Source organism: Protomyctophum parallelum, assembly GCF_964188405.1.
Source record: "Protomyctophum parallelum genome assembly, chromosome: 9".
Classification (NCBI taxonomy): Eukaryota; Metazoa; Chordata; class Actinopteri; order Myctophiformes; family Myctophidae; genus Protomyctophum; species Protomyctophum parallelum.
The window spans coordinates 1,261,782-1,333,870 of NC_139706.1; the positions used below are offsets into that span (position 1 = coordinate 1,261,782).

Consider the following 72,089-nt stretch of genomic DNA (forward strand, 5'->3'; position numbering starts at 1 on the left):
CATATATATTCTTCCAGTCCCTGAGGGGGGGTCCCGAAAAAATATTTGGAGGCTGGGGGGGGGATGAGGAAAAATAAAAAAATTAAATCACATCTGCACCACCCCCCCCTGGTGGATAAATAACGATCAGTCCCTTACAATGGTACAGGTTACAATGAAGAGACAGTATACATCGAAGTGGATTCACTTCAATGCATTATTTTTTAAATCAGCTTTAAATTATCCTACTAAATGTATATCTTGCCGGTTGTTGCAGAACTTCATAGGTCATTGAGAGAAGAAGAAATCATTTAATTATTATTGTGAATTTTATGTAGATTGTTTACAGGCTGGTAACATGGTGGTTCTATTGACTACCATGTGTGGTCTAGATATCTCTGAAAGTAGGGATGACACCATTACAAAGTTTAAAGATGGAGTGCCATGATCTTTTTTCCACCCTAAAACATGATCATCAGGTATTATTATAATATTAAGAGGAAGAATGTTTTCCAAAAAGTGTTCAGTATTTGTTAAAATCATGCTTTTATGTGGACAAGCCCACCAGTTAATTAAGTAGGCCTGGTTTGCCTGGTGGGTGGTGATGGGTGGTGATCGACCTGAACTGAAGCCGCACCCACAGCTTTAGTTGTAAAGGGGGAGGGGTTAGGGGAGGGGCTGATAATGTGATGTCACTATATTTCTGTTTATTTCATTGGCCCGTTTGTCTGTCAAGGGTTCAGCCTCCAGGAAGTGTATACACCATTGCACATAAAAACAACTCCAGGGTGTCTAATGAAGTACTCAAGTCACCTCATAGACACCTGGAAAACTGGAAAAATATATCTTTAAGTCAGACCTCACTCTGCTATTTAAAGGTGAATTAAACGTTGACTACCAACTGAAAGCTAACTGCATCTAAAACATAACTTCTGTATGTTTGTTTTTTTACTTGACATGACAACATTGTACATTTTCAGTGCCATTTGAGAAAAATAAATATTGACATGGTTTGGATAATCATTGTGGTGTTTTTTTTTGTCTTACACAATTGCTATAGTAACCGTTACAAAGTCACTTTACTTAAAGGTCACAAAGTCATGCTATAGGGAATTATAGCATAACATCTTTCGCTCCCATTCTTCCGCTGCAGTCTGAAAACGCACTTCTTCAGACTCCATCTTAGCCCATAGCACTTGCCATAACACCTAGCCTCGACCTCCTACAGGCGTATGAAAAGACTCAACTAGCATTTTTATGTAGACTTAGAGAGCAGTTCATGTAGACTTATAGCATTTTATGTAAACATAGCACTGTATAGTATATCACTCATTCTTGAGATGAGGGACAAAAGTGGAAAAAACATGTCCCACACATAAGAGCCTTATTTATTTTAAAAATAAATGAATTCATAAAAATAAAAGCATTTGCAAAGTTATATGTAATACAGTTGTGTATTCCTATGACATTAATTTCATTATAATCTTTTTCATATTCCATCTGAATTAGTTAAAAGCAGGCTCTGTACCCAAAAATGCCTGTATTTAGCCTGTCCCCAGCAAGTGGTCACAATTTCAAACTGCCAAAAAAGTGTCTAATACTGTCACAATCACATAAATATAAATGAAAGTAGATTGTCAACAACATAGCAAACAATATACAGTTAATTTTTCCAATAAATATCTAATATCAAATGTGTGTCCCACGTCTCCGTCAACAAGATTTAGCCTGAAGACTCCTTTTCCAACAAATGCCATTTTGTCAACTCCGTCAGACGTCAACTCCGTCAGGTTTTATGTCTGACGGAGTAGACATGTATCTGACGGAGTTGACAAAAGTGTTCCTAAAACAATAAAATTATAGTTTTTGAATAATGGGAAGTATTATAATTTGGCACACAGTTAGAGCATGCCTTAAGGAACATTTTTCCTCCTTCCATCACAGATTTGTCTCTTGGTGACCATGGCAGCCATTCTCCAAAATGGCCGCCACCTGATGTTATTTTACAATAACTCAAGTTCTACACCACCTAGGATCTTGATTCTGGTAACTAAGACTACATTTTCAAGGATGAGGGATACAGTGGTACAATTTAGATTTTCCCTGTGACCATGGTAGCCATTCTCCAAAATGGCCGCCACCTGATGTTATTTTACAATAACTCAAGTTCTACACCACCTAGGATCTTGATTCTGGTAACTAAGACTACATTTTCAAGGATGAGGGATACAGTGGTACAATTTAGATTTTCCCTGTGACCATGGTAGCCATTTTTCAAAATGGCCGCCACCTGCTGTTATTTTACAGTAAACTCAAGTTCTACACCACCTAGGATCTTGATTCTGGTGACTAATCATACATTTTAAAAGATGAGGAATACAGTAGTACTATTTAGATTTGTCCTGTGACTATGGAAGCCATTGTTTTTCAAAATGACCACCAACCTGCTGTTATTTTACCAATAACTCAAGTTTTAGAACACCAAGTGTAGGAGCCAAAGAATGCTTAGCTACAGTATTTTGTCACTTGGTTGGTGATGGGTGTGGGCACCGCATTGACGTTCCGTTATTGGTGGGAGCGTCTGTGGGTGGCCCTTGGTAGTCAACAAATATGGGTGTCTGAACCAGCTCGCCACTAAGGCTGTTTGAACTTGGAGGCAGGGTGAGCTGGGAGGATACACTTTGTTGACCGCACATATACTTTGATTAGTTTGATTCATTCACGTTTTGTTTGCTCACTGTTTTGATTGTTATTTATTGGATTCTTTGCACATATTTATTGCATATATATATATTTATTGTATTGTAATATTTGGTGCACTGAGCTATATAAACATTTTAAACTTTGAGCTTGTTTGGATATGAATCATTTTATCATTGTTTTATTGCGCGTCATTACAGCTTGTTTTATCTCCCAGGTTTAGCCTGCCGGCATGAGTAATTTATTGGTCATTATTATCAGCCACAACATTGTCAACAAATGGCTCTCAGACATTAATGGCCCACTTCAAAGTGCAGCTCAGTTACAGGAAGTTACTCAGTCACACACACCTCATGTTGTACCATTGAATGAAGTAAATAACGATGATGTTATTTGTGTTGCAGAAGGCGATGAGGATGAGGTGGTAGCCTCAGTCGTTGATGACATTGACCCTGATGATAGTATTTCAAATGTTGCAGTTGAAGCATCAAGGGAAAAGAGCATTGCAGGTAGTAAGTGTAGGTCCACTAGTACCACCGCCTCAACTACTGCATCTGCACGTGTATTGGCAGAAGCAGACTTGGCAGCTCTTCTCGTTCGCCAGAATATGCTCCAGGAGAAACAGGATCTGGAAGAGCAAGAGGCGCAGGTCAGAGAGCAAGAGGCGCAGGTCAGAGAGCAAGCCAGGCAGCTCAAAAGAAAGAAAGAGCAGCTAGAGTTGGAGACTGAGATAGCAGCATCTGCGGCTAAAATAAGTGTCTTGAAGGTTTCTGGCAGCTCTCGAGTGTCTGGTGCTGCAGCCAGTAGGGCAGATGGGATGAATTCTTACATTGAGAAAAGGAAAGAAAGGTTTCCGTTGTTGGATGTTGATGCTGAGACCTTTGTGCCTGTGTCAGGGAGGCATCCATCTCATCATGCTTCAATACGTGAACCACAGTCACGTTCCCATTTGCTTGACGCTAGGCCTAAGCAGCCAGTATCGCGTCCACCTTTATTGGATTCTCGACCTAATGTGAAGAACATGGGGCTGCAGTCTCACGCTGCAGTATACCAGCCTCAGCCAAGGCCAGAGACGGTTAGGGTGCAACAAAGTGGAGGGTATAACCCTCAAGTACATCCCCAGCTGCAGCTGCAGTCACACCATTCTGCACCTTTATCGCAAGGCAGCGCCAATCATGGTCAGCTGATCTCTGTTTTGGAGAAACAAAACGAGATAACCTCTTTGCTGGCTGAACAGCAGTCGTTGTTCTTTCTCCCGCGCCGTGACATTCAAGCCTTTGACGGTGATCCTTTGGAATACCAAACATTTATGAGAGCCTTTGAGCATTGCATTGAGGAGAAGACTCGCAGCGCCAAGGATTGTTTGTACTTTCTCGAGCAGTATACCAAAGGGAAGCCCAGAGACATGGTTCAGAGCTGTCATCATATGTCTTCCGAAAATGGCTATGCCAAGGCCAAATCCTTATTACAAGAACACTTTGGCAACTCATTGAAGATCACCTCGGCATACATGGACAAGGTCTTCTTGTGGCCAGCGCTAAAGTCTGAGGACGTGAACACGCTTCAATCTTACAGCTTCTTGCTGCGGTCCTGCTTCAATGCTCTGGGAGAGTTTGAATCCACATATGAGCTGGATGTTCCTGCTAACATGCAGACTGTTATCAGGAAGTTACCCTATAAGCTAAGGGATAAGTGGAGAGATGTCGCTTGCAGTTTGCAGGAGACGAACCACCGCAGAGCCACCTTTCGCGACATCGTTGAATTCATCGAATGGCAGGTGAAGATTGCAAGCGACCCCCTGTTTGGAGACTTACAGGATTCTTCCCCGGCAGTATCGAGAACTACTAAACCCCAGTCCTTTTCTAAACCCAGGGGAAGTAGCTTTGCGACCACTGTCGCTACAGTTGAAGGGGACAAGGACACTGGATGGAATAGAGAGAGGAGCTCACCTGGAGTTTGCTTGCTTTGTGGAGCAGGTCACACCTTGGACCTGTGTTCCTTATTGGAAAGGAAGACACACATCGATAAGATGTCCTTCTTGAAAGAGAAAGGGGTGTGTTTTGGCTGCATGTGCACTGGGAACCAAAGCAAACGCCTGGTGTGCAAGGTGTGCGGTATGAAACATCCCAGCATGCTGCATATCTATTCCAAAGACTGGGAAGGTCCTATGCAGGCCAAAGGCGAAAAGAGAACAGCAGATGAAAGTGCTCTGATCTCAGTTCAGTCCAGCGGTCTTACTGGGGCCGGAGATGGTGAGTGCACACTTGCTATAATTCCGGTTCGAGTGAAGTCTAGGAAGGGTCATAAAACAGTGGTCACTTATGCATTTCTTGATCCTGGAAGCTCGGCTACTTTCTGTACAGAAGGGCTAATGAAACGGCTGAACCTCTCAGGACGAAAGTCAGATATTCTCCTACGGACAATGGGTCAGGAGAAGGTGGTGGGCAGTCACATTGTGATGGACTTGGAGGTAGCTGGGCTGGACACAGACTGTTTCTGTGAGCTACCTGAAATATTCACGCAGAAGTGCATGCCTGTCCACCAAGGCAACATTCCTAGGCAGGAAGATCTGCGGAACTGGCCGCACCTTCAGCACATAAACATCACAGCAATCGACTCAGGAGTGGATCTTCTTATTGGCACCAACGTCCCCAAGGCTCTAGAGCCATGGGAGGTGGTCAGAAGTGAGTATGGCGGTCCTTACGCCATTCGAACCATGTTGGGTTGGACCGTGAATGGTCCTCTTAGGGGCGACTGCCCTACTGATACCACTTACACGAGCCATGACGTAACCGTTAATCTGATTGCAGTCGCAAGACTAGACCAGCTGTGGGAGCAGCAGATGAAGGCTCCTGAATGTGCTCAGGAGGAACAGCTTGGAATGTCTAGGGAAGACTTGAACTTCATGGAGTCTGTCAATGGCTCTGTACAGTTAGTTGATGGTCATTACCACATCGGCCTACCCTTGAGACAAGATGTCAGAATGCCGAACAACAGGAAGGTCGCTGAGCAGCGTACCCTGGCTCTCAAAAGGAGATTCGACGAGGACTGTTCGTTCCATACGAACACCGAAAAGGAGGCAGTGTCACTATATCACCAACATCGTGCTCTGTGTGCTAAAGGAGGCTTCCAGCTAACAAAGTGGATTAGCAACAGACGCGCTGTGCTTGCTGCCATACCTCCACAGGAAAGAGCGGTGGATGTCAAGGATCTTGACTTGAACAATGACAATTTGCCTGTGGAAAGGGCTCTGGGCGTACACTGGTGTGTCCAGTCGGATGCTTTCGAGTTCAAGATCACACTCAAGGACAAACCTCTGACAAGGAGAGGGATCTTGTCCACCGTTAGCTCCATACACGATCCATTGGGGTTTCTTGCACCTGTGGTGCTGAGCGCCAAGAAGCTACTTCAACGCCTTTGCAGAGACCAGCTGGGCTGGGATGATGTTTTGCCAGTAAGCACTGTCCGGGAGTGGACAGTCTGGCTGGAGGAGCTTCATCTCATTGAAGAGTTTTGCTTGTGCAGGTGCTTGAAACCTCCCAAGTTTGGAGAAGTCACTTCCGCTCAATTGCATCACGTCGCGGATGCTAGCGAGGATGGGTATGGCACGGTCACATACCTGTTGCTGAAATACATCCGGAATGAAACATCAAGGTTCAAGACATTTGTGGCAAATCGTGTCTCCGAGATACCTACAATGTCCAGTCCTTCTCAGTGGAGATACGTTGACACGTTGAGTAATCCAGCGGACTTGGCTTCCAGAGGGACCAGAGTGGAATCCTTCCTGAAGTCTGATGTTTGGGTGTCAGGACCCAAGTTCCTTGTTGAACCTGAGACGATGTGGCCGCCACAGCCTGATCTTGCTGGAAAGGTCTCTCTAGAGGATCCTGAAATTAAGATGGTGGCCTCTGTGAATGCGATCCAAGCTGATGAGCAGGCAGACTTGGTCACGCAGTTCACTATCCACTTCTTGGCTCAGAAGAGGAGGCTTCTCGTCCAGTCTGGTCTGGAGGATGAGAAGGCACATGAGGAGATGCAGACCATCAGAGCTCAAGCTGCCTGGACAGGCCCATTACTAAAGTGTGTCTTCTTCAAGAAGCAGAGGAGCCATGAAGTCTTACTCGGGGCGCTCATGCTCCGAATCCTCTCTCTCTCTGTCTATTTTTGCAGGTGGAGAGTTTATGGAGATCCTATCGATGGAGAAAATTGATGCATTATTCTGAATTAATTTGCATTGACTTTATAATTTGGAATTATTGTAACTTTGCTAAGGCTAATTAAGGGCTCCTACATAATTAATAATAGTTAATTAATGCAAGGCTTAATTAGGGGCCGGAATGTAGGAGACAAAGAATGCTTAGCTACAGTATTTTGTCACTTGGTTGGTGATGGGTGTGGGCACCGCATTGACGTTCCGTTATTGGTGGGAGCGTCTGTGGGTGGCCCTTGGTAGTAAACAAATATGGGTGTCTGAACCAGCTCGCCCCTAAGGCTGTTTGAACTTGGAGGCAGGGTGAGCTGGGAGGATACACTTTGTTGACCGCACATATACTTTGATTAGTTTGATTCATTCACGTTTTGTTTGCTCACTGTTTTGATTGTTATTTATTGGATTCTTTGCACATATTTATTGCATATATATATATTTATTGTATTGTAATATTTGGTGCACTGAGCTATATAAACATTTTAAACTTTGAGCTTGTTTGGATATGAATCATTTTATCATTGTTTTATTGCGCGTCATTACAGCTTGTTTTATCTCCCAGGTTTAGCCTGCCGGCATGAGTAATTTATTGGTCATTATTATCAGCCACAACACCAAGGATCTTGATTCTGGCGACTAATCATTACATTTTCAAGGATTAACTTTCTCTGGGAGGGGTCAGAGCTTATTTCAGGTGCAGGTTGAGTTGCTACTGACAGGACATTAAAAGGAGGTGGGCTTTCTGGCCTTTCAGGCCTACAAGGTCATGACAGTGACAATATACTAATTGTATTGTTTATAACTATGTCTTAAATAAAGATCACAATATGTATTGTGTGTATAAAATACAGTGCTCCATGTTTGTGGTCTAGTTTCTCACACTTCTGCACAGAAAACTTGTGACACCACTTCTATTCTGCACCTTGCAGCACACACACACACACACACACACACACACACACACACACACACACAAACACACATCCTGTTCGAGATGGAAAGGTTCGACATGGAAACATCAGTGGTCTTCGTCTGTGACGCAGGCAGCCATGTTCTTTCAAACAGAAACCACATCCTATCTATGGAAATCATACATTCAACCCTGTTCCACGTGACCTACATGCGAACACACACACACACACACACACACACAGCAGGTACTACACTTGTAAATTATGTATCTCTTCATGACAATGAGCCATGCCGTGACATTTATGAAAATAAAGCAGATGAAAGATTGCAAGAGGTATAAATGATGCTGTTAAATCCTGACTATTTTTCAATCGTGTCTTCTTGACATAATACAGAATTTATGTTCGTCTTTGGTACTGGTTTAGAATGATAATAAATGATGTATTTTTTCTTTGTTTTGACAAAATAACAATCCTCATAAAATATTTAGCTCATACAGTATATATACGTAGATACCCCCCCAACACCATCGACCCATATAGCACTCGGTGCAGTCAGAGCATGTCTACACACAGTGCTTCAATATCCTACAGGTGTGTGCGTGCGTGCCCTCAGTGTCAGAGCCTGTGTCTGTGCACATTTAGCTCTGTCCTCTGTGTGTCATGATGACGCTGCTGCATTTCTGACTGTCCATCTGAACGCTCCAGTAATGCGAGTATGTGACCTTTGGACCGTGGCCAGTGACACCCCACAGAGGAGGGAGTCACCTTGGTCAGTGACACCCCACAGAGGAGGGAGTCACCTTGGTCAGTGACACCCCACAGAGGAGGGAGTCACCTTGGTCAGTGACACCCCACAGAGGGGGTAGTCACCTTGGTCAGTGACACCCCACAGAGGAGGGAGTCACCTTGGTCAGTGACACCCCACAGTGGAGGGAGTCACCTTGGCCAGTGACACCCCACAGAGGAGGGAGTCACCTTGGTCAGTGACACCCCACAGAGGAGGTAGTCACCTTGGTCAGTGACACCCCACAGAGGAGGGAGTCACCTTGGTCAGTGACGCCCCACAGAGGAGGGAGTCACCTTGGTCAGTGACACCCCACAGAGGAGGTAGTCACCTTGGTCAGTGACACCCCACAGAGGAGGGAGTCACCTTGGTCAGTGACACCCCACAGTGGAGGGAGTCACCTTGGCCAGTGACACCCCACAGAGGAGGTAGTAACCTTGGTCAGTGACACTACTGATTTAGAAGGCATTTGTAATTGTAAAATCAGCCTCTGGTCTTAATAGTTAGGCTTATGGACTGAGTGAGTATTACAACTGTCTCACTCCACTCAAAGAAAGCTCGATCACGCCATCACGGGTCACATGACAAAGACAAACCTATCGCAGGTCTGAATTGCTTTGTGATAAAGTTAACAGTTAACACTGTTTGTTTACATGTTACTTCCTTGTAAGTTCCTTGTCCCCGGGCCGCTCTTATCAGCCGTGACAATGTTAGTGGCCAGCATTATATTCTCTTCACAAACGGTCCCTTATTTACCAATGGAACATAGCCACAATAGCCAGTGATTTCACCCTCTCTCTCTTCTTGTCTCTCAGTTACTGGCTGCTGTTGACCCATCAGCTCTGTTTGCCATGATTTAATTATGAAAACGGAAAAAAAGAAGAAAGGTTTGGTTGATGATTGAGACCCAAATTGACTCTCACTGGGTTTGTTTGTTGTTTTGGCACACGTCCAGCCTCGCTGGCCGGCACACATTGGACAAAGCGGGCAGACTGACGTTGACGTAGAGAAATGCATTTTCATACTTCATTCTACTATTCCATTCTGTATACGTTGCCAATACAATAGATAGTGAACAGGTGTGTGTCCATGACGTGTCAGTCAGATGTTCATCTGTGTGGTTTAGACTTTTGATGTATATTTCGATGTACTATTGCTATTTTCAGTTAATTTGCTCAACAGTGATTCCTCGAGAAGATATGAGAGTTATTTACGAGGCGACCTGAGATAACAGAGCCTTATATTAGGGGTGTAATTAAACCCCACAGGGAACTCTTAACTCTGGGTGGTAATCTATGGTTAGTATCAGCTGTTAGAGCTCATCTCTGAGACATATATAGGCCTACTCTGTTTGTCTTTCTTGAATAACAACATATCCTTGCCAAATATGCATTCATGCAAAAAAATTATGCAAAAATTTAGGCAAATATGACCTCAGGGGAACAGCTATGTTTAAAACAACAAAGGCAAGGACTAACACCATGGGGAGATGTATAACTGTGATAGGAGTGAAACTGTGGAACAAATTGGATAACGAGCTTAAATTGTCTAGGTCAATACAAACATATAAGAAATTATTTAAAGCAAAGATAATTGATACATATATAGCAGCAGAACAAACAAAATGAGAAAACGGTTGAATGGGTGCTTGGCTCTATATATTTGTAAAAAAGAAAACAAAAACAAATATGTATACATTTTCATGTATAGACATTTAGATAAGTATGGTTATATTTATTTCTATTTATAATTATATTTAAGTTTATATTTATATTCATATCTATATTATTATATATTATATTATAGTATGTGATGACAGATGTAAATCAACATCCTGTTTACTTTTGTTATATTTCCTTTTCCTTTTCTGTTTTTAGTAATATTTCTATGATATTGCTCTTTTTTTTCCCCATTTGTGTTTTCATAAATTATGCTGCTGTGATAATTAATCACAGACTTATTATTATTATTATTTGTATTATATAAAAAGGTGGGCAAAATAAGCTTTATGCTTCAGCCCATACCTTTTCGGTCAGAACTAGTCACTGTGTTGACTAATTAATGTAATATAAATTAAGCAATGTAAATTGCTTAAACCTAATTTTGTTTATCTGTTTTTGTAAAAATGACCGAAATAAAGATTCAAAGAAGAAAAAGAAGAAGAAGATTTAGAACTAAGAATACAGTCTAATTATTTCATTACATATGGTAATCAATCAAGAGGGCTTTCAAACTGTGTGACTCCATTTCTTCGTGGGCCGTTGTTCCTACGTTGTCTTGTAAGCTGAGTGTGTTTGTATCAATAAAACTGTGATACAACATTGAGATTGAAAAGAGACTTCTCTGCCTGATTCATTGAGGGGGTCGCCTCACCTGACTTCTGTATGCACAGAGCGCCGTGATCCAGATACATCACTTTGTTCCATTCACAACATCACTGCTGTTCAATACAAACCTGACACACGTACTCATATACTGTAAAAACCATGCAGTGGCTCCCAAACCAGTGAAAATAGCAGATCTACAAGCTCACAGAGGGAGTGCATAAATGTCCCATTTTAGAAAGAAATGTTAGGCGAAAAACCTGTTCCTTCTCAAATACATCCATTTGAGTTTAATGTTTCTTAAAAAAAAAATCTGATTTGAAAAAGGTTTTGTCCCTTATCTCAAGAATGACTGATACACGCATAGCTTCATTATATAGATTTGCCACTGTTAGTTTCAAGATTGTATTAAAAAACTTCACACCCGTCTGAAGTGAGGGCCCCTATCTTGTCATTATACATCATCTCATTCCAGCCAATCACATCCTAATCCTAATTCCAGATGAAAAACTGGCCATTCATTCATTATCAATGGCATTTAATGTTTGTGTTTTAGGACAGTTTGTGTGTACATGTATACTAGGAGCTGGACATAGGAAGGGCTAGCGCCCCTCAATAATCACACCCCGTGTGAAGTGAGGGGCGCTCTTGTCATCATGCATCTTGTCATCCATCACATTATATGTCAGTCGTTCTTCGATTTTTCAAAAATAGCAGACCCTACAAGCTCGTAACGCTCCACTCGGTGGCACGCTATACGAGCTTGTAGATCTGCTATTTTTCAATAGCTAAAGCATAACATAATGCTAACACCAAAAGGGGTTCCCGCCCAAAATGGGTTAATGACGGTAAAGCACAACCCTCGACTGTACTTCAACCAAACAGATTGCTTCCTCGAAACAACCTGTAATTGAGCCAGCTATAGACAACTGGAGAGCCATAAATCTCAGCAATACAGCTGAGCTATGTCGGGGGTGCGTACTGGTGCAACCCAGTACAGCCAGGTCGAAGAGACACAGCAGAATTACGTTTCCTGCAATACACACAACATATAACAGTGGCCAAGATATTATCGTGCCAAAGATTGGGAAAAAACTACGGAAGAGCGTGTACAGTGTACACGATGGGGAAAAGAGCAAATTGGCAGGGAATAGAACAAGAGTGGCAAAAACAAGGACAGGCAGAATAGTATAAAAGGCCTTGGAGTTTGAGACTCAATGCAGCCGAAGGCTCTGATCCTGTTTTACTCTGCACGATTATGAATAAACTCCTACTAATCTAACTTTCTTATGTTGATCTGAGTTTCTCTGACTATAAGCCTGTCCAAGTGTTCTCCATAGATCTACTTGCAACCACACTACTTTTGTGTGACATAGACATTAATTATGAAAAAGGTTGCTTATGCACACTGAAGATTCTTGACGTTTCTTCACTTGAGATGACTGATTTAACCTGTTGTGCCTTGATCAAGTGCATGCACAACAGGTGCGCAGCCACACCCAGCTCTGAGTCAAGTTCTAGTTTGACTCAGGCCAGGCGTGACTGCTTAAATCAGTCATCCTCCCTCTCACACCAGTTGTATTAATATCTATATCCTGCAGGTATTTACAGAAGGGTTTGTTATCATTCATAGCCGTATTTACATTATATTCCTAAAAACATGGCGAAAATGTGTTTTTTGAGCGGTGCCTCTGCTCCATTATGGAGCAACTGTAGCTGCAAGCTGCAATACCTATAGTGGCCAGTACAGTACAGTACAGCACAGATTAAAGTGGCCAGTACAGTACAGTACAGTACAGTACAGTACAGTACAGTACAGTACAGTACAGTACAGTACAGTACAGTACAGTACAGTACAGTAAAGCGGCCAGTACAGTACAGTACAGTACAGTACAGTACAGTACAGTACAGTACAGTACAGTACAGTACAGCAGAGTAAAGTGGCCAGTACAGTACAGTACAGTACAGTACAGTACAGTACAGTACAGTACAGTACAGTACAGTACAGTACAGCAGAGTAAAGTGGCCAGTACAGTACAGTACAGTACAGTACAGTAAAGTGACCAGTACAGTACAGTACAGTAAAGTGGACAGTACAGTACAGTAAAGTGGACAGTACAGTACAGTACAGCAGAGTAAAGTGGACAGTACAGTACAGTACAGTACAGTACAGTACAGTACAGTACAGTACAGTACAGTACAGTACAGTACAGTACAGCACAGCAGAGTAAAGTGGCACAGAGTACAGTACGAGCCACGCTCGTATCTAATATGTCACACACACGCACGCACGCATGTGCTCTCTACATAGTGCAAGTCAAAATATGACATTCTTGCTCAATCCCAGACGGGTAACACTCGGTTAAAACTGTTGCAATATAATTGGCTGATGAGGGTCTATATCACTCCAGAGAAATTAAATAAATTTAGTGCAGATATTCCAGATACTTGTATCAGATGTGGTAAAGACAAAGGTACACTTTTCCATTGTCTGTGGGCATGTCCAAGAGTGAAAGAATTCTGGGAAGAAGTGAGGAGGGAGATTCAGAAGATAGTCGATAGATATTGAGCTTGACCCAAAACTGTTTCTATTAGGTCTTTACCCACCTGGCCATAAGATTCAGAGTAGCGAACAAAGATTTCTAGATTTATGTTTACTACAAGCCAAAAGGGCTATAGCCTTATCGTGGAAAAAGATAGGCAAACCCAGTATTGCTCAGTGGTTTAGGGAGTTATCACTATGTCTTCCTCTGGAAAGAATCACTTATACTTTGAAGAATAAACAGAAGATGTTTGATAAGATATGGGGACGGTTTATCCAATATATTACGGTTAATGATTTATCTTATTTAATGGTGGAAACACATCCGGGTTGCACAATAGCCTATTGTCTACCGTTTATTTCAGCATGACACTCATATCGAAACTTAAGTGAGGCTCTGTCTGCACCTGAACATGTGCTTCACCTAAAGTTCTGAGGAAATGGAAACCTATAAACTTAAGTGAAGCTCTGTCTCCACCTGAACATGTGCTTCACCTAAAGTTCTGAGGAAATGGAAACCTAAAGCATTAACCGTTGCACCCGTAAAATAACATTCAGTCTACTAGATCATTATTACACTACTAGGCGCACGCACGCACGCACGCACGCACGCACGCACGCACGCACGCACGCACGCACGCACGCACGCACGCACGCACGCACGCACGCACGCACGCACGCACAAACACTTTGCTAATAGAAAGACGATAATTCAAGCTTTTTGTACAGCTGCAATGTTGGTGAGTTTAATACAATCAGACTTTTCTAAGTGGATGAATGGGCTGGCAATGGGAAATTGCACCTATAGTTACCACCTTGCTGGCAAGATGGCAGTGGTGTGCATAAGGTCAATAGGTGTGCTTAGATGACAGTGGTGTGCATAAGGTCAATAAGTGTGTTTAGATGACAGTGGTGTGCATAAGGTCAATAAGTGTGTTTAGATGACAGTGGTGTGCATAAGGTCAATAGGTGTTGATAAAACATAGTACCTGTTCTCTCTCAGCGACTATGTTGTGGGTTTCTGTTTAGCTCTGCATGGTCCATAAACTCTAATGCAGCTCCGTTGTGGGTTGTGGCCTTGTGGGTGGCATGATTTAAACCTCCGAGAAATGAAACTGAAGAAGTTGCACACACACACACACACACACACACACACACACACACACACACACAAAGAAGTTGCACACACACACACACACACACACACACACACACACACACACACACACACCCTCCCTCACACACACACACACACACACACACACACACACACACACACACACACACACACACACACACACACACACACTTAGACGCCACACCCTTCAGGTTCAGGTTCATCTATTTGTTTGTTCCCCCTTGGTTTACAGCAAGGCATAACACAGGCAGGTAACATGAAACACAAAAACACAGTAAAAAGGCACATACAGTATGTAGTACACATAGAACAATAAAACAGGATGGCAGTTCAAGGTATCAGTGTAACATTGAAATTCATAACATTTTCAGAACTGTTAATAATTCATACAAGCGAGTCAGGTGACAAGTTAGCTCCTCCTCCTATGGGCACGATAGGAGGAGGTACAGGCAGGAAGGAGAAGGTATACCTATTGCGTGTCTACCCCATTTGTAGACAGGTATTAAAAGCTGTACCGTTGTCCAGTTCTTCAGTTGGACAGCAACATGCATCTAGTCACAGTTATTCTTGGGGTTCTGCTTTTCCCAAAAGGTAAGTGTTTTTTGGATGATATGTTGGGGTTTAACATTTTTCTTTTTTCATTGATTCATTGATTCATTCATTCATTCATTCATTCATTCCACTTACATTCTGTTCGATGTCTCCTCAAACAGCTTTCACAGCATATGTGTATCTTTTGAGAAATGTGTTCATAATTGTTAGCAATTGTTCAGAAAGTCCTAATTACAATGTGTGTAAAGTTTACATTAGAGTTCAGTTGTAACCTCTATCCATGACGTCGCCCACATGTTGTCTTATAGCTCTCTCTGCCTTGAAATGCTACGAGTGCGTCGCGGTGGGCACAGGAGCCTGCACTGAAACCCAGCGGGACTGTCCTGCTTCCCAGCAATGTGGTGCAACAACAGTCAGGACATCTGCGGGTATGTGATTATTAAGAAGAAGAGCTACAATGAATAGAACCTTCATTTAAAAGCCACTTTCTAGTACTATTAAGACATTATTTTGCAGTGGGTTTGATCGATTGATTGATTGATTGATTGATTGATTGAATACCTGTTTAAATGAAGGGATAATTTCTTCTCCCTTAAAAGGCCTGCTGGAAAATGGATTTTCAGGCCTGTTTTAAAAGATGCCGTAATCTGCATTTTTTTGAGGGAAGGGGTCAGGGCATTCCACGCTTGGGTGGCAGCACTGGAGAAGGAGAATTTAACCACCGGTTGTGTGTTTTATAGCCTAACTAAGTGGTAATATGTAGGGCTAAATATGTTGTTTGTTTTTAGGTGGGATGGACCCCGTGGATGTCAAAATTAAGTCTTGCCTGCCGTCTGTCGGCTGTGGTCTCAGTGGCTCTATGAACCTTGGAATCAGCAAGACAAGAACTGCCAGCACGTGCTGCTCCACTGCCCTCTGCAATGTCCAGTATCCCTCACGTAAGTACCTAGAGCACGCAGACGCCCACCTGAAAAGATCTTGTGCCACGGACACCCAGAAGAGAATTACTTTTAATTTATTTCAAGATTGTATTTTTTTTTTTATCACACCCGTGTGAGGGATGATGCATGATGATGTATGTAATTAGGAGCTATCGTTGTACATCATCAATCATGCATCATCTCATACTGGCCAATCAGAATGCCTGTTGACTGTGATTGGTTAGCTGATTTGCTCGTTTACATTTCAATGTCAATGGCGTTTAATGTTTTGATATTTGGCGGATCTCTCCGTTCATTGTCAATGGTAAATATTGAGACGCGTGGGGACAAAATCTGCATATAGGCCCCTCAAAAAGAATCACTCCCGTGTGAAGTGAGGGGCCCTATCTTGAGATAAATCATCTCATTCCAGCCAATCACATCCAGCTTTTAATTTTACACTATGATGTAAAACTGGCCAATCAGGCTTTTAATGTTTTTGAATTATGACAAAGTTTGTGTTTACACGCCCACTAGGAGCTGGACATAGAAAAGTCACACCCCGTGTGAAGTGAGAGGCGCTCTAGTCATCATACATCGTCATACATCCATCACATTTCGGGCAATCATAATTGGCGTCCTCACTTTACTTGTCTGTCCTCACTTTTTGAGGGGTGCTAGCCCCTCCTATATACAGGTTTAATGTTTGTCTTTAGTTCAATGTTTGTTTTGTAAACGCCATTGACAATGAAGGGGAAATGTACGCCTCCTTACGACATATTGTCTTTTTTATTGTTAGTGTTGGCACTGTTTGTTTTACATCACCATTACATCACTTAGAGACATTGGTGTATGTGACCATTTTAAAATGTAAAACCTATACAGCTCCTGTATGTAAGGTCAGATTCTCACCTAATACTTCGGTAGACTCAGATCCGTATGGGCGGAGAAATGGAATTCTTGCATATTTAATTGGCTGGGGTTTGCCTTCACACTGTCATTCACAGCAATTGGAAACGCAGCAGGGGGGACCTTTATCAATGTGTTCCATTCATAAACTATAGCCTACACAGTGAAATCTATGGTGATAAAATTACACTCATAACGTGCATGTGTCGTGCCGTCTGGGACCCCCCCCCCCCTCTCTCTCTCTCTACGCACGCTGCACGCAGCCGCCACACACTGTTCTTTTGGGCATGGAGGCACAGCGCTGCATGAGCGCACTTATATAACTCCCCAGTCCCACACAGTGACAGCACTCCATGTTTACGGCACGCACAGACAGACAGACAGAATATTATGTAGGCTATAATACACTGCAGTGTTTTTATGTGTTTTCTTAAGCAATTGATTAATGTAGCCTACACGTCCTCATTTCGATCAGGGCTTCAGTCTCCTTATTCGACCACGTCTATCCACAGTAACGGGACATCTTTGCGCTGCGTAAAATATGCCTTAACCGTCTCCAACTGTGTTCAGCTCCTCACCCGCCACATTATGTTTGCTTAATTTCCTTTATTTACTGCGGATTGCATTCACACCTGCACCGAATCGTAGTCAAGTGCGATTCGAAGCGAAGCGAAACCCACGTTTTTGGGCGGAGTAAAATGCGGTTATTTGCTGCGCATTAGGATTCGAATGAGCCTTCACACCTGCCAAACGAAGCGCACTTTCTGACAATGCGCAGCAGGATTCGTTTTAATCGCAGCAAAGCTCTCTGGTATGAATGCGACCTAATACAGTAATACTGTAATGTAAAACCTATACAGCTCCTGCCAGCTCTACTTCTCCCAACGGTAAGAAGTGCTACACCTGCGGCAACGGCAATGACTGCTCCTCCATCCTGTCATGTTCTGGTGACGAGGATCGATGCATCTCCACAAGAGGTATTGATTGATTGATTGATTGATTGATTGATTGATTGATTGATTGATTGATTGATTGATTGATTGAAGTATTTATTAACAGTTTGCAGAATGGGTACATTTCACATGAAAGCACAACTCAATACAGAGACTGTTACTGTGGACGACACACTGATAAAGCATTACACTTGTTTACAACAGGGTCCACCTTTTTCAATTCATCAGAACATTTAGAGACGTACAAATAGACACTTCTATATAAAAAAAACAGGAAATCATCATAAAGGAGGTAAAAAAGGGATAGGAAACATATACAGTGGGGGCGAAAAGGGGTGGGTGGGGCATTCAGATTTTACGGATTGCAGCCGTTCGTAGGTGCCCTTTGAGAGCAGTTTTGAAGGAGTCAAGGGATTCGCATGTCTTAATAATGGCTGTTGGTAGGACGTTGCATTTTTGGTGGCACATAGGAGCGAAAAAAATGTAGTCCCTTGTTTGTGCCGAATCTGGGATGAACAACAGCAACTCTATGGCTTCAGAGTTCAGATCCACTAGCCTGGCTAATAAGCCAGACCGAATCAGCCGTTTGCCTACCACACGCTGACGCTTCTCCCGTCTAGCCGAATATTTCACATTCTTCTTCAGCTCAGAAGAACGTTCAATTAAGCAATGTTACACGAGAGGGTGTGCTATACCGCCGTTAATTATACGCCGGCGTTGCTGCAGGAACGATAGGCCAGCCGTTAGGCGAGCCGACAGGCGCCTTCCGTAAGCAGCGCAGAAGAAGTGCCATTAATGACGGTAAAGCACAACCCTCGACTGTAACAGTTGCCCTTAAAAGGTTTCATGACATTAATTTATTTTAGGTTTTATGACCTCAATTACACCCAAACAACCTGAACTTTGAGCATTCAGTGGATTTTCTGTGGCCTGGGATTTTCTCTGTGTCTGTGAAGCCTTTTGAGCTGCAATGAAAACAGGCAAAACTGTGAAAACAGTGACATCTGCTGGCAAATCCCATTGTCACATATGGGATTTGCTGGCTCTTACATCACACTTGTTTGAGACAGAAAACCCCAGACCACAGAAAATCTACTGAATGTTAAAAGTTCAGGTTTTTTGGGTGCAATTGAGCTCAGAAAACCTAAGAAAATAACTTTTTTTATGTCACAATCCCTTCCTGAACTCAATTTCATTATAACTATAGATATTCTCTAATAGGTGCTCATTAACCAACACATAGGCACATAGGTGAACACGGACATTGCTGTTCCTTGGAGTGGTTGCACCACTCAAAAACCAATCAGATTGCTTCCACGAAACGACCTGTTGTATAATTACTCAAGACATGGAGCGTTAAGAATACAGTTTGATTTATGTCTGTTCACAGTGGAATACGGAGGCAATAAGATGACCATGAAGGGCTGCGTCTCAAAGAGCCTGTGCGTGTCGTCGTCGGATGCCGACTCTCTTCCAGGCATTTCAGCCTCTGTGAGCTGCTGTGAGGGTGACCTGTGCAACAGCGCTACAAGCACCGCCGTTAGCCTGTTGATGCTGGCAGCACCACTGGTCTCGGTTGCGCTGTTCAACTGAGACGCGCTCCGATATATATATTTTTTTCAAGGACCGAGCCCCGATCACCGTTTGTTTTTCTCACGATCGGGCAGAGTCCGATCTTGTGCGTATAAGGGGAAAGTTTTAATATTTCCAAAATTATTATAATTCCAAACCCACGTCAAAACTGTCCCCGTGTGAGTGTGGGGAGGAAGAGGAGAATGTTTAGGCCTGTCACAACTATGACTATGTCTATATTATACTATACATCTGATTGACTTTTAGACCACTTAAAAATTATTAAAGATCGGTTTCCCCAGTTCGGGTAAATTGACGATTACCGATCACCGAAGTGAAAATTGTCCCGATCGATGGCCGATCGATAGGTGCACCTCTAGCCGTTTCACGGCTTCAGTTTGATGCTAATCTCCTAAAAATTACAAACACTTTTTGATGTCACAATCGCTTTCAATGTTTTTCAGTCCAATTAAGGGCCCCTTTGCTGAGAGAGAGAGATGAAGCATAGGACACCCACTACAAATCTGTGTTGCGGATTAAACATTTTTGGAGGCAAACTTTGTGTGCTGAGTTAATAATGATTTCATTTGTGTACGTTTTTAGTTTTTTTCTCTGTCTCACTTGATGCTTAATGTTGTATGTAAAACACTTTGAATGGCCTTGTTGAAATGTGCTATACAAATACATTTGCCTCGCCTTGTTTTTCTGCCATCGTCCAGTAAAATGAGGCCTCTGTGTGACATTCAAATGAATGACTTTCGTGTTGCTCCATGGACCAGAATTAAACACCATCATTCACCAACATGGCTTTTCAATGTAAAACTGTGTTCCTGACATTAACAACTTTGGACTGAAGCAATACTTCAGGTTGTTATTGTTGACACCACAACCACTATTAAACTAAAATAATATTTTTTATTTTATTTTTTACAAAACTGTCTATTCTCTCTAAATCTATGTCACTCTCCATGTTGTGTGTGTGTGTGTGTGTGTGTGTGTGTGTGTGTGTGTGTGTGTGTGTGTGTGTGTGTGTGTGTGTGTGTGTGTGTGCTAAAATAGTGGCTTTGAGACCTGTCTAACTGTGCAATGTAGGCATAAGTAAATAAGTTACTCAAGTACTGAAGTACTGCACTTAAGTACAATTTTGAGTCATTTTTATTTTACAGCAGTATTTAACATTTTCAATACTTTTACTTCACTACAATTATTTGGGAACTTTAGTTACTAGTTACTTTGTGAATTTAGAATAGATTATATTACAACATTAACCACTTATTACTTAACCACTGTATTGGAAATAGCCAGTGATGAGTACTTTTTTTTTTGTTTTAAACTGACCTCCAATTTGAGGACATTTAAACAGAAGACAAATAAATGGCTACTGGAAAAGGTTCCCCTATAAAGGGTCATCTTAGAGGGATGGATAGGGACGTACTTGTTGTGTATGTAATGTATATGTACTTGTGATGTATTATAAAGTATTGTTTCGTTCAGTGTGAGAGGACCTCAGTGGAAATAAGTCATGCGAGTCATGCAAATCCCCACCAAAATGTCATTTTGTTTTAAACCCATCATGAATCTCAAGAGGTTTATTAGAATTAGGTTATTTTAGAATTTAAGCAGAACGTGCCAATTATTTAGAAGCAATACCTTGAATTTGATTCAAGTCAGACCTAAATCGTTATATGTCGTTATATGTTGTTGTGTTCTGATACGTATGTGATGTCATTTGTTATGAAACGTGTTCATTTAACACGCTTGTTCGTTTTGGAATTAGTATATGATTTATATAGCACTTTTCAAGGTACTCAAAGTGCACTTTACAGGACAAATAGAATAAAAACTACTTTATTAGGGTGAAAAATAAAGGTTCTAAAGTTTAGAACCTTACTTTTTTTGTTTAGAATCTAAACTAAAAACAAAGAGAAAGGTGCTTTGTCTTGTTTTTATGTGATCACAATGGGAATACGGCCTGGAATTTGTTGTTTTAACCCGATGGTTTTAACCCAGAAGCTTTATCAATTTGTACAGTATATATTTTGTAATAAATCAAATCAAACATATTGGCCTGACTCAAGCAGACACCAGTTATACATTTGACTAAGAGTCCAGTTATAACAGGTTTTAAGTTGGGATAACTTAAACAATACATGTTTGCCTACTGTGTGTGTGTGTGTGTGTGTGTGTGTGTGTGTGTGTGTGTGTGTGTGTGTGTGTGTGTGTGTGTGTGCGTGCGTGCGTGCGTGCGTGCGTGCGTGCGTGCGTGCGTGCGTGCGTGCGTGCGTGCGTGCGTGCGTGCGTGCGTGCGTGCGTGTGAGAGAGAGCAACTTCTTCAGTTTCATTTCTCGGAAGTTTAAATCATGCCACCCACAAGGCCACAACCCACAACGGAGCTGCATTAGAGTTTATGGACCATGCAGAGCTAAACAGAAACCCACAATATTAGTCGCTGAGAGAGAACAGGTACTATGTTTTATCAACATCCGCATTTTATCCAGCGACCTCTACAGGGAGGAGGACTTCATGTAGGATCACTCTCTGGAGCTCCTTCCTACAGTACATACTAAATACCCCCCCCCCCCCATCACAAAAGAAGAAGGCAAGCCAAAAGTTGCATTTGACTTTTATTTGAGTGTCAAATAGGTCTCGATCGACCAAATGATGTATTATTGAAGACGATGGTGACTCTGGGTTTCCCCTGGAGCTGTGGAAGAAGCGCATTAACACGTTAATACAGAGATAGTGGCATGTTATTATTATTAGTGTGGTTGCCCAAAGGGAAACCAGACTATAGTTATTATTATTAGTGTGGTTATACATATACATAGAATGGCACATCATTTACCCTGTGGGATTAATAAAGGGATTGAAAAGGTATTAAATACACCTGTCCAAAATGTTATTTGTCCATAACAAAACGTGACATTTTAATTGGACAATATTAGTGGGAGGGGCCTATGTAAGCGACTGCAGCAAACACACTTTGCAATTATACGTAACCAATCTATGTGTTACAATCGTTTATAAAGACATAAAAAATGTCTATGTAAAATTATTATTATTATTATTATTATTATTATTATTGTACTATAACTACATGGACCGTGTCAGTACAAACGATAGGGCTTGTTGACTTCCTGTCCTCACCTCTCCATCAGGCCAGCGGGCCCCATCTCATCATCCGAGCTTTTTGATGATTTGATATGGAGCATTTAATATGTGGCGAAACATTCCGACGATAAATTCTGCCTTATCCTCATCCATCTCCAACTCTGCCTCATCCTCTTCCATCTCTCCGTCATCCTCGGAATCCTCTGCCTCTTCAGCCTCATGCAATCTCATCTCAGCAGGTTTAGGGGCGTCTTCCACCTTCACAGCAGCTACAGCAGCATAATGAGAAGTATCGCAGGGTAAGTGTACAGTGTAGAATAATAAAGGATATTGTTGCTGTATATTGGAATACGATTGGAATTGACTATGGATTTGTACCTTGACTATGGATTAGACTGTGGATTTGACTCTGGATTTGATGTGACCTCCCAGCCAGCTCAATTTAAGTATAATCAAGCTGTACTGGAGATGCGGCGTACGGCATGGATTATTATAGAGGGCAGTTCTAACATGAACATAAATTGCTGCGTTCAAGTTCAGGAGAGTAAGGAAGGGGCAATTCTCATGAATGCTGCCTTCGAGTAGGGCATGGAAAGAGGGCATTTGTGGGGGGGGGGGGGGGGGGGGGGTTCACCACAGTAAATACTGCATCCATGGTCTAGGGGGGCACTTTTTACCGATGGGTAAAGGGGCAGCTAGGGGCAGCTAGGGCAGAAGCACCCGTGCTTCTGCCCTAGCTGGGTCCATTTGGTTACCAACTCTCCATCATTTAGCTGGGGACCACCTGGAACCCCCTCAGGGACCACTGGTTGAAAACCACTGCTTTAACTAAGTTACACGGCTTGACGTCACTTCACACAAAATGACATCTTATGAAACTATAGTTACCTGGCTTATCCTCTGCTTTGGCATTCTGCACTGATGCTGCGTTAATGATGGCCAGCATGGCGAACAGAAGGATCACTATCTTCATTTTTCTGTGAGAACATAAAAAAGCTGTCAGTCAGTATAGTTGTTTGACGCTGTCTGTATGCCTTTGGATCTGCTACAGAGACAACTTATAATGATAATGAACTTTATGTATATAGCACCTGGCAAGGTTCCAAAGTGCTGTACAGGTTAAAAAACACAAACAACATATAGCAAATCACAATCAAGGGCAGTTTAAAAACGAGAAACACAAAAGAAAAGAAGACAAAATAGCAGCAGTTAAAAATGAACATTCTTCTATAGAAAGGGTAAAAAACATTCTGTGTAGAGGTGAGTTTTTAAAAGTGACTTAAACACAGGCACAGATGGTGCTAATCTTACATGCACCGGTAGAGAATTCCATAATCTGGGTGCCCGGGCGGCAAAGGCCCGACCACCTCTGGTGACAAGGTAAGAACATTGAATGTAACTGATGTCGTTCTCATTAGACAGTGTTTATCAACCTTTTCTGGGTCAGGAGGACCCACTTCAAGATCCTCAAAAACACATATTAAGGCCACTTAACACAGTAGCCTATATCGGTTTGAAATACAAAATAAAATACTATGACATTTTTTTAACACATAACATATCATTACAATCTCAGTGCTCTACCAATTATTTGACCCTGCAGCCCGCAGGTCAAGCATCTCTGTCATTGCAATTGCATACTAGCAAGAATCTTTGAGCTCACCTTCAGTAGTTTGGGGAAGTCCTCAGAGCTGAGAAGAACCACGTCAGTCAGTGATGTCTGTAATGTGTGAAGTCTATCCGCCCTAGCTACTGCAATATATACTGCACTAACTGCCCTGAGCCTTGAACAATTGTTTTAGGTATATTTGACACGTTTTAGGTATATTAGACGTGTCAGCTTTTGACATGTCTAAAAGCTGAATTACACGTGTTTGACGTAACCAAAAAATAAGTAGAACAAAAACGGAACTGGCCATTTGAAAATAGCCCATCTACAAGCTCACAATGCGTCGCAAATATCTTTTATACATTTGAAAACTTGAAATGGGACATTCTGCACGATGACTTTCTACTTTTGGCACTTTAACCCATTTAGGCCTGACATCGAAGTTAAAAAAATGTCTTCTAAATCCTGACAGTTTTCTGAAAAACGGTATCAGTTTCTGTATCAGTGGTGCTCAATATTTCATGTCAATGCCCCTAAACATTATATACCGACCCCCATCTGAAAATATGTTGTTCCAGGGACCCCCCCAGAAAGGGACCCCCCCAGAAGCAAAGATTTGAGTTAAAAACGTTCGCTGTGAAATAATATATATTCAATGATTTGCGACACATTTTCACGATTTTCACGACCTACAAGCTCGTAGTGCGGCACTCTGTACCGCGCTATGACCTTGTATAGATCTGATATTTTTCAATAGCTAAAGTATAACATAATGCTTTAAAACACCAAAAGGGGTTCCCGTCCAAAATTCAGGAAGGGAACCCCTTTTGGTGTTTTAAGCATTATGTTATTTTTTTTAATTTAACCTTTATTTAACCAGTAAAAACACATTGAGACGGAGTCTCTTTTACAAGTGTGAACTGGCCAAGAGGCAGAAACTAAATTACACTCCAGTCAGGGGCGTTACTAGCGCGACGCAGACAACGCGACTGCGTGGGGGCCCAGAGGCAAGGGGGGGCACACGACCGCCCACCCGCCCATAAATTATAAACACATACATAAATTGGCACTCACTGATCAGCCTACGTTGGGGGCGGGGCCCACTTACATCTAGTTACGCGTCTGACTTCAGTGCTACACACTACAGTACATGTCAAATTTCACAACAGCCAAATAATACATCCATGACGTCACGTACCTCAAGAAACCTATACAAAGTATATAACAAATCTCCAACAATGGTACACTAACAATGACCGGGAGCAAGAAATTGTGCACAGAGTATATACACAATGTACATTTTAAAACAGGAAAAAAATAATATATAAGGGCTCTATGCAAAGGCTAGTGGCCTACTGCTATTTTTGACAAATCGTGAAAATGTGGTGCAAATCTTTGAATATATATTCTTTCAGAGCGAACGTTTTTAACTCAAATCTTTGCTTCTGGGGGGTCCCTGGAAAAACATATTTTCAGATGGGGGTCGGCGGCCAAATACATACCATTCTGGGGGGCCTTGGCATGAAATAGTTTGAGAACGACTGACATAGAAACATGGGATTGTCAGAAAACTGTCATGATTTAGAAGACATTTGTAGAATCGACCTCAGGTCTTAATATGTTTGAGCTCATGTAAAGTGTACTGTATATCGCCGGGGGATTTGTGTGTGTGTGTGTGTGTGTGTGTGTTATTCTTAATGGCTGCTATGTATATAAGGGAATGTACATTGCTAGGCACGGTAGAGAAGTGACCATTTGGAAGTGGCATGTACATTTGACCACAGTCTGGAAGAGGCATTCCTTACCAAGGTGCTTAAGTACCAGCGTCTTAAGGATGCTATTATACAGCTTGCCGAGCCTGGCTACAAATGTAAACTACTTGTGTTCATATTTGGAAGCCTCGGTAATGTCCATGAATCAGTCGTGAGGGGCCTGCAGATTGCAGGCATGCCCAAGCCGAGAGCTAAGTCATCTGCAAAATTCTGTTCAGTGTCTGCAATAATTGGCAGTCGCCATACAGTGTATGGAGAAGGCGATGCTTTCTGTACCCGTGATCTGAATCCTGAAGAACTTGTTGTAGAGTTTCTTTCAAGCTTGCGCATCCACTATTGTTTGTGTTCAAGAAATTCAAGTTCAAGAGTGGGACAGTCCGGAGACGGACGGACGGACGGACATTGTGAAGTGTGTGTACCATTTAGAAACATGTTACAAAATTGGATTATTTTGTTTCTGACAGTACATTAGGTCTATTATATATAATAGATATATAAAAACACTCCTTGGGCTAAATTTCCACTTGCCCAAATGTGCTTACCTCATCACATTTATGATGACGGCTATGGTCGTTTTTAGCCCAAGGAGTGTTTTAACTGTTTTTCATGCAAAACTAATACTTGGGGTTTTATCCTGGCTAGTTATTTACCTGCGTTAAAATAATGCTTTTCAGCTCAAATCTAAAATGACCAGTTCAATGCATCTGTGACAGCTATATATGGCTGATTCTTTTAGCCCAATGAGTGTCTTTTGTGCAAAACTAATGCTTGCAATGGATTCAGAATCATGCAAACCCCCCTAGTTTGACGGATCCCGTCCTTTTTGCCCTCCAAAGATTGACAACACCAAAGACGGCAAGGCCAATAAGTGACCTTTTTTTTTTTTTTTTTTTAAAGATATTTTTTTGCGGCTTACGCCTTTTATTGATTTTTGAAGGGACAGACAGTAGGCTGACAGGAAACGGGAGAGAGATGGGGGGAGACATGCAGTAAAGGCCGTGTCGGGTCCGGGAGTCGAACCCGCGGCACACTGCGACTGGATTACCAGTCCGGTGCCCAGACCGTTACGCTACGGCCTGGGCCCCAGTGAACGTTTTTAACTCAAATATTTGCTTCTGGGGGGTCCCTGGAACAACATACTTTCAGATGGAGATCTGCATCCAAATACAGATAATTCTGGGGAACCACGACATAGAAACATGAGGTTTTTCAGAAAACTGTCATGATTTAGAAGACATTTTGTAGAATCAGTTCTCAGCTCTAAGTGGGTTAAGCACAACACCTTTTCCACCACTTGAAGCAGGTAGAATCATCTACACACAATGTGTCTAACATACAGTAGATACGCGATAACATAATTTATTACATGGCTTGGTTGAATGCTTGATTCTGATTGGTCAATCGCTGAATTCAGCGGTGAGTTTTGTCTTGATAATGACCGCTCACACACACACTAGTGACACACAATTTCATTTACGGCTAAACATTGCTCTCAAAAATGTTTTTGAAAACATTTGAGCGAGAAATAGACAAAGCAGTACGCCGAAATGGATTCTATTTGATCAACTCACTTCCTTGTTTTCCCGACAGTGCTCCAGCCCTGCAGCTGGGCAGACGCAGCCAGCGCGAATCTATGGAATACTTTTTTTGTTTTGGGTCAATTTATTAATTCATGTAATAAGTAGGATAATATCTGGCTAGGTGGTCATTGTCGGGAGATAATTCACCGACAGGGTGATTCTCTCCCGGTAATGACCGGCAGATATTATCCCTTACATGCAGCCTGCTTATCGCTGCCTTCCGTCATTTGTTTTGTCCAGTGGTGGGAAAGTATATTAGTATACATATACTGTAGTACTGTAGCCTACTTAATTACCATTTGGAGTTATTTGTAAACTTTGAGTATTTTCCAATTTCCAAAACTTTTACTTCTACTCCACTACATCTCAGAGGGAAATATTACTAGGCTACGTACTTTTACGCCATTGCAATTTATTACTTTAGTTACTTTGTAGATTTTGATTATTATTACAAAACATACATTAACCACTTCTACACTATATATATTTCGGCCATTTGAAAATAGATCTACAAAATGTTTTTTATATCGTTTTTTTGAGTGGTGCTATAGCCACTCCTATGCAGAGCTACAGTGTGTGTGTGTGTGTGTGTGTGTGTGTGTGTGTGTGTGTGTGTGTGTGTGTGTGTGTGTGTGTGTGTATGTACTGTAGTAGTAACAGCAGATATGGGCTGAGCAGTAGTCATTTAAATACTGTGTATTTGCAGTTGGAGGAAGCACATCGACTCACATGGCCTTGGAACGCCTCTGAATCCCCCAGGAGGAAGATACTAATGTTGCTCTGGAGAGTGAAGTCTGGAGCTCTCTGGTGGAGCTGTTGCCCCCCGCGACCAGACTACGGATAAGCGGTTAAAATGGATGGATGGATGGATGGATGGTTGGCATTATTTCAACTTCAGAGAAATGAAAGTGTAAGTTAAGAAATCGAAGGAAAGGGAGTTATGTATCTTGCACCCTCCCCCCCCCCCCCCATCCAGATGTGCACACCCCATTTGTAGACGGATGTTATTAGAAGCTGTACCGTTGCCCTGGTCTTCAGTTGGACAGCAACATGCATCTAGTCACACTGATCCTTGGGGTTCTGCTGTTCCCAAAAGGTAAGTCTTTCATTGAATGATAATATGTTGGGGTTTGATGCATGTGTTAAATTATATTTCTCCATATAAATAATCAATCATGTAGTGTTGTGTGTGTGTGTGTGTGTTCTAAATCTAGTCAACAAAGCCTGCATATCCGACTGAGGCTATATGCACTGGACAAGACGTCCTGTACAGATGTTAAACTGTGTATGTATGTGTGTTCAACCCCCCCCCCCCCCCCCCCTATTTTTCTATACTACTGTATGTTTTTTTTTCTAACTTTTTCTTTTTTCTTTTTACTTTTTTTCTAACTTTTTCTAACCCTTATGTAAACAGGTTTTTCTCCTTATCCCATTTTGGACTGAGGCCGATTCTAAAAAAAAAAGCTTCTAAAATGTTTCTATGTCAGTGGTGCTCAACCGTTTTCATGTCAAGGACCCCCAGAATTATCTCTATTTGGCCGCGGACCCCCATCTGAAAAGATGTCGTTCCAGGGACCCCACCCAGGAGCAAAGATTTGAGTTCAAAACGTTCACTCTGAAAATAATTCAAAGATTTGCGCCACATTCTAACGATTTTCCAAAAAAATAGCAGATCTACAAGTTCGTAGCGTGCCACCGAGTGGGGCGCTATGAGCATGTAGATCTGCTATTTTTCAACAGCTAAAGCATAACAATGCTTAAAATACCAAAAGGGGTTCCCGCCCAGAATGGGATTCTGCGAACTGTTAATACAATTTTCAATCCATCCATCCATCCATTAGTTAATTAGTACAGTCAACACTCAGGACCAAAACAAAAGTCCATGCGGTCTTGTTTCCATTTAGGCCCGGCCTATACGCAATCAATTCATAGACAATTATAGCAACGGACGGTTGCTAAACAATTTTGGATATGGCAAAAAAGAAAAACCAGGTGCTCGACGGAGATATAAACAGGTAACGAGGATTAAAACAAGGTGTTCACGCGGATCAAAAGGGATAAAGAAAAAAAGAGGCGATCCGGGCACTCACAAGTTAAAAAGGAGGAAAGCCTTTATTCAATTAAAAAGGCAACTGACAAAATGTTTCTACCTAACCGGTCTTCATCAGGGCAAGAATGATTCACTAACTAGAAAAAGTGCCCTTCTGGGCACAGGTCTCCACCAGGATAGGAATGTAGGACATTGCAGCTTGCCTTCATCTGGTGGTTGGATAAAAGGGCAACAAAAGTAAACTAGAGAGACTGTGTACCAATTTGCGTGATGTTTGGACAAAATCTGTAGGTGTACTGTGCAAAAACTTGTTTTGCACAAAGCGGCCTCCTGGTGGCGCTATAACAGGCCGTTCTGGAAAGTTTGGGGCAGAGGTTCATCGTTGGCATCCAGGGAGTGTGTGTGCAAAATTTGGCATCGACCGGGTTAGCGGTGGCCGAGATTAGCTGCTCACGGACACACACACACACACACGGACGGACGGAGTGCAAAACATACTCTCCCCCCATGCCTTCGGCCTGGTGGAGACAATGAAGACCGGTTAGGTTAAACATGTTGGCAGTTGCCTTTTCTTTTTGGTTTCGCCTCCATTCTATATTTCCCATGGAGGGACAGACCGACAGGAAAAATGGGGAGAGAGATGGGGGGGAAGACATGCAGTAAAGCCCTGACAGGCCAGACACACTGCCAGACTGGATCGCCAGCCAAGGTGCCTGGACCACTGAGCCACGGCCCAGTTGCCTTTTTAATTGAATAAAGGCTTTCCTCCTCTTTTTAACTTTGAGTGCCCGGATCGTCTCTTTTTTCCTTTATAATTTGGATATGGCATTGAACAATTATTGAGGCTTTTGAGGTGGGGTTTAGCCAAGCCCCCAGTGGGGCTCTCCAACGTTGAGGCGCTCGGCCCTAGTGGTAAGAGTGGGGACTGCAGGCGGACCCGTGGAGTTATGACAAGGAAACCCTGTGCATCTGGGCTTTAACATTGAATGCTCGTTTGCACTTCCGCATTTTGGACAAGGACTATTTAACCCATTCTGTGTTAGTATTATGTTATGCTTTAGATATTGAAAAATAGCAGATCTACAAGCTCATAGCGCGCCACCGAGTGGTGCGCTACGAGCTTGTAGGTCTGCTATTTTTGAAAAATCGAAGAACGACTGACATAGAAACATAGCTTTTTCAGAAAACTGTCAGGATGTAGAAGACATTTTTATAATCTGATCTCAGGTCAGAATGGGTTAAAAGAGGACAGGGAGCGAAGACCGTACAGTGGACTCCATGTTGCTCCCTGGAACGAATTGACCAACGCAATTGAGACCAAGGAAGCTGAACACGGTAGTGTTGGCTGCATATAGCCCATTGCGCATGTTTCTTTCCTTCCAGGGAGCAACATGGAGTCCACCGTACGGTCTTCGCTTCCTGTCCTCTTTCAAATCCTTGATTTTGGACACCAAATTTTGGTGTCCAAAATTCCTTCAAGTTTGCTTAAAGTTTCAAATAATACATAACATTACACATGCATGGTGGACTGTGTGTGAAGAATTAGCGTTCAGTCGTATTGACCTCTATGATGCCGCCCCTCTGTTGCCTTAGCCCTGTCTGCCTTGACATGCTACGATTGCACAGAGACAGTGACAGTCAGACTCACAGGAGTCTGCACCGAGACACAGACAGACTGTCCTGCTTCGCAGCAATGTGGAGCCACAACAGTCAGGACATCTCTGGGTATGTATATGCGGAAAAAAAGTACTCACCATTATTTACATGAGTAAAAGTATCAATAGTTCAATGTAGAAATACGCCTGGGAGGTCAGATCAACGTGCAATGAATTCTGTACTGGCCATATATGGAGCGTGCCTTCAGTGTACAGGGTTTGAGGAGGTCAGATCAACAAAACATAAAGAATGTTAGAACAGGTCAGCTCCATCTGCAGCAGGGGCAGTGGTTTAATGAGGGCCCAGTTAGGGCAGGGCCTGTTGAGAACTCTAATTTTCGCCAGGCTGCTGGGCGCGGCTGCACTAATAACTTTGGGTCAGGGCAGGCCCGTCTAGAGTTTGAATGGACAGGTATCACTAAGTCAAAAGGGAGACATCGAAGAGGAAGGACGGTCAGCTCCATATATGGAAATGGAGGCGTGATGTCACGAGGCGTGACCATATATGGTGGTGTGACGTGACACATGCACGGAAATGCAGGTTTTCATACTATGGCCGGAATTCAAAAAGTACTTGAGCAAATGTACACAAGTATTGGCATCAAAATGTATACTTAAGAGTACCAAAATAGCGGATCTACAAGCTCACATTGCGTCGCATTGTGAGCTTGTAGATCTGCTATTTTCCAAAATGCATCAATGCAATGTGGGTAATGTTTTGTAAAAAAAAGAAAGAAATCTAAATCTACAGAGTAACAGGCTGAGTGTCAGGCTGAGTACAGGCAGCTCTCTCTCTCTATCACATTGGCCTTAAAGGGATTGTGACATAAAAAAAAAGGTTTTGGAATTGTTCTTGTTTTTTTTAGGTTTTCTAATCTCAATTGCACCCAAAAAACATGAACTTTTAACATTCAGTAGATTTTCTGTGATCTGGGGTTTTCTGGCTCAAACAGGTGCTCTGATTTGCCGGCAGTAAGTGACATCACTTACTGCAAATCCCATATATGTCAATGGGATTTGCCAGCAGATGTCACTGTTTCACTGTGTTGCCTGTTTTCATTGTAGCTCAAAAGGCCCCAAAAACCCCAAAGAAAACTTCAGACCACAGAAAATCCACTGAATGTTCAAAGTTCAGGCTTTTTTGGGTGTAATTGAGGTCATAAAACCTAAAAGAAAAAAGAAAAATAAATGAAAATGAATGTCATGAAACCTTTAAAGCCCATTGGCTAATGTAGTCATGACAGACAGTGGCGTGCACAGATAGACACTAGGGGGTGTTAGAGCACCCCCTGCCCTTTTGGCAATGTGCTCTTTTTTTCTTAATTTGAAGTGTGTGGACCATGGTGACATTGATCAATTCTTGATAAAACGCTTCTACTATATTATTTAGGCCCCCACAATCTTAAGCTATGTTTCTATGTCAGTGGGTCTTCGATAAAAAAAATATAGCAGACCTACAAGCTCGTAGCGCGCCACTTGGTGGTGGGTTAAGGCAACCAGACTGCACAAGGTGCCCTTTTTTCACTTGAGCACCTGCCCCTCTAAATGTCTGTGCACGCCACTGATGACAGACGATACAATGGCTCCTCTAGCCGGAGCTCTTCTCTGTACAGTAGCCTATCAGCTCTTCTCTGTACAGTAGCCTATCAGAGTATCCTTCGCCCATAATACATCACGCTCTTATCAAAACAATTACGCTCAGTGGAGTGGAGGATGCTGGGCATTCTTGTTCTTAATTTAACTCGGAGCATGGGCATGGTGGACAATAGTCTCTCTCTCTGGTTATGATATTAAGGTCATAGAGATGGAAGTGTGGGACTAATTTCTCTCCTATGCCACCAACATGTGGAACGCCCTACCAACAGCCGTTAAGACACGTGAATCCCTTGACTCCTTCAAAACTCCGCTCTCAAAGGGCACCTAAAATTCAAAACTGGCCCCCGTAAAAGTCTGAGTCCACTTACTGTATATGTTTTTCCCTCCTTATGATGATTTCCTGTTTTTGAGTGGTGCAACCACTCCAAGGAACAGCAATATCCGTGTCCGTGTGTTGTTCACCCACCTATGTGACGTTAATGAGCACCAGTATATGACTATGAGTACCAGTAGGGGCGCTGTTGTGCCAGAAACAGAGAGAGGGATAGTGCTGCATTGTTGCCTGAGAGAGAGAGAGAGAGAGAGAGAGAGAGAGATAGAGAGATGTGGGGGGTGGGGGGGTGGGTAGTTGCACCACTCAGTTCACACAGGTGTGATTCTTTTGTATAGAAGTGTATATTTGTCCCATATATGGGGACTAGGTTGGTGGAGGGTGTGTAGAGCCCAGTATCACATTAGATGATTGACACAGGGTTGAAAAATGGGTTAAAAAATCGTGGGATAAAAAATATATATATAACAAAAAGAAGTGTATATTTGTACGTCTCTAAATGTTCTGATGAATTGAAAATGGTGGACCCTGTTGTAAACAAGTGCAATGCTTTATCAGTGTGTCGTCCACAGTAACAGTCTTTGTATTGAGTTGTGCCTGAGTTGTGTGTATTGATGTGAAATGTACCCATTCTGGAAACTGTTAATAAATACTTCAATCAATCAAGAAATGAATCAACAAAAACAACAACAGTGGGTAATGTTGTTTGGGGCGACGGTGGCTCAGGGGTAGAGTGGCTGGATGGTAACCGCAAGGTTGCCAGTTCGAACCCTGTGGGCTCCCCCAGAGTTAGCGTCGAAGTGTCCTTGAGCAAGACTCTGAACCCCTAATTGCTCCTGATGTGCTGGTTGGTGCCTTTGCATGGTTTCAGTCACCATCGGTGTGTGAATGTGTGAATGCAATGCACGGTCTATGTAAAGCGCCTTGGATAAAGGCGCTGTATAAAGGCACCATTTACCATTTCTTTTTAGCTGGGATTAACATGGATGTCAAAATGAAGTCTTGCCTGCCGCCTGCCAGCTGTGGTATCAGTGGCTCTATGAACATTGGAATGACCAAGACAAGAACTGTCAGCACGTGCTGCTCCACTGCCCTCTGCAATGTCCAGTATCCCTCACGTAAGTACCTATAGCACTTCTGTGTGTGCGCGTGCGTGTGTGTGCGTGCATACTGGTATCAAACAGTTGTTTGGAAGTGCTCGTCGGAAGTCACTGAACGGCCCAGTTTGTAGTTTGGAAATTGCACATAATGCAGGAGGCAGCAGCACGACGCGTTAATAAAAACAAGTGCTTCCAAACTCCCAACACTTTGAAAGATATATCACCTGCACGGAACATGTCTACGGTGGATTTTTATGAAACAAACACTTTGCAGATATAGAAAGAGGATAAATCAAGCTTGCCGTATACAGCTGCAATGTCTTTTCTATTTGGATGAATGGGCTGTCAATGGAGGGTGTTTGTTGCAACTCTAGATTCAAGTTCAACACATTATAAAAACAATCTAATGTTGCATGGCCATGCAAATGACGTGAATGTTATTTTGTTCAGGGTTGAAGGAATCGTGTATATGACCATTTAAAAAATGTAAACCGCCCCCAGTTCCCTCCCTCTCTGCTTCTATCAACGGTAAGAGATGTTACACCTGCAACGACGACGATTGCGCCACCATCCTTAAATGTTCTGGTGACGAGGATCGATGCATCTCCACAAGAGGTAACAACAAGTCTGTGGTTTCACATGTTCTCCCGTTTGGCCAAATATTTCACATTATTCTTCAGCTCAGAAGAACGTTCAATTAAGCAATATTACACTTGAGGGTCGTGCTTTACCGTCATTAATGGCATGCCTGCGTTGCTGCAGCTGGACGAGCCGATAGGCCAGTTCCTTACAAGCAGAAGTGTCATTAATGACGGTAAAGCACGACCCTCGAGTGTAATATTGCGATTATACAAGTTTTCACAATTTCATTGTGGGCTCGCCACAGCGAGCACACAATAGTTCTTGTCAGTTTATATTTATTCTGCTTCTTTATTCCACCCTTTTTTTTGGCACCTAACTACTTCCGCATACTTTATACTAGAAATTTAGTTCAAACTTCAAACTGTTCAGCTCTTTGCAGTTATTTATGCTCCAATTAGAATTTTTACAAAGTTTTATACTTTTTATACTTTTTAACTTTTTTTTACATTCTTTATAGTGAGAGTCGATGGAAGAAAGGTCCCATTTTTCACAGTTAACTTTTTTGAGCTCTTATTACTCCGTCATACTTTCACTTTGAAACTTCATTCAAACTTTATAATGTTCATCTATCTTTGAACTTTCATTGGTGAAAAAGTTGTTTTGAAAAAGTTTATACTTTTTAAAATATTTAACTTTATTTATAGTTTTTTCCTCCCATTGACAATGTATGGGATTTATCTCTAAATCAACCTCACTTTTGCAGCCTCATTACTCTGGCATACTTTGTCGTAGAAACGTGATTTAAACTTTACAAAGCTCACACGACTCTGGACTTTTTCGTGGTTCAAACCGTATTCGAATACGTTAAATGGTTTTTCCGAAATCGCAGTTCAATCGCAGGCCGTTTCGCCTAATTAGTGCCAACTTAGAGTGCAGGGCTTCTTTCACTAGAGTGCGGAAGACAGAAAATCTTTCCTTGAAAATTTACCAAACAAATTGTCGTCCCGGCCAAAATATTCATTTTACACGCATTGGTCATTTTGTAGCCACACATGTCCTCTTTCACACAATGTGACCACCAAAGCACAGAGACATACAGAATGTGAACTACGGCCTTTTAAGTGACACAAATACAGTCAAGCTGCTCATTGACCTCCATTGTAAAATTCTTACGAGGAAATTATCGCGATGACAATTCTTAACTCGCTCTTATAACCACATTTTCGATCGTACCAACACCACAATCGCACATGGTGTACCTCAATATCTCAGGCCACTCACAGCGAAAAGAATATTTGCATTCGACTTTTACTTTTTGCGATAGAGCAATTTGTTCGGGCATAGTTTCCCCCCATTCAGGACCATTGTAAAATAGCAGACCTTCAAGTTGCGCGCCACTCCCAGTCTTTTACACTTCCACAGCTGAGACATATAAGGGCTTAATTACAGGGCTGAAATTAAAGTTACAAGATCTCAATGAGTTGCTCTGCGATACCTTGTGGGCTTGTAGGTCTGCTATTTGTGCAATTGGATGGCCTTTACACAGCTCTCGCAAGAGCACGCACGCACACACACACCCTGTCTTCCTATTGGCTGGCCTTTACACAGCTCTCGCAAGCGCACGCACGCACGCACACACACACACGCACACACGTTTATAAAAAAAATACTTTCATAAAAATTAAAAAAAAAATATATATATATATATATATTTATTTTTTTTCTTTTTTCTTTTTTTTAATGAAAAAGAATGAAAAAAATTGAAAACATTTAAAACTTTAACTTTTTTTTTTAACTTAAAAAGAAAAAACTTTTAATAAAGAACTTAATATTATTATTATTTTTACATTTAAAGAAAAATCTTAGACCATTATAAATAATCATTGTGTTTATGCTTTTAAAGATAGGCCTATATGCTATTTGAACCTTCTTTTTACATGTAAAAGTATGCTATTTCTGTTAAGCTCATGAATGCTTTTATATGTATACTCCATTGGATTGACTCTTTTTTTCTTTTTCTTTTTTACCTTTTCTTAATTCATCAAGAATACATTGTAAAGCATTATTCATACATTACAAATCATTAGTAGACAGTAATACTTTACTTACTTTATTCTGCCACTTTCTGGGCATCGTACTACTTCCACATACTTTATTCCGCTTTATGCAGTTATTTATGCTTATTCTTTTTACCAATTTTTATACATTCTTTTTTAAACTTTTCCTTCAGCTTTAATACATTTTCTACTGTACATTATATACATTGCGTCTTTTGGCGAGCCCACGCAGTTTCTGCAGGGAACTGCTTTCTAGTTATAACTAAGATATTTGCAAAACAATATATATATATATACAGTAAATATCATACTTTCTTGATGACAGATGTAGCCACTACGACCGAAAAATGTCCCTAGAAAATGGCTAGCCTAGCAACCAGGTCTAAATCTCTCTGGGAGAGCTGCGAGACTCACTCACGCACAGCTGATTTTTAGGTTACGATTAGACGTTCCATCACGCTCGTTTGAAGCACGTCTAGATGGCTACTTCAGTCTGCAACCAAATCAGATTGCTTCCTCTATAAAAACGACCTGTTGTATGAATTAATTATCTTTCTCTAGACATGGAGCGTTAAGTGACATGTTCTATCATGTCTGTTCACAGTGGAATTGGGAGACAATACGGTGACCACGAAGGGCTGCGTCTCAAAGAGCCTGTGCTACACACTTCCAGGCCTGCCAGCCTCAGTGAGTTCAGTGTGCTGTGAGGGTGACCTGTGCAACAGCGCTACCAGCACCGCCGTTAGCCTGTTGCTGCTGGCAGCAACGGTGGTCTCTGTCGCTCTGTTCAACTGAAGGTTTCGCTGCTACAGTTCAAGAGATCCTATAACAAGAGACAAAACTCGTTAATCCATTCTGACCTGAGATCAGATTATAAAAATGTCTTCTAAATCCTGACAGTTTTCTGAAAAAGCTATGTTTCTATGTCAGTCGTTCTTTGATTTTTCAAAAATAGCAGACCTACAAGCTCGTGAGCTTGTAGATCTGCTATTTTTCAATAGCTAAAGCATAACGTAACACCAAAACGGGTTCCCGCCCTTAAAGGACAACTTTGTTTTTCCTTTTTTCCCAAACCAAGGTTCATGTTTTAGGTCGTTATTAGAGAATATTAAAGATGAGTGTTAATGTTTTGTCTCATTTGCTGCTTTCATTCGTTTTAACAATTGTAGCTGTTTTTGACAAGGGGGGGGGGGGCATTCGAACAAGTGGCTAAATATAATATAAATATTATATAAATGAGTCCGCCAGAAATCTGGGTGTCCTCTTTGATAACCGCATGAACCTAGAATCCCATGTCAAGAAGGTCACCCAGTCCTGTTTCTTTCACCTCCGTAATATCTCTAAAATCAAGCCAGTTCTCACCCCCCAAGACCTAGAAAAAAATCATCCATGCTTTCATCTCCTCCCGCCTCGACTATTGTAATGGACTCTACACTACCCTCAGCTCTTCTTCAATCCATAAACTTCGACTAATACAGAATACAGCTGCCAGGATTCTAACAAACACACCCCGCAGATCTCATATCACTCCCGTACTTGCTACACTCCATTGGTTGGCCGTCAAATCCAGGATCAATTTCAAAATTATTTTAATAACATACAAAGCATTACACGGACTGGCTCCAATCTACATCTCTGAACTACTGCATGCTAAACCCAACACACGTTCACTCAGGTCCTCCGATAAAGGTCTTCTGTCTATCCCTACAACCAGACTCAAAACGAAGGGTGACCGCACATTTGAAGTGGTCGCCCCCACTTAAATTTGTGGAATGCCCTGCCCCTTCAACTGAAGAATGCAGAGTCTGTCGACGGTTTTAAGAGATTGTTAAAAACGTATTTATTTCTTCAGCACTTTCTTTTATGATATATATTTGCTTGATTTGTTGCATTTTAACGTTTTTACCTTCTATTGTTTGTTTCATGCCCTTGTTTTAATATGATTGTTTTGCCTTTCGGGAGTCGAACCCGCGGCACACTGCGACTGGATTACCAGTCCGGTGCCCAGACCGTTACGCCACGGCCTGGGCCTGTTTTGCCTTGTTGTACAGCACTTTGTAACATTGTTTTGAAAGGTGCTCTATAAATAAAATGTACTTACTTACTTACTAAATATGTTTTTTTTCTCTACAAAGTTTTACAGCAATGTCTTTATTGTCATTTACTATAGTCCCACTAGACCCCAGGAAATTACATCTGGTCACAAAAGATCACGGGATCTATTGAATGTGAAGGGGGAGGTGACACACTGACATACTGAGCCTACGACACACATTATGGCATCACCCTAGTATCCTCATTCACATTCAGTAGATCCTGTGATCTTTTGTGGCCAGATGTAATTTCCTGGGGTCTACTAGTAGGACTATAGTACTGTAAATAACAATAAAGAAATCGCTGTAAAATGTTGTCAAGCGCACACATGCACCCTGGAATTCTGAATTGATACGATACTAATTTCTGCTTTGATCCATTCATAAATATAATAAATAACTGGGTAAATAATTATAGTAGTATGCGTTTGCCGTTCAACATGCACAGACCAGTTGTGTAGTAGAATAGGATCATAAAAACAGGTTTGTGTTGGTACAACATGACTTTTTAATGTTTTTTAAAGCCGTCATCACTCCAAAATGGCAGCTGCACTGAGCGCTGGTTGTTACTATTGGACTTAATGGGAGTTTCATCTCTTGGTCGCTCTGGATTAAGAGCGTCTGCTAAATGCCTAAAGGCTCATACATAGTCTGGATTTTCGGTGGTGGGGTGACCACCGAACTACAACATGACGTCACGAGCTGCGGTGAAGAGCAAACCACCGCCACCGCTCCAGCCCTTCTCTCTGTTTTTACTCACCACCGCTCAACGTTATTTCAGCTCCGGTGGTCAGCTCACCACCGGAGCGGTGGTCACCTCACCACCGAAAATCCAGACTATGAATAGGCCTTTATTTTATTTTTTTTGTCATCAAAGTTTTTTAATGATTTTAAATGAAGCATACAAAATCCACATGACTTACACAAAAGAAAAAGACAAGAAAAAACAAACAAACAAAACACACCTAGCAGTAAAAAAAAAAAGAAAACCCCTGGACAACACCCCTCCACACTCTGTTGTTGACACTCGTGGTTATATCATTTGTAATGTACAACATGTTACAACAATCCTTTGATATACAAATAAAAATAGTCCCATATCTCATGGAACTGCCCTTTGACGTTATTCCTCCTGGCAATTGAGTATTCAAAGGATGCCGCTTCAGTCATAAGTTGGGTCCATTCTGTGATCTCTGGCGTAGCAGAGCTCTTCCAGTTTCTCAGTATCAACCTAGCTGCAGTAATAAGGCCTGCAGTCACCAATGCATGTTGTGCCTTGGTGACCCCCTGTGGCAGAACCGTGCGATCTCCCAAGAGACATAACCTTGGGCATTCTGGTAGTATTAGCCCCATCCAGTCTCTAAGTTTCCCCAGTACCTCTTTCCAGAAAGGCACAACCACAGGACATTCCCAAAATGCATGTAAAAATGTACCATCTTCCCCTTTACATTTCCAACACCGTTTGTCTTCCACCAAGCCCACCCTAAACAGTTTCACAGGGGTATAGTAGAATCTATGTATAATTTTGTAATGTGTAAATTTGCTTTTAATATCCCTAGTGGCCCACCCAACTTTGGAAATGATATTTGACCATTTCTCTTCACTTATTTCACATCCTAAATCCCTTTGCCATATTAATCTAAGATTTTCAGTCTTTGCACTTTGTAATTCCATTATATTTTTGTAAATTATTGAAGCCCTATGCATTGTGGGTGGCCAGTCAAAAATTGTTTTCTGAATAGGCCTTTAGTTGTAAATTGTAAATTGGTTATCGAATCTCTTCAGAATCGGAATCTCTGTAAGATCTCTTGCTGCTACCGGTGACAGTGCTTTGGCCGTGGGTTAAACGTATTTGTCAGGCCCAAAAGGCATGCATGGTCCGTGCAGCTTCGCAATAGAATTGTCTGTTACAAAATGTTGCCACACACACACACACACACACACACCTGTATGTCATTATTTTGTACTCTAAGGTTACAATGAAGAGTTTTCATTGAAGTGGATTCACTTCCAACACATTTTCAGCTTTGAATGATCCTACTAAATGTATATCATGCCAGTTGTTGCCACACTTCATATACAGTAGGTCATAATTATTATGAATTGAATGGCGGTATAGTCTATACTACAGGCTGGTACATGGTGGTTCTCAGGTGGTATGTTTATTGTTTATTGGCCACGTGTGGTCTAGATATCTCCCAAATCTTCCTCACCAGTGTTTGTGTTATTGTATTGTTTTTTTTATATCGTTATTGTTGTTTTATAGGTCATTCTGTGTGCAGGACAAATATTATGCATTTAAATGTGTGTGCGCGTGCGTGCACCATGTCCGACGTCGACCTAAATGGCATTATATATATGAACTAGAAAAAGTGCCCTTCCGGGCACAGGTCTCCACCACGTTATCCACAGATCCGTGCAGTTAGAGGTAAAAACACTTTTCGGCCAGTTATAGCGCCACCTTGAGGCTGAGTTGAAATTGTTCATGTGGCATTTCGTCCTGGGCCTAGTGGGAATGTGGGTGCAGAATTTCACGGAAATCACGCGATGTGTTCATGATTTGCAGCATTTTGTTTGAAACTGAGCACTCCTGTGAACTTTGGAAGCCAATCTCAACCAATCAGGATGGAGTCTGATAAATCTGAAAGACCAGTTTCGTTGAATGGCTCTAGAGAGACAGTGTACCAATTTGCGTGATGTTTGGACAAAATCTGTAGGTGTACTGTGCAAAAACTTGTTTTGCACAAAGCGGCCTCCTGGTGGCGCTATAACAGGCCGTTCTGGAAAGTTTGGGGCAGAGGTTCATGGTTGGCATCCAGGGAGTGTGTGTGCAAAATATGGCATCGACCGGGTTAACGGTGGCCGAGATTAGCTGTTCACGGACACACGGACGGACACACGGACGGACGGACGGACACGCGGACGGACGGAGTGCAAAACATACTCTCCCCACATGCCTTCGGCCTGGTGGAGACAACAAGGATAGGATGATAAACAAGCGCTTGTCCGTCCGTTGTGCGTTTGCATTTGAGCTTTCATTAGTCATGTTTCACCTGATAAAAAGAATAATGAAGAACATTAAATGAGCCTTGGGGTTTTTTTTGTCCGGAAAAAAGTAGAATATTCTTCAGAACATCTGCAGATACAGAGTAGACTCTGGCTTCCCTTCCACCCCTGCCTCCTAGTGACACCGGCACTTTAATCACCGGAAACATTGATGCTATGAAGTTGAACTACTGTATAACCCTGCACTTTATATTTATTTCCCTGCACGGTGTTGTCTTGATGTCTGTCTGTGTGAAAAAATTATTGAATGCACTCATGTTATGTCAAAACAAATTCCTATGTGTGTATAGTATACACAAATGGCAAATAAAGGTATTTTATTATCTGCCTGTGAACCATTATCTTTGTTTTGTTTGCTAGTGGCAGAACCTCCAGGCATGAATGCAGATTGCACACAGGACTGAACCTACACAGAGACACGTGCTTAGAGCCACTATGGGCTGTATAGAGACAGAGAGGTTAAAAAAAACATAAACTGCCTATATTAAGTAATATATTTCACATATACTTTTTTTTGTTTTGTCATTTTCCATGCATTTAAAAAAAATACAGGTTTGCAAAGTTTTCCAAGAGATATGAGGGCATCGCGCCTGTCACAGACATGCACAGTCAGGAGACTCAGTGCAGTTTCTGCCGGCCGTTAATTGTGCCGCATCAGCATCACGTTCTCATTCACATGATTTACTTCATCCAATCACACTCATCACATCTTCATACTGGCAATTTAAACTGGAAGGTTGTACTGCTCAATCTGCTTGCTTACTTGGTGCTGCACACACCGATACTGCTGCCTGCTTAAACTGTTGCTGCTCACCCTCCTCCACCCCAGCTATCACCTGTCTCACCCTCCTCCACCCCAGCTACCACCTGTCGTTTTGGATCTGCTGTTTAGGTACGGGGGATTCGGAATCCCTATGGTTGTGGCTGATGCGCTTGATCAGAGTACCTAAAAAGCAGATCCAATTCATCGCCAAACCATAATAAATATATTGCTCATTTTATATTATATATATATATATATATATATATATATATTCCATCCATTCTTGAGTTGTCCTGACTTAAGTATAGGAACCATTCATTCAAGGAGCTCTAGATACAAAACATCAAAGCAAGAAAAATAATGTCTCCAGTAAACGAAATGACTTGAATCCAAAACCATAGTTTAATAATACTGCACATACAAAGTGTGATCATTGTGTCTCAAAACATAACACGAACCAATTATATCTGGAACATTTCTTTGTTTCCCCCCCCCAAAAAAATGTTTCGCTCACACCTATAACTAAAAAACATCGCATGGATGCACCTGGGGCTTATCCTCAGTGATTTATCCTGAGGTCAACAGGGTTTCGGGTCTCCCGACATCATACCCCTCACTCAGGCGACCCAGCCGGGAGTGATCAAGTCCCGACTTACATCCCAGTAGCTACCCTCAATCAGTCCCACTAGGGAAAAACCAGTGGGACTGATTGAGGGTAGTTACTGGGTCGGGACACACCTAAATAACATAGGAACTCTGTCTACAGTGTCTAGACGAGGCAGACTGAGATATATATATTTTTTAAGTCTCGTTATGTAACAACTAACTAGCGTCTGGCGGGTTTGGGATGGATGAACACTTTGACCGGCTTGCTGAAGGGGATGGTGCCCTCTATGGTGCCCTCCGGTGGCGGGAGGCTGTCGGTGCTGTCGCCCCAGCCTGGTTTGGACGAGGAGGAAGAGGAGGAGGAGGTGCTGTAGGCCAGGAGGAGCCTCACTTCGATCTGACTCGGCTCTGAGAATGAAAGGACGAGAGAGAAGGAGGGAGGAGGTCACATGATGACAGATAAACCAAAAATATATCATGATAATATGTGGCCAAATTTGACTGAGGGACTGCCATTGGATTTCTTTTTCATGTCATATGAAAGCAGGGAATCATAGCTTCAAATTGACATATAGGTTGTTCAGTTTGACCCACCAGTTTTGGAGAATAGAATAGAATAAGGTCTTGCAGAAAACAGTGAGTTGAGAAAACAGGCTTGAAATTAAGGTTCACTTCTGTGGACTCTAACATTACACCTATAGCTACATGTTTAAGCATTTATTTCATATTTGCATGTCGATTTCAGCTCTGACATTATTTTCAGACATGCTCTAGTATGTGAAGAGTCTGCCTGTGCTTTCAACTCATTTTGGATAAAAAATTAATAAAAACAAGTTTTTCTCGGGTGAAAAGCTGGAGGTTGCACGATGGCAGGGTCTCAGTCAAATCTGGTCACATATATTTGAAGTATATTGAAGTATTTGAAGAATGACTGTTATTTTGATCAACATTTGCCTGTTATGTCTCCTAGTGGTACCAACACCAATACAAAATCTTATCCAGGACAACAAATTTGTTTTGGGTCTGAGAGGCTGAATCTCATCAAAGAAATCTAATCTCATAAATAAGGTTGACCCTAATTTATGTACCACTTGATATTGTACAGTATATGTTGTGATATTTATTGTACAGTATATGATATATGATATTGTACAATATATGGTATACAGCTTTTACACCCCCCAAAAAATTTACCAATAATTGGGATTACCATTCTATGCCTAAATAACCGTTTAACACACCCAGTGCCAGTGACTCAATAACCGTTACATTCACCCAGTGCCAGACGTGATTTTCAGGTTGCTTTTCTTACCTTTTAAGTACCGGTAATCACAAAATATTTATGTCCTCTACTACACGTCCAAAATTACAGTTCCTCTCACTGGGTGTCAACGAAAAGAGAAACGCGACTCAAAACGGCCGTGTCTATCCACTGTTGTTCCTCATTGAAGCTGTCCAGGAGGCGAATATTGTGTTCATAGGTGCAGATATAAAATATATCGGCTTGTGATTGGTTGTCAGTGATGGCGTAGGGAGCGCTCTGCTGTGTTCATCTTCACCGCACGCAAGTAAATGTAACCCTAACTCTAACCTCACAAAAACTAGGCCTAAACCTAACCTTAACCTCTCTAACCTCACGAAAACTAGGCCTAAACCTAAACCTCACAAAATCTACCTTATTGTCCAAAAAAGTAGTTTGTGGTTGTTGGAAAAACAGTGGTAGCAGTGGGATTTGAACTGTTGAGGTATGGATTCAAAGTCTTATGCCTAGACCACTAGACCAGCGAGGCGGCTCTGTGTCTGTATAACAATGTGAGTAAGCCCGCGGGCGCTCATTACCAGCTACTACTAAGCAGAGCTGCTGAGCGCATGTGAAAGAACGCAGACCACTGCTATATTTCTTTTTAGCGATCACATGACACCCTAAAAACATTTTTCTCTCAACTTTATCTCATGTTTTCCTTCTCTCATGTTTGACCAACAATTTATGTTTATTGTTCATTTGGTGCTGGTCACCAAATGAACGGTTCATGTTGTGTTCACAACATGAACGGTCATTCAAATGACATGATGACGACGTAAATTACGGACATGACTGGAACATCACATGGCTGTATTTAGGTGTGAAACGTTGAATTTAATGAATCAGTGGAGCCGAGTTATTCCTTAACCGTGTTGCGGACTCCATTTATTTCTCTTGTACTGCCATTTGTCCTGCAGCACCTGGGCTAGAGTGGATGTGCATGCTCTATTAGCTTTGATTGGATACAGGCCTTAGTTCCGACATACTATTGGTCCGACTGTCATTAGACCGACAACCTACCTTATTGTCCAAAAAAGTAGTTTGTGGTTGTTGGAAAAACAGTGGTAGCAGTGGGATTTGAACTTGTGAGGTATGGATTCAAAGTCTAGACCACTAGGTCTACCAAAATTTGAATGAGAAAGACTAAAACATAATTGCCCAGACTCTTCTTCAACAAAGATGGCGAACCTAAACTAAATCTTTGACCGCATGTCCGACCGTTGTGTCCGCATAGCGGTCCGTTGGTGTGTCTAATCTGCGTGTGCATCTCTGACCGATTAGCCAAAATGTTAGATAGACCCTGACGAAGACCTTCTAGGTCGAAACATGACAACAATGTAATGTTTTTGTTCACATGACTCCCCGTTTCCATACATGGTGTTATCATCATATACCTAGTTGTGTGCTGAAGTCGCACACCAGAAATGGCAGATCGTCAAAATACAAGCTCAGAACATGTCACAGCACTCGCTCGTGCGTGCGTGCGTGCGTGTGTGTGTGTACAGACCTGTCCAAGCGGTGTGTGACAGGTACACCTGTGTGATCAGTCTGTGTCTGTTGGGTCCAGGCTTCCTGAAGTCTCCGGGTTTGGGTTGGATGACGTGAGACTGCCCGTCTGGATACAGAACCTACGGACACAGAGGAGAGTTTAAACATGCTACTGTAAATGTAGTCCGGATACAGAACCTACGGACACAGAGAGGAGTGTTTAAACATGCTACTGTAAATGTAGTCCGGATACAGAACCTATACGGACACAGAGGAGAGTGTTTAAACATACTACTGTAAATGTAGTCCGGATACAGAACCTACGGACACAGAGAGGAGTGTTTAAACATGCTACTGTAAATGTAGTCCGGATACAGAACCTATACGGACACAGAGGAGAGTGTTTAAACATACTACTGTAAATGTAGTCCGGATACAGAACCTACGAACACAGAGGGGGTGTGTTTAAAGTAAACATGCTACTGTAAATGACAGACTAGTGCATTACGATGCAGGTTAATTTTAGATATAGAACACGCACGCACGCACAGTATATAACTATAAAAATCTGAAATGACTAATTGCTTGTTCTCGGTTATAACGGGTTCATAACTTCATATCCAGACTGACCTGGACTTTAACAGTGTTCTGGGGGTTTATTAAAGGGTTAATTAAACCTACCTGGACTTTAACAGTGTTCTGGGGGTTTATTAAAGGGTTAAATAAACCTACCTGGACTTTAACAGTGTTCTGAGGGTCCTGCATGTGTTCCAGCGTTGCGTCGATGTCTAGCGCCACCACCAGGCCACTGATGAACTTCAGGGGGTTGTCAGACTCCCCCGTTGGCTCGATGATGGTCGCCGTCGCCCGCTGGATCTGTTGGCATTAGGACACAGTCTGTAAACTACACTGGATCTGTTGGCATTAGGACACAGTCTGTAAACTACACTGGATCTGTTGGCATTAGGACACAGTGTGAACTACACTGGATCTGTTGGTTGGCATTAGGACACAGTGTGAAGTTTGTGAACTATACTGGATCTGTTGGCATTAGGACACAGTGTGAACTACACTGGATCTGTTGGCATTAGGACACAGTGTGAACTACACTGGATCTGTTGGCATTAGGACACAGTCTGTAAACTACGCTGGATCTGTTGGCATTAGGACACAGTGTGAACTACACTGGATCTGTTGGCATTAGGACACAGTAACTGACCTGCTGGGGCAGCTGCAGGTGCAGCAGACCTCAGTAACTGACCTGCTGGGGCAGCTGACCTCAGTAACTGACCTGCTGGGGCAGCTGACCTCAGTAACTGACCTGCTGGGGCAGCTGACCTCAGTAACTGACCTGCTGGGGCAGCAGTCCTCAGTAACTGACCTGCTGGGGCAGCAGTCCTCAGTAACTGACCTGCTGGGGCAGCAGTCCTCAGTAACTGACCTGCTGGGGCAGCTGACCTCAGTAACTGACCTGCTGGGGCAGCTGACCTCAGTAACTGACCTGCTGGGGCAGACCTCAGTAACTGACCTGCTGGGGCAGCTGACCTCAGTAACTGACCTGCTGGGGCAGCAGTCCTCAGTAACTGACCTGCTGGGGCAGACCTCAGTAACTGACCTGCTGGGGCAGACCTCAGTAACTGACCTGCAGGGGCAGACCTCAGTAACTGACCTGCTGGGGCAGACCTCAGTAACTGACCTGCTGGGGCAGACCTCAGTAACTGACCTGCTGGGGCAGACCTCAGTAACTGACCTGCAGGGGCAGACCTCAGTAACTGACCTGCTGGGGCAGACCTCAGTAACTGACCTGCTGGGGCAGACCTCAGTAACTGACCTGCTGGGGCAGACCTCAGTAACTGACCTGCTGGGGCAGTAACTGACCTGCTGGGGCAGCTGCAGGTGCAGCAGACCGCTCTGTCTCAGCGTGGTCTGGAGGATCTTCACCTGCTCCACGGGCTTACTGGACGACAGGCGGGGCAGCACCTCCAACAGCTTCTCCACAAAGCTGTCCTGGAGGTGGGGCAGCTCCGTCACAAACGACCTGCAGGGTGGAGAGACCGTGGGACGACAACAACACGTCTGGTTGGACAACGGAAAACAGAACAGCTCTCACCGGTAACTAGCCCAGTGTAAAAGGTATTGTCCATAGATTTACAATGTAGGCATTTAGCAGACGCTTTTAATCCAGAGCGATTTACGGTAAGCAAGAACGCCACATGGTAATATTAGATCAAATACCGGTACATAGAAATGGTCATCTAGGGGCCCCACGCTCTGGAACGCCCTACCTACTGACCTAAGATGTGCAAAATCAATATCCACGTTTAAAACTCTCCTGAAAACCCACCTTTATGTTAAAGCCTTTTCTTAACTGTCATTATTGTATTATGTATGTTTTGTATTTTTATGCCTGCTATTGCATGGATTGATCTTTTGTTGTTCTCTTTTGATGTAAAGCACTTTTCCTTTATAAGGAAGCTAAGAACCTAACATCCGTCTAACAGTAGAATATCTGTACAGTGAAGTTATGAGTATACACTATAGACTAGAGTGCTATGTCTACATGCAATGCTATCTAAATAACATACAGTAAGTTGAGCCTTTGCATACAGTAGGCCTGTAAGGTCCTCGAGGCTATAGGGCAAGTGCTACGGGCTACAGGTTTTCACACTACGGCGGAAGACTGGGAGTGAGTCTGCAGTAATGTAAACATGCTGGAAATGTGTGAATTATGTAATGTAAACATGCAAATGTAAATGCAATTCTGAAATGGTGTCTTATAAACCCATAAGGGTTGGGCACATCGTGTGCAGGACACGGAAATAAATAAACAATCATCATCAATCATCTTCTGATTGCAATGGAACTTCATTCCATAGTTTGGAAGTTAAGTGTCCAAGTGTCCTTGAGCAAGACTCTGAACCCCGAATTGCTCCCGATGTGCAGGTTGGTTCCTTGAATGGTTTCCCCCGCCATCAATGTGTGAATTTAAATGAATGCACAATCTATGTAAAGCGCCATGGATGAAGGCGCTATATAAATGCACCATTTACCATTTATAGTTTTGGAGCCAGAAGAGCTCCGACTTGAGAGAGAGACGTTACCTTTGAAAAGACTCCACGTCCTGCATAAACCTCTCACAGCTGCTGATGAGAGGGTCCATCCTGGAGAAAAGACACAAGCATGACGATCATTCAAGATCAGATTCATGTGACCAACCCCAGTAACGCTCATTTGTAGTGTGTGTGTGTGTGTGTGTGTGTGTGTGTGTGTGTGTGTGTGTGTGTTAGAATTTTTTTAAACTCGTCAATGTACAGTACCAACCCTGTGTACAGTAAGCATCATATAGTACTGAACAGTGTTGTTTTCGTCGACTAAAACTAAGATGAAAAATGTTCGTATGCTATGGTGACTAAAACTGAGAATAAATATACTGACAATTTCGTCAACAAATAAAAAATAGACTAAAAATGTTAGGAAGGGACTAGTGGACAAGAGATCCAGTATATGTCATTTTACACTTGGTCGCATGCTGAAAATAGCAGATCTACGAGCTTGTAGATCGGCTATTTTCAGCAAGTGTAAAAACAGTCATTACGACGGCATTGAGGCCCGCCAAAACACATTTTAGTCTACTAAAATCAACTGTAGATTCAGTCGACTAAAACTAGACTAACACTAAGACATTCCAGGTGATTAAAAAAAACTAAATGAACACTATTCAAGAGACTATGGCTAAAACTGCACTGAATACCAACCCTCGTCTGGTGCGTGCGTTAAGGATCAGCTGCAGCGCCTTGGCCTGGAGACGAACGTGATGGATCGTTGCCACCTGTCGACTCTCCAACCCGCCGTACATAAACTCGAGTTTATACGTCTCCTCCAGGATCTACACACACGCACATGCACACGCACGCACAAGTTGATACAAAGACGTATTCACTAAAATGCTCACAATGCTACAGAAAAGGAGGCATAAATGACCCCAACAAAATTAGTCAATCTACAAGCTCACAGCTCGTCACGATGCGGCGCGTTGTTGTGAGCTTATAGATCTGCTATTTCCTTTTTAAAATCTATTCTAAAATCTTCTCATAAGGGGATCGCCGGCTGAAGATATTTGGATTGCCAATTAACACAATAGATGCCCATGGATTATTTCAGAATAAAGACGTAGAGTGCCCAGCAGTTTTTTTTTTTTACAAAAGTAAAAAAAAAGCTAAAAAACTAGTAGCCGAAATATTTGCGGTCCCGTCGCTAGTCGCACTAAAATAATTCATGCCTGAGGTGATCGGCGATCCTCCCGTGATAGAATTGGTTGGCGTTTGCTAATTTCCGATAATCCGGTCAAGCTCCTAGGGTATTTTTTTCCCTTGAAAAAGGCTCCTAAGGCTGCAATAGCTGGGCACAGCAATGTACTGTATTGATTCCAAGTGTTAAATGGGTTTACGATATATGGTTACATGCCTAAACTTAAAGTACAAGAAGCACTACTATGCTGCTCTGACCTGCCGTGCTGCTGTCGTGCCTGTGGCGTTCCGCTTGACGCAGAGAGGGACGGCCATGTTCCACAGCCTCTCCTGTAAGGCCTGACCACAGGACGAAAAACATTAACCCATTCTGACCTGAGATCAGATTCATCCGCCGGACACACACTGGTCTGATGAACCCATTCTGACCTGAGATCAGATTCTAAAAATGTCAGTCGTTCTTCGATTTTTCTAAAAATAGCAGACCTACAAGCTCGTATCGCGCCACTCGGTGGCGCGATATGAGCTTGTAGATCTGCTATTTTTCAATAGCTAAAGCATAACATGATGCTGACACCAAAATGGGTGCCCGGTCAGAATGGGTTAAACATGTTCCACAGCCTCTCCTGTAAGGCCTGACCACAGGACGATTTTTTTTTAACCCTAGAACACTAAACATGTCACACGACAAGAAACATAAATATATAAGATAACATAAAATAAATGTGTACATTTATTTAACCCTAGTACAGCAATACATGTATGGCAACCTGAGCCATAGTCGTCTTATATTCAGCGCACTACGTATAATAATAATAATAATAATAATAGTATGAGCCATATCAAACCTTCATTAGCAGCAGCTGACAGCGAAGGTAGGTTGCACAGAAGTCAGCCGCTCCGGCCAGCTCCGTCTGCAGCTCCCCAAGCCTCTGGAGGTCCCTGACAGACAGACAGACAGACAGACAGACAACAGACATCACGTTATCCATTGTGATAAGACTTATCTCTTAAGCGTTTCGGTGGTGAGGTGACCACCGAACTACTACATGACGTCACTGAGTCAAGGTGAAGAGCAAAAACCACCGCCGCCACCGCTCCAGCCCTTCTCTCCGTTTTCACTCACCACCGCTCAACGTTATGTCAGCTCCGGTGGTCACCTCACCACCGGAGCGGTGGTCACCTCACCACCGGAAATCCAGACTATGAATGAGCCTTTAGAGTCTTATCAGACTATCATTTAATATATATCGTCGCTGCCTGGCAGAAACCAGCTAACTAAACGTAAGAACAGAACTAGAGGAAGCAGGAAGAAAATGTATTTAATTTAACTGAAGACAAATGTATAAATAAGAAAAAAAAGAAAAAAAAACACACCAGGAAGAAATGAGAATAGGAAAAGAATGTCTGCCTTTGTGTGCACACGCATGTGTGTGCACGTGCGTGCGTGCATAGGCGGCCTTATATATGTTTCAATCGTTTCAATTGAAACGGGCCTCGAGCCTCCAGGGGCCTCCCCATTTTGTTGACCAGGTGCTCCACTGTTGCAACAAATATAAACAGGACTTGGAAAAGGAGTCTTTAGGCTAAATCTGTCGACAATATTTTCTGATTAATTTAAGACTTTTAAAAAAACCTGACGGAGTTGACGGAGACGTGGGACACACATTTGATATTAGATATTTATTGGAAAATATAAATTTAAATTAACTGTATATTGTTTGCTATGTTGTTGACAATCTACTTTCATTTAGTATGTATATTTATGTGATTGTGACAGTATTAGACACTTTTTTGGCAGTTTGAAATTGTGACCACTTGCTGGGGACAGGCTAAATACAGGCATTTTTGGGTACAGAGCCTGCTTTTAACTAATTCAGATGGAATATGAAAAAGATTATAATTAAATTAATGTCATAAGAATACACAACTGTATTACATATAACTTTGCAAATGCTTTTATTTTTATGAATTAATTTATTTTAACATAAATAAGGCTCTTATGTGTGGGACCTCATCTCAAGAATGAGTGATATACGTACACGCGTGTGTGTATATGGATAGGGTGGCCTGGCTGGGTGTATGACTTGACTACCGCCGCCTGAATGATTCAGCCCTGCAGCCCTGGTGTGAGATATGATCTGGACAACAGATGTCAATATGAAGTTGAGGATAACATTGACCACTTCTGTGTCTTAGTCATACTTCTTTCGTAATCTTTTTTGTCATCAGACGGACAGCTTGGTCATATACTTTGTTGACGTTTGACGTTTCCTCCTGCTGTTAACCCAGTGGTGGAAAGTAACTAAGTCCATTTACTCAAATACTGTACTAAGTATAATTTTGAGGTATTTGTACTTTAATTGACTGTATTCCAATTTCCAATACATTTACATCTACTCCACTACATCTCAGAGCCCTCCACTACAATTATTTGAAAACTTTAGTTACTAGTTACTTTGGAGATTTACATTTTGATTAGAAAAACATACATTACTGTAACCACTTAGGTCCGGAGATCATGTGTGCCGATTTTTGTGAGATTTGGACAAAATCTGTAGGAGGAGGAATGGGCGTGAGTAAGGCTATGGACCAGAGCTACATCCCTACCTGCTTTCTCTGCACCATTTAAGGCCGTTTCCAAATGTTAAAATGTAAAAGACCAATATTATTATGGAGAAAACAAGATGTTAAGACCTCTAAACCAAATAGAATAACGTTTATGCGTTGTTTATGGCTTCTGAATTAAGGTCTTTTAACATGTAAAGTCTATGGAGTGACGTCACGTCAGCACCACTACGTAGGTCTGGAAAGGGGGCGGGGAATGGCTGTGAGATAGGCCTATTAAGGTTGGTGAGGGGTGCGTTAAGGGTTGGGAGAGGGTTAAGGTTCGGTTTAGGTGTGCTGCTGCCCCGTGGGAGGTTAGGGTTAGGGTGAGGGTTTGAGATATCGGACCAATGATATGTCTGGCTTCAAGCAAGAGAGAAAGGTGGAAGCAAACGCAGGTGGATGACGTCACAGCAGGAAGGAGTGAGGACTTCAAAATAAAATAACACATATGCTCCCAAAACGATCTATTGCACAAAACATAAATAATATGTGAGGGATCTTTGGTGGAATGCATTCATTCATTTGTATATCTTATATACCTGCTACATCATTTTGACTAAAACCTGTCAGCTCAATAAAATGTGTCCTTATTTGTCATTGAACTTTTATTTAACATCGTTGGTGTTGGTGTTCTTAAAACTGGACAGTTGTGTGTTGTGTAACTTTAGAGAGATCATGACATGATAGCAAGGAAACTGCATAAGCGTGTGTGTGTGTGTGTGTGTGTGTGTGTGAGCGTGTGCGTGTGTGTGCGTGGGTCAAAATAACAGTGCTGTCATTGTTTAGGGTAGTGAAGATAGTATATATACTCAGTGTGTTGTGAAGAGGTCAAAAACATGCAGGAAGAATTTAAGTCATAAAGGTACAGATGGCTGTAGCGAGGCATTCTGAAAACATTGAGGTCCAAGATGGAGACCAAGACGATGCAGACTACGAGAATGAAACCATCGTCACTACAAGAAGAACTAATGTAGACATGTCTGAAGAAGAACATTATGAGAGTCTTGATCTGCACAAGATAGACGATGCTGTCTATGGAGATCTTCATACCAAGAAGAAGAAGTCTGGTAAGAGATATTACTAAGACTAAAAATCACCAATACAAACACGTTTATACCTTTTTTGATCTCCCTCCCTCCTTCTCCCACAGTATGTATATGTTTGTGTGTGCATGTGTGTTGTGTGCGTGTGCGAGAGAGAGAGAGAGAGAGAAACTGTAGCAAAGCCCCGAATGCCAAGATAAAAGAGCATTCACGCTCACATTACATCTTATGTATATTTGTGAGTTCTCTGACTGAATTAACTAAGTACATAATTTACAAAAAATCATAATTGCCATTTTCATTAAACCAATCAAGGACTCTAAGAGTAATAATCAAGATAGTTACCATTTGTTAACTTGTCAATAGTTCAAGCCTGTCATCCTTGAAAGCTGTCTACATATATTTATGCTTTTCCAGTCTTGACAAAGAATGTGAGACAGAGGAGAGTTGAGGCCGAGGACAGTTATAGAAGTGATTCACTTTGTGTAAAAGTATTTTAGTATTTTATTTTAGAGTACTTTGGTCCGGTTGGGTTTAGCTAACGGCATTTACTCTTATCTTGTTTTTGTCTTAACAGGGAGAAGGCCTTTCAGAGTTGTTGCTGTGTTGATGCTGTGTCTTACGCTGATGGGTGGCAACATAGCCCAGGCTGTGTACTGTGAGTATTACATGTCACTAAACTACACATCACTCACTCAGGGAGTTTGTTGCCTAGCTGTGATCACAGGCCTGGGCGTGAGCTGTGAGTATTGCATGGAGTTTGTTGCCTGACATTTTCTAGCTGTGACAACTATTAAGGCCTTGTTTAAAAAGCAGAAGTCTTGCGCACATCCAGTTCCTCGCTGGTGCATACAATTAAGGCCACCACAGCTTTAACCCAAAATGTTGACTTTTTTATTATTATCATTTACTTATTTTTCGTTTCTTTTTGTATTATTGCATTGCATGATATGCATCTGAAAAGTATGATGAATAAAGTAGTGTTGACAAGTGACAATGCACATGAAAAAAGGATAATTAACAACGTTGAGATTTTCTTCTCAAATAAAGTGTTCCACCACAGATGCTTGACCTCATCATGAACAGTAGCGATAACTGTCTTTATCATCCATTTCTGTCCTTCGCAGATCGTTCACCCAGCAGTAACATCATGGCCAACGACACCCTGGTACATGATCATAACACGCTGTCCAACAAGTCCAACTACCATACTCTGATTTTGGAGAATACCAAACTGACGCAGGAGAAGAACCAGCTAAAGTCCGTCATCACCAACCTGACGCAGGAGAAGAACCGGCTAAAGTCTGTCAACACCGACCTGATGCAGGAGAAGGACCAGCTAAAGTCCGTCAACACCGACCTGACGAAGGAGAAGAACCGGCTAAAGTCTGTCAACACCGACCTGACGCAGGAGAAGGACCAGGTAAGGTCCGTCAACACCAAACTGACGCAGGAGAAGAACCGGCTAAATTCCGTCAACACCGACCTGACGCAGGAGAAGAACCGGCTAAATTCCGTCAACACCGACCTGACACAGGAGAAGAACCGGCTAAAGTCCGTCAACACCGACCTGACGCAGGAGAAGAACCGGCTAAAGTCCGTCAACACCGACCTGAACCAGGAGAAGAACCTGCTTCAAAGTGAAGTAGACCAGCTGAAGACACAGACAGCAGGTGAGAGAAGATACAAAATAACTTAAATAATATCATTGATATTTTAATTATTATCTGGGATATAGAGGTAGAGATTCTGAGTAAGCTCATCACTGCTGGTGTATATGACAACTATCATAGAACAATCATTATTCTTAAGATGCACGTCACCTGTTTTCAAGCTCATCTTTATATAATATATCGGCGTCACTAATGCTCATTATAACATGGCATAATTTGTCTATGTGGACAGTTCAGAAACCTGCCTACCAATGACATCATCAATGGGGATGGCTGCTGAAATAGATTTAATATTAATAATCTAAATATATAAAGTATAACTAAATCTGTCAAATAAATGTAGTGGAGTAAAAACTACAATATTTGTAGTAGTAGGAAGTAGGTGTAGCCTCCATGCAGCCGAGACCCAGCCTGCAACAGTCCTGCTAATCGGGCTCAGCCCTGTTGGCACGGTAGGCTGCGCGTTGGTCTGGTGAGTGGGAGCCCCGCCCCCCGGGTTCAATCCACGCTTCCGCGTAATGCTACATAGGCCTACCACAGAATTGAAATATTTAATTAACTAAGTACAAATACCAGAAAGGTTTACTCGAGTAAATGTGTGGAGTAGAAAACACCATTGATATAATAGATGAATAGTTTTGCCTCCACTCCACTACATCTATGACTACAATTATTATTACAACTATGTGTTAGAATTAATTATCGGTACATTGAAAATCCATCAGTAAATCTCCTGTTTGATGTTTTTAGACAAGTCGTGTCCCAGTGGATGGAAGAAGTTTGGATGCAGCTGTTACTACAGAACTACTGAGAAGAAATCATGGCAGAGAGGTAGAGACGAATGTCGGAGTCTAGGAGCTGATCTGGTGGTCATTAACAGTGGAGAAGAACAGGTTAGTTGTCCCCGTGTCCGTGTGTCCCTGTGTGTGTGTGTGTGTGTGTGTGTGTGTGTGTGTGTGTGTGTGTGTGTGTGTGTGTGTGTGTGTGTGTGTGTGTGTGTGTGTGTGTGTGTGTGTGTGTGTGTGTGTGTGTGAGCGCGAGTGTGTGAGCATGAGTGTGTCCAGGTGTCCATCATCCAGATACGACTCAGGGAAACAGGGTGCTATTTTTGAGTGGTGCAACCACTCCAAGGAACAGCAATGTCCGTGTTCACCTATGTGTCCGCCTATGTATAGTGTTAATGAGCACCAGTTATTACCAGTTAGTACCAGTAGGGGCGCTGTTGTGCCAGAAACAGAGAGATAGTGCTGCACTGTTGCCTGCTAATGAGAGAGAGGGGGGGGGGGGGAGAGAGAGGGGAGTTGCACCACTCAATTCACATTGGTGTGATTTTTCCTTTATTTTTTGACGATGGGTTCTCAGATTGTCCACATAGCTGCATGTGATATAATTCCATGATTATAGTGAATAAGTGAATGTATTGGATACAATTAATGATGATTCAATCATGTACAAATAATCAGGTATTCATCTATGGATTGAGTGGTGCTGCTGATTTTTCATACATTGGTCTGACCAGGACTGGGGGCAGATGGACGTGGGTGGATGGAAGACCACTGACAACACAGTGAGACATTTGACATGTTTTTATATTGTAATTCTATCAAAGTCATTGTATGTGAGTGACTGAGTGCATGTGGTTCAATACATTGTTGTTTATTGTGCAGGTACTGGGGCAGTGGATATCCCAATGACGATGGACCCAGAGACTGTGCAATGTACTATCACAGGACTAACCCTGGAATATGGTTAAATACGTTATGTGCTGTTCCATGGACGTCAATCTGTGAGAAGTGATGGTTTTCACTTCATTGATGAAACTGCAGCTCAGTGTTTCTGCTACAGTAGTAATTAGTAGTGAAGTTCATATAAACCCAAACATTTAAGTACAAACAGTGGTGGAAAAAGTACTTTCTACTTAAGTAAAAGTATCAATACTGCAGTATTCAAATACTCTGTTTCAAGTAAAAGACCGGAATTCAAAATGCTGGCATTAAGATTTACTTAAAGTACCAAAAGTAAAAGTACTCATTATGTAGAATGTCTATCATTTCAAGTTTTCAAATGTCTAAAAGTCTTTTGAAAATAGCAGATCTACAAGCTCTCAATGCGTCAGACTCACAGTAATGTTAGCTAGTAGATCAAATGATGGAAATGTATATTGGGCTGAAGTTACTTGTTACTGTAATAAATAATACAAATGTACAAAGTAACTAGTAACTAAAGTTTAAAAAAACAAATTAGTGGAGTAAAAGTACAATATTAGGATCTGTAGTGGAGTAGAAATAATTATAGTATTTGTATTGGAAATACTCAGTAAAGTACAAATACAGAAAAATTGTACTTAAGTGAAAGTCTCAATTACTAGTACAAACTGTTGTAGCCTTAACCACTTTAACACCAGGAAAGCATGTGTCATTTTAGATTCAAGCGTTCAAAAATAGAAGATGTTCAAGCTGTCACAGCTTGGTGCCATGCAAGCTGACGCTATGCGAGCTTGTACATCTGCTATACAAGTGAGCTTGCCTTGTACATCAGTGATTTTCACAAGGGTTGCCTCTTTCTTATGTTATAGTTTGTTGTCCGCACAACTGTACGGACAACCCTTCCTTTTCATTGTACGTATATTTCTTGTTCAGCACCTGTAGAATTTCTGGAGATGTGCGTGCTTCCTTTTTGGCTCCTATCTATAGTATAGTTTGTTGCATTAGTTTTGATGCAGTAAGTGCTTTTTTTGTAATTATTTTATTGGTATTTTTCAATTTGCTGTCATCTGCGGCTGGGGCACCTTTGCTCTGGAACTCCCTGGCCTTGGCCCTTAGATTAGCAGAATCAGTGCCTTCTTTTAAAACGCTTTTAAAAACACATCTGTATGCCAAGTGTTTTTCCTAATATTGTTTTTAAATTGTTTTATTGACCTGTTCTTTTCTTTATGTTTTATTGTCTCTGATGTTTTGATGCTTTGTTGTTTTTATGTTTTTATGATTACTGTTTTATAACCTGTCTGTAAAGCACATTGTAACTATATGTTTGGAAAGGTGCTATACAAATAAAATGCATTCATTAATTCATTCATCTGTGGACGGTAGGACCCAGGGGATCCTGACCAACAGGTTGGGAACAACTTTAAAGGTATATTCAGTGATTTCACTTAATTCAAATATCACTTTTTTTTTTTTTTCGTTGTGATAATCCTCCCTACTATAGAGTGTGCTGGCCATATAAGGAGTTCCTCCCTGTCCCCAGTTAACCCCTGGGGGTCAAAAAACCTTAGGTTTCGTTTTTGACTCTCTATCCTGATTGGACGAAAGGCTGGGTCCCACAGCCAAAAACGAAACCTAAGGTTTTTTGAGTGAAATCACTGAATATACCTTTAACTACTTGAGTCCCTATAAAAGAACCGCTCTAAGCTCAGAGAGCTTGTTTTGAGTTTGTACATATGCTATTTTTGATCTTTTTGAAAAAAAATATATATTTCTGGAGTAATGTGTTTAGTGTATGAATATTCATGAATATGTTTAAAATGTATGAATATTCACGAATACTGTTGTTCAGATGTTCAGCCAGAACGGCATGGCCAAGATAAACAGAGCAGGTTGAAAGATCTTAAAGGTATATTCAGTGATTTCACTCAATTCAAATATCACTTATTTTTTTGTTTTGTTGTGATAATCCTCCCTACTATAGAGTGTGCTGGCCATATAAGGAGTTCCTCCCTGTCCCCAGTTAACCCCTGGGGGTCAAAAAACCTTAGGTTTCGTTTTTGACTCTCTATCCTGATTGGACGAAAGGCTGGGTCCCACAGCCAAAAACGAAACCTAAGGTTTTTTGAGCGAAATCACTGAATATGCCTTTAAAGGGATAGTTCACCTCCAAAAAATATCTCTTTATTTAGGGCAGGGATTTTTACTGATTCATTTCAAATTTATTAATTATAGAAAAAAAATAACGCAAATGTACAGCTTTTTAATCGCGCACCACAATGTACATTTCACTGTTCTGAAGTATTGTGCAGTTTGTAAGTATTGTTTTTTTAATACAGAAGGTCCTTTATAGGCTACCTATCCTGAATTTATTCCTATAATTGTTGCTACAAAATTGCACTGATCTGTTCAGTACCACGTTGATAAAACAATAAACTATATTTTGTTGCTTAAGCTTATGTATATATTCACTATTTATTGATTGACTCGTATTTCCTTAAATTGTGTACATTGCTTTAACCCATTTTTGGCGGGAACCCCTTTTGGTGTTAGCACTATGTTATACTTTAGCTATTGAAAAATAGCAGATCTACAAGCTCATAGCGAGCCACCGAGTGAAAAATGACTGAACGACTGAACGACTGACATAGAAACATAGCTTTTTCAGAAAACTGTAAGGGTGTAGAAGACATTATTAGAATCTGATCTCAGGTCAGAATGGGTTAAAGAAGACGAGTTGTTTGAGAGGTTTCGAGGTTTCAATCTGATCTCAGGTCAGAATGGGTTAAAGAAGACGAGTTGTTTGAGAGGTTTCAAGGTTTCAATCTGATCTCAGGTCAGAATGGGTTAAAGAAGACGAGTTGTTTGAGAGGTTTCAAGCCAGCATCTAAAAAATAAATCACACCTGTGTGAAGTGAGGGGCGCTCTTATCAATCAGACATCCTCATGGCGGCCAACACAATTTGCGTCCTCACTTTTCCGTCTTCGCTTTTCTGCCCTCAATATGTACTTTGCTCAGCCAATCAAAGCATTGCTATATGGGGTGATCAGCCAATCACAAGCCAATGTTTGTGTTCACCCAAACCTGGAAAGCTGGGCATAGGAGGGGCTAGCACCCCTCAAAGACTGTCTCAGAGTGTTCAGTAAGATGCTTTGTCTGCTGAATTGTATGTGTTGATGTATAATGATAATGTACAGCACCAGATTTAATTGTATATTAGTGAAGTATTGAGGTAGATGATGTACATAACCAGATTTAAGTACAATACTGTACATTAGTTACTTTCCACAGCTGTATTTAATACCTTGAACGTGATTCAGTGTTTCTATAAAAATCAAGTAAACAAAAACATTGAAAATATACAGTAGGCTATATTTTATAGTGTTTCTGTTTTGGCAATCTGACCATCTGCAATATTCCTCACACTGTCACACACTCACTACTGTACATTTGTTGATACTTTAAACTTCTACTTCACTTGTACCTCAGAGGCAAATACTTTTTACTCCACTACAATTATTTGACAACTTTAGTTGCTGATTGATTGATTGATTGAATACTTATAGGACCATTAATTTACTACTATGAAAGTGCAGTCTAAGTTGCAGCTGCGTTGTGATAAGAACAGATGGCAGCAATTCTCTCTAATAGAAAGCGGGCGGCTGGTGGATTGGTTATGGAAGAAGGACAATTAAGGGAAAGGGCTCGATTAAAAGAAAACAAATGTTTCAAATGTTTTGTTTCAAGGTTTTGGGGAACCCTGTAAACCCACTCAAGTTCACTAGAACTAGCATGAAGTTAATGTTAGAGCCTCAGAACCATGAGGAGATGTTTTGGGAGGTGTCCTGATGTACTTCCAACCCCCTACCCCATCACACATGAATAAATGCACATGCGCACGCATGCAATCATTCACACATTGTTTGATTAAAACTCCTTATTGATTATCATCATTTCACGTTCATTGTGTAACTTTGTAACTTGGTGTTGGTTCTCCATAATGGACATTGGTGTGAGGGTTGTGTAACTTTGGACAGATGTTGAAGATACAGATAAACTGTGGTCACCTCTAGCTTCCCTTTGTACCGGGGAAGGGGGGTTTCACAACCTGTGTTTGAGAATTTAGGTTTAGTACATCCTTAATGCCATCTATGAAGGCATTGTGCCAAAACCAGCCACAGGCTGACATGGTGATATTTTTGCTAAGCTAGTTATGGTTATATAGTTCATACAACGTAGTTACTATTTATTTGTACTCATGGCTCAAGGCTCTCATACTTCTATGGAATTAGATATTTATGCCGAGCCAGACATGAAAAAGAAGGTGAGAAAGAGAGATGGAGTGCGTTGTGATAAGAACAGATGGCAGCCATTCTCTCCAATAGAAAGCGGGCGGCTGGTGGATTGGTTATGGGAGAAGGACAATTAAGGGAAAGGGCTTGATTAAAAGAAAACAAACGTTTCAAATGTTGTTGTTTTTTTCAAGGTTTTGGGGAACCCTGTAAACCCACTCAAGTTCACTAGAACTAGCATGAAGTTACAATGTAGAGCCTCAGGACCAGCAGAGAGATTTAGGGAGGTGTCCTGATGTACTTCCAACCCCCTACTCCCCCCCCCCCCCCCCCCCCCCCCCCCACACACACACACACACACACACACACACACAATAAAATAAAACCAAAATAAATTATGAAAGATTTAAACTTGCACTGAATAAAAAACGGCGTGCATGCATACACATGTGTGCGTGCGTGCATTGTTGGTGATACATAATAAATCACTTGATGATACAAAACATTACATTATCCAGTGCTACTGTACATAATTACTTTGCCCAACTCTCTGCTCAACCCATACAGCATGCTACTGAGGGACTGAGGTAAGATTCATTCCTCGTGGAATCACACATGAATGAATGCACATGCGCACGCATGCATTCATTCACACATTGTTTGATTAAAACTCCTTATTGATTATCATCTTTTCACGTTCATTGTGTAACTTGGTGTTGGTTCTCCATAATGGACATTCGTGTGAGGGTTGTGTAACTTTGGACAGATGTAGAACCTACAGATAAACTGTGGTCACCTCTAGCTTCCCTTTGTATGGGGGGGGGGGGGGGGTTGCACAACCTGTGTTTGAGATTTTAGGTTTTGTACTTCCTTAATGCCATCTATGAAGGCATTGTGCCAAAACCAGCCATGTGAATCGTTACATGCCTAGTCCCTTCCTCCGATTGCCTCTGGCTCCACCCTCCGCCAATCCAGCACTGCAATGGAATAATATCTTTCACTGTTTTAGAGCAGGGATGGGCCAACTTTGACGACGGAGAGGGCCACTATATTTCCACACTCACTCCAGAGAGGCACATTGCTGTCGTAGCAAAAATAGCAGATCTACAAGCACTGCCGCTGCGACGCGTTTTGAGCTTGTAGATCTGCTATTTTTGGTCGAATTGAAATCTTCAATTTTTTTGCTATTTTTTAATTTGAATCCTGAAAATTAACATTTTTATGTCATTTCAAATGCCTTTAATTATACTTGTGTTGAGCAATGAGCTACTCCAAGGAACAGCAATGTCCGTGTTCACCTATGTGTCCGCCTATGTACTGACCCTGGAACATGGTATAATGACTTATGCTCATATCCATGGGCCTCAATCTGTGAGAAGTGATGGTTTTCACTTCATTGATCAAACTGCAGCTCAGTGTTCTGTTAAGTAGTAATTAGTAGTGAAGATCATATAAAACCAAACACTTAAATGAGAATTCTATGCTAGAAGGCTTTCTTACCTTTCTTTGTAGTTGTTACGTCCCCACCAAAGAGGTCCAGGTGTTATTTTGTGCAAAAGCGCATTATTGGCTATTTCCCCTACCATAAGCCCTCAATGAATTGCATTGAATTGAATGGGGTTATGGGGTGTTATGCTAATTCGCTTAATTCCATCGCTCAAAAATCTATATTTTTTGTATATATCCTCTTTTCATAATGTAAATCCCAAGGGGCACACTTTACTACTTATTTCGATGGAACTAAGCGAATTAGCACAAAAACCGAACCCCCATTGAGGGCTTATGGTAGGGGAAATAATGCAATAATAATGCCAATAATGCACTTTTGCACAAAATAACACCTGAACCTCTTTGGTGGGGACATAACAACTACAAATAAAGGTAAGAAAGCATACACTTGGCTGTGTATGCTGTTCATGCTTTGAAGTCCGATAATAAAATAAAAAAAAAATAATAATTTTATATATTTTTTAAACTATGAATTATGAATAATTATGAATTATGACGACTTCATGAACGGGGCCTCGCGATCATTAAGGCCGCCCCTGCGTGCGTGCGTACCGTATGGTGAAGTCGAGCAGCTCCTGTGCTCCGGGCGCCTCCAGGTTTTGGATGGTGCTGACCCGGTTCAGGCTCTGCTGGAGGAAAAGCTGGGCCGACTCCACAGAGCCGGACTCACTGCTGGCGTCCACCGAGTCTAAACCACACACCTGCTGTCTGCCCGGTAACTGTAGGAGGAAGGAGAGACGACACTTAGAATCACTGCTGAACATTTGAACCAGCGCATTTTCAATTATATCAAACGAGGGAAGAATATTCAGATTTTTCTTTTTTGGCCTCCAAATGCGAAGAGTGAAAATGTCCTTGACCAGAAGTTGGCAGAATGCACTGACTGGACTCAGGCAACAAGCCCAGCTTTAATGATCTTAAATTGCTTTATTTTAGTTGTCACTGTGCAATACTTTAAAACAGTTTGCACACATTCCTAAAATTCCTGATATTTGCGCCGCCCTCGTTGAAAAAACAATACATTTCAAAATCCAGCTTGTCACTCTCCAGGCTGCATGAACAGCACTCGAGTGCTGTTTTCTGCCCCTTCGATGACAGCACTTTCTCTAAAAATCTCTGATTTGAAATAATATAATAAGAGAGTGGCGACACTAGTGTTGACTCCCATTGTAACAATGGAATGCGGAAGTGCTCATTCTATCTCAATGGGATAGTTCCAGCCATATAGGAGCAATGTTTGGAACTATCGCCCATAGGCACCCGCTTTACGACGAGATCAAAGCGTGTCAACACTCTCTTACTCTACACTCTGGTTTGAACATACTGAACAAATGGGAAAACATTCAGCTTCGAGTTTAGGATTAACCCATTTTGGGGCGGGAACCCGGCAACTACCGCCCTATTTCTATTCTAAGCTCCATCTCGAAAGTGATGGAAAAAATAGTCTATGAACAGGTTGAAAAGTATCTTGCCACTAATAAATTGCTGTACGAGTTCCAATCTGGTTTCAGAACATCCCACTACACTGACACATGCCTCCTCTATTTGAGCGACCACATCAAACACGAGGTGGACGCTGGAAAATATTGCGGCATGGTCATGCTGGACCTCCAAAAGGCTTTTGACACCGTGAACCACTCCATACTGGTTAACAAGCTTAAAGCTATTGGTTTTGATAGCACATCAGTGAGCTGGATGCAATCCTACCTGGAGGGGAGAGAACAGATGGTGGAGGTGAACGGAACACTGTCCCCTCCCCTCCCAGTGAGCTGTGGCGTCCCACAAGGAAGCATACTAGGGCCTTTACTGTTCCTAATATATGTTAACGACATGACTTCAGCTTGTGACTGCAACTTGTTCCTGTTCGCAGATGACTCAGCACTGCTGGTCTCGGACAGGAACAAACTGCAGGTTGAAAAGACCCTCAGCTCTGAACTCGGTAGAATCTGCACCTGGCTCGCTGATAAACTATCCTTACACCTGGGAAAATCTGAATCCATCCTCTTCGGATCAAATAGTAATCTCAGCAAGGCAGATGGCTTCTTGGTTAGAGTGGGTGACAATATTATCACACGAAAAGATCAAATTACCTACCTAGGTTCCATCCTGGAGGCCAATCTTTCCGGTGATAAGATGGCCACCAACGTAATCAAAAAAGTCAATCAAAGAACAAGATTCCTTTACAGGATCTCCTCACTGGTCAGCAAAAACACCTTGAAGACCTTAACAGGAGCCCTCGTACAAGGTTTCTTTGACTATGCATCCACCTCTTGGTACCACAGCACCTCAAAGGCCCTTAAAACAAGGCTCCAGACCTCCCAAAACAAACTGGTCAGGCTCCTACTTGGCCTCACCCCCCGAACCCACCTCACCCCTGCCCACTTTGACAGGCTGGGATGGCTTAGGGTCGACGACAGAGTACAGCATCTTGCAATGGGTCTGGTCCACAAGATTCGATACACCACCAAGATACCCATGTACCTGTCTAAATACTTCCTTAATGTAAACGAAGTCCACACCCACAACACCAGAGGGAGTGCAACAAACCATGTACAACCCAGATTCGGCACAAACAAGGGACTAAATTATTTTCGCTCCTATGCCACCAAAATGTGGAACGCCCTACCAACAGTCATTAAGACATGTGAATCCCTTGACTCCTTCAAAACCGCTCTCAAAGGGCACCTATGGATGGCTGCAATTCGAAACTGGCCTCTGTAAAATCTGAATCCCCACCCCCCACCCCATTTCCCCTCACTGTATATATATCTTTTCCCTTTTTGCTTCCTATATGATGAATTCCTGTTCTGTTCTTTAGCTACATAGAAGTGTCTATTTGTATGTCTCTAAATGTTTTGATGAATTGAACAATGTGGACCCTGTTGTAAACAAGTGTAATGCTTAATTGGGTCGTCCACTCACAGTTAACAGTATTTGTATTGAGTTTGTGCTTAAAATGTACTGTAAATTCTACAAACTGTTAATAAATATTTCAATCAATCAAATCAAAAACCCCTTTTGGTGTTTTAAACATCATGTTATAATTTAGCTATTGAAAAATAGCAGATCTACAAGCTCATAGCGCGCCACCGAGTGGCGCGCTACGAGCTTGTAGGTCTGCTATTTTTGAAAAAAATCGTGAAAATATTTATTTCAGAAAACTGAAGGATTTAGAATATCTTTTTTAAATGTTGAGGTCAGGCCTAAAGGGTGCAGTACTTAGTTTAGACGGTTTTTGGTTTAGACTTGTCACTGGTTAGACCAGTCATTAGTCCTACAACAAGTAAGACGCGCAAACGCGTGAAGCGAACGCAGCTCGTGTGTGTGTGGTTGTGTGTGTGTGTGCTACAGCTGCGCCCTGTGTGTGTGTGTGTGTGTGTGTGTGTGTGTGTGTGTGCGTGCGTGCGTGCCACAGCTGCGCCCTCTGGTGGCGGGCCGGTGGTGTAACAGCGTGACATAACAGCGTGACACACACACACACAGACACTCAGCCCCTGCTGTCATAGTAAGTGGCTCACTGCGTTCGCAACTACAACCTGTCTCAAACCCTCACCCTAAACCTAACATCCCACGGGGCATCACACCTAAACCTATAACCTTAACCCATGTCTAACCAATGACTAGTCTAACCCTAACCTCCCACGGGGCAGCACACCTAAACCTATAACCTTAACCCATGTCTAACCAATGACTAGTCTAAACTAAGTATGCACCCCGGCCTAAATGGATTAAGCATTCATGGCCCTTTATCACCCTCAGAGGGGGTACCAGGTGAGACGGTATGTGTGTGTGTGTGTGTGTGTGTGTGTGTGTGTGTGTGTGTGTGTGTGTGTGTGTGTGTCCTCACCCTCAGTGGGGGTACCAGGTGAGACGGTGTGTGTGTGTGTCCTCACCCTTAGTGGGGGTACCAGGTGAGACGGTGTGTGTGTGTGTGTGTGTGTGTGTGTGTGTGTGTGTGTGTCCTCACCCTCAGGGGGGGTACCAGGTGACTCAGGCTGTCTCGGAGGTAGGCGTAGTGTCTGAAGGTGTGGTCAGAGAACAGGGCGGGCATGGTGGGACAGGACTTGGCTGCGTTGAACACCAGCACCAACACCGCAATGTCTGGGATCCCACAGGGCACGGGTCAAGGAAGGTTCCACATAACGGAGCTCCTCCACTCATCTCATTGCCCACCCAGATTGGGCACAAACATGGGGATGAATTCCTAATATTAATAATATTGGATTGCATTTTTATAGCGCTTGCTCAGAGCGCTTGCCTGGACTTTAAATTAGCTGTGTTTTCTGTTTCTATTTTCTGTTTCTATTAAAGGTGGTATTTGTTGTAATTTATATGCTCCTATATCTTATTTTAATTGTATCTATTATAATCTGTATTCATTTTAAAGTGCACTGTTGCACTCTGCATTTGTTTTTATTCTGTACTTTACTCTGTACACTTTGAATTGCCTTGTGTATGAAAGGTGCTATATGAATAGAATTGCCTTGCCTTGCCTTTACAATGGTTCATTCATTCATACATTGGGAGGTGAAGCGGCGAACAGTCGACGCCATGCAGCGTCCTCACAATTCACACACCGACGGTGGCAAAGCTCACACCGTCTGGACACTTTGACATGTGGACAGGAGGAGGAGCCGGGACTCGAACCGCCGACCCACGGATCATTGGACGTCCTGCTCTACCTCCTGAGCCACAGCCGCCCCTTTACCGCTATGCCACCAGAATATGGAATATGCAATGCAATACCACCGGTCATCAAAAGGTGCGACTCCCTACGAGGGGTCTTCGGGTAAACCAGAGACTTGAAAATAGACTAAGGGCCCTATAATCGCCATGCTATACTCCTTATCCATGAACTTCTTTGCCTTATTTTTTTGGTCTTTACTATATTTTGAAAACATTTTAAAATTGTTCAACTAGCCCAGTGGTTCCCAAACTGTGGTGCGTGTTGTGCACCCCTTGTGGTGCACGGGCGCCCTCTAGGGGGAGACATGAAAAGGCTAAAAGGTGGTTTGATTTAAAATATATTAACATATCATGGCAATATATGGCAAGTACAGTACATGCAGCATATAGCCTATGCTGCCGTTGGTTCATATATGTGGATAAATAGGAAATGTATGTATCTATATAGCTTATGCGATTTATATTTCCATGTGTGTGTGTGTGTGTGTGTGGGGGGGGGGGGGGTGTCAGCTAGGTCAGGAGGTAACAGGGGTTGCATGGCCAAAAAGGTTTGGGAACCGCTGATTTACAAGCCGATCGAAATTGACATGTTGTGAGCTTGTAGATCGGCTATTTGAACTACTCAATTTTTTTTCTTCAAAATAATAAAAAAGCATGGACGAAAATAGGGCCCTATGGGCTCCATTTTCGTCACCGCTAAACCCCTTATCCCTAAACTTCTTTGCCTTTATTAAATATTTTGCAAAACATTTTTGAATAGTTAAAATGGCCAGTCTACAAGCTCACAACGTGTCAATGTAGATTGGCTAGTTGAACTATTCAAAAATGTTTTCCAAAAAGGCAAAGAGGTTTAGGGATTATCGGTGACGAAAATGGAGCCCTATGTCTATAGACTTGGCTGCCGAACGATTTAAATCAGAAGTGCTCTAAACAATCATTATAAATAAAATCCCATAGACTTGGCTGCCATATGACGTAATCTTCAAAAGCCATGCATGCATTGGAGGGGCTAGGGCCCGTCAAAAATAAGCGTTTTAGTTAGTGTGTAGGATACAGGCTGGGTCGTCCATGTCAGGCTCGGGCGTATCGAAGTAGGGGTGCGTACTGAGCAGCTCTGGGACCAGAGGCAGGACCAGGGTGGGGTGACGCTCTCCCACAAACTTCAGGCACCTGGAGAACAATCACATTGGTGGAGAAGATACTCACATTTTTGCCAGGTGCACGCACGACTACTGACGACCTTAAAGACGACTCTAAACCATAGACTGTAAAAAACAATATGGACAAAGCGTTCCCCGGGTCTGATATGGACGTAAGATGAAGCCAGTCAGTCCTTGAATTGTAAATCACCATCTTTCTAGATCCGTTTGGGCCCAGCTGGCCATTGGCTGGCCCAGACAACGAGGCGGGACTTCCCCCCTTCTTCTTCGTTGGTTTTTATTTTGACTCGAACGGGGGGTGGCTCCCGATCATAGACTGTAACGGTATCCACGCCCCTCAGAACATACGTGACTTTATGGTCATTTTTTTTAAATAAATGGGACCATAATTTTCCAAAAATAATATTATGACATGAGAAATTAGACTTTAAACTAGTGACTGGAAGCAGAAAGTATTCATGACCATGTTTATTATTAACCCATTGTGACCGGGCACCCATTTTGGTGTCTACAAGCTCATATCGCGCCACCGAGTGGCGCGATACGAGCTTGTAGGTCTGCTATTTTTGAAAAATCGAAGAGCGACTGACATTTTTAGAATCTGATCTCAGGTTAGAATGGGTTCATCAGACCAGTGTGTGTCCGGCGGAAACCTCGTATGAATCTGATCTCAGGTCAGAATGGGTTAAGGTAATACAGTCTAGGTGAAGTTGGGCCCAAATACATGGACCTCTATGGAGATATGGGGGTTTTTTGGGCCCAATGACAGCGCCACAACAGGCCATCATATGAACTTTCAGGAAGTCCCGATTTCCTTAGTGGCTTCACAAAATATCTGTCTGACTGCCCCCCTGGTCTAAACACTAGCAACCTGGTCCTGATTGGCTGCCTTCACACACACAGACATGTGTCAACAACACACACTCACTTCCAGACAGAGTTGCTGTCGGTGGGGTACTTACTTCCAGACCGAGTTGCGGTCGGTGGGGTACTTGGTGAGGTTCTTGAGCAGCTCCAGCAGGGCCAGCTGGATGCACTCTTTAGTGGAGACGTTGGTGTAGCACAGGAGCTCATGGAGGGCCTCCCTGATGTCCCGGGACGAGTCCTGGAGATTACAGACACATGTTATTAACACAGGAGCTCATGGAGGGCCTCCATGAGCCTGTGTGTGTGTGTGTGTGTGTGTGTGTGTGTGTGTGTGTGTGTGTTCTCAAAGTCAAGGGCATTATCAGCTGTACGACAAATAATGTGGTCTATATGCTTAAGTGTGTGTGTGGGCTTGCCTACATAGGCAAAACTCTAAGACCCCTTAAAACCAGAATTTCAGAACATAGGAGTGACATAAGAAACAGAAATTTCAAAAATCCTGTAGCCCTACATTTCCACCAAGCCCAACATTGTATTTCCTCCTTGAGGTATATTGGTATTGAAAGGGTCCAACTGCCACCTAGGGGTGGAGACATTGATGTTCTACTCCTTCAGCGTGAAACTTTTTGGATGTCAACCCTCAATACTGTTAATAAGGGCTTGAATGAGTCTTTCGACATCAGACCATTCCTATAATTGTACATTTATTATGAGTCTCTCAATCCAGTATACCTTTGAGTACATTTGTGGTGAATTTATCCCCCTTTTTCCTTGAGGGTTTTTAACTTGATTTAAACTCTTGCAGTAGTACAGTGTGCATGCCCCACACTTTATTATGTTTAGGCACTCACCTGTTGTACTATTTGTATCTCACATGTTCTCTTCCTTATCTGTAGGTTGTCGGATGATGTACTCTGATGGAGTGCCCCTCCTGAAGAACTACTAGTCCTCATCCTCATTTGTTCTCAGCATCGGACACAATTGGTGATAATTAAAGTAATGGTCTCAGCTTCCTCACTAGGAGCTTTGGGACTTTATCTTTTTTATTTTCAACACCAAACAATTAATAAATGAGTCATCTGGAATTTCAAATTAGATTTTTGTTATCCATGACAATCTTTTTGTGTCCTATCCTGAAATCAATGTGTATTATTGTGCTTAAATATTGCATATTGTGTACACATTCTGTACCCGTTGTATTTTTGTATTTGTGTATATTTAAACCCGTCATGTTTATTATTATTATTGGTTTGGGCTTAGGTGGCATTGGTCACCACCCATATATGTATATAGGTGCACACCCATTCCCTGTCACACTATTCCTGAAGAAGATCCTAAGGGATCGAAACGTTGAGTCAAATAAACCAGTGGAGCTGAGTTTTTCATACCAGTGTTGCAGACTCTATTTTTCCTCTTGTACTGCCTTTTGTCTAGCACCTGGGCTAGAGTGGAGGTGCATGCTCTATTTCCTTTGTGTGTGGTCTTACCTCCAACACAGCCAGGACAGTGTCCAGTTGGTCTTCTCGTAGAGTGATGTGTGTGGAGATGTCCCTCAGTGTGTGTGTGTGGTCTTACCTCCAACACAGCCAGGACAGTGTCCAGTTGGTCTTCTCGTAGAGTGATGTGTGTGGAGATGTCCCTCAGTGTGTGTGTGTGGTCTTACCTCCAACACAGCCAGGACAGTGTCCAGTTGGTCTTCTCGTAGAGTGATGTGTGTGGAGATGTCCCTCAGTGTGTGTGTGTGTGTGTGTGTGTGTGTGTGTGTGGTCTTACCTCCAACACAGCCAGGACAGTGTCCAGTTGGTCTTCTCGTAGAGTGATGTGTGTGGAGATCTCCCTCAGAGCGTGGATGGACTGCAGACGGACCTCCTCGATCTCGTCGTTGAACATGTCCACCAGGAAGTCCAGGCATTTCTCGGCGAAGCCGTCCGACGAGCACGCCAGCAGGCACAGGGCATCTACGGCCGCGATGCGGACCTCTACACAACAAACACATGAAGTCAGCATGTTGATCACCCATTTTGGTGTTAGCGTCATGTCGC

General features: G+C 42.3%; 2 protein-coding genes across 3 annotated transcripts in view; one reads left to right on the top strand and one right to left on the bottom strand.

The window, feature by feature from the left end:
• The first annotated feature begins 15,085 nt into the window (after nt 1–15,085).
• LOC310863894 (uncharacterized protein) lies at nt 15,086–20,391 on the top strand. Its single transcript, XM_083772419.1, has 5 exons — nt 15,086–15,179; nt 15,449–15,568; nt 15,929–16,078; nt 17,830–17,946; nt 19,313–20,391. Exons 1-5 carry the CDS (start codon nt 15,134–15,136, stop codon nt 19,513–19,515), a joined length of 636 nt encoding a protein of 211 aa, XP_083628545.1. The 5' UTR covers nt 15,086–15,133; the 3' UTR covers nt 19,516–20,391.
• A 22,973-nt stretch (nt 20,392–43,364) lies between these two features.
• ints4 (integrator complex subunit 4) overlaps nt 43,365–72,089 on the bottom strand; it is a 41,279-nt gene continuing 12,554 nt past the window's right edge. The window contains exons 12-25 of one of the 2 annotated variants that reach the window (XR_014569796.1): nt 71,821–72,026; nt 70,143–70,285; nt 69,075–69,190; nt 67,302–67,435; nt 63,887–64,053; nt 51,352–51,445; nt 50,762–50,842; nt 50,012–50,142; nt 49,358–49,417; nt 48,135–48,294; nt 46,989–47,132; nt 46,276–46,396; nt 43,598–43,873; nt 43,365–43,525 (exon numbers count right to left, since the gene is read on the bottom strand). Coding sequence is in view for 1 of the 2 variants with exons in the window: in XM_083774080.1 (XP_083630206.1) it covers nt 43,686–43,873; nt 46,276–46,396; nt 46,989–47,132; nt 48,135–48,294; nt 49,358–49,417; nt 50,012–50,142; nt 50,762–50,842; nt 51,352–51,445; nt 63,887–64,053; nt 67,302–67,435; nt 69,075–69,190; nt 70,143–70,285; nt 71,821–72,026 (1,745 nt within the window). In the remaining variant the exon portion in view is untranslated. Of the gene's footprint in view, nt 43,526–43,591; nt 43,874–46,275; nt 46,397–46,988; nt 47,133–48,134; nt 48,295–49,357; nt 49,418–50,011; nt 50,143–50,761; nt 50,843–51,351; nt 51,446–63,886; nt 64,054–67,301; nt 67,436–69,074; nt 69,191–70,142; nt 70,286–71,820; nt 72,027–72,089 lie in introns of those variants that run through there. The other variant, XM_083774080.1, reaches the window with a different exon arrangement.

What these genes read in the sequence shown, in the direction of transcription:
- LOC310863894 (XM_083772419.1), top strand. Translation starts at nt 15,134, where the DNA reads ATGCATCTAGTCACAGTTATTCTTGGGGTTCTGCTTTTCCCAAAAG. An exon ending in GGTTCTGCTTTTCCCAAAAG is followed by an intron (nt 15,180 to 15,448) that starts GTAAGTGTTTTT and finishes GTTGTCTTATAG; the next exon opens with CTCTCTCTGCCTTGAAATGC. An exon ending in TCGATGCATCTCCACAAGAG is followed by an intron (nt 17,947 to 19,312) that starts GTATTGATTGAT and finishes GTCTGTTCACAG; the next exon opens with TGGAATACGGAGGCAATAAG.